We start from the raw sequence: 72,089 nt of genomic DNA, 5'->3' as shown, positions 1-72,089 counted from the left end.
CAAAAGCTACACATCATCCTGACTTGGAACTGTCTCACTGTTCCTTCACTATGTCTGGATCAAGGTCCTGGAACTCTCTTCTTAACAACACTGTGGGTGTACCTACAATACATAGACTGCAGCCTTTAAGAAAGTACCTCACCACTACCTTCTCAAGGATAGGCAATAAATGCTGACCTTGTTAGTGATGTCACACCCAAGAAAGAACAAAAATGAAATTCTGTTTCTAGTAGGTTGTTAGTCATCCTTCATTGCTTCACAATGTCCTTTAAAACAAATAAAAGGATTGAAAAGCAACAATCAACAGAAGAAGAAAGATGTGTGGGTGGTCCTTTTAATTTAGTTGTGTGAAAGAGACACTCAGTCATACTGACATATCTCAATCTTAGGAATAAACATAGCTCCAGACCTTTAACAGGATTTGTAGTTTGCCTTCATTATCACAAATGTCACTCTTAACCTGGGAGTGTAGGAGGAAAAGCATGCAAATTTATTTCATCACCATCACAACTGGCGAGGCATTTTCAAACTAGCACTTGTTCATCACCATTTAGCACATACAGAAAGGCATTGGAACAGATTACAATGTCTACACAGTTGGTTTCTGTTCAGAAACATGGATAATGGGAGGGGAAGAGCCTATGGCGAGATTGAAAGGGAAAAAAAAGGAACATATTTTATAACATCAGAATTAACATCACTGGTTATATTTCTACTGCTGACTCTCCTTCTGTGTGATTGCCTGCCAATATTTATCAGTAGCTATCTGTCTGTACATGTACCTCACTCTTTCTTTCTCTATTTCTCTTTTTTATTAACTATATTTCCGAGACAAATTCTTGGTCTTAGTAGTAAATGTCTATCTGTCAATCGTTATCAGTCTCTTTATCTGTAGGACTGACTCTCTCTGTAACTGTGTAAACTCTTAACTATGTATATCTTATCTGCTTCTCTCTTTGTTACTATGTTAATCTCACTCTCTGTGTATCTCCTTTTTAACTAATTCAGGATCAACCTGCAATGCAAAGACAATCTCTGGCTTCTCTTCTCAATTACAAACTGCTTTTTAGAATACCTGACCCCCACCACACTGAACGCCAACAGTAAGTGCAAGGACTTCATGGACTTGTCATTGGGACCAGCTACAGAAATAGTGTCTTTAGATTTTGCAGTAGCATTTGATAAGGTGTCACATGAAAGATTACTTGACAAGATAAAAGCATAAGGCTGTGGTAGTGTATGCGCATTGTGCGCATGTGTGTAGTGGTGAGCAAGTAAATATATTAGTTTGGAGGATTGGTTAGTGTGGGAAAAGATTTGCTAACCCACGATAGGACCACAAAAGCAAAATTGGCCAAACTGTACCAGAACACCCAGAATTCCTGAGCAACTCACAAGCTGGATCAGACAGCACGCAGACAAGGGAATACACTGTAAGCTCCCATGGACATGACAGAGCACTACAGATATGTCAAAGCCCTAAGGGCAGTTTCACAACCCAGCAATACCAAAGCCATACAAAGAGCAGGACAGACAGACAAGCACCAGCAAAGGACATGCTGCAGGAACAGGACAACGGAAGTATCTCACCACTTTAGAAGAGACTTTAACACCTACCTGTGGAGATGAATGGAACCATGGTACTGTCAGGATGTTGCATTGTATGAAGGAACAGGACATTCATCTGATTAAACTGTTTTCCAATTAGCACCCTTGTAACTAAATTACTCCATTTCCAGAAACACTGTAGTTTCCCATTTCTTAATCAGTGTCATTGTGCAGCATTACTATAAAACAGGTCTCATCCTCAGCTCTGGGAGAAGAAATCTGATCTACCTGCGCAAACCGTCAGTTCTGTGTCAGCCTAGTCAATTTCTTGTCCAGCCATATGGCTTGCAATAAACTGTTTGTCAATTTCACTTTGAACTGTGTTTTGTGATCTCTAACCTATTGGGCCAATTTCTCCGACAGCTAACAGGAAATCGAGAGTCGACATAAATGATTCATTTTCTAATGGAAAACAGGTAACAAGTAGTCCAACAAAAATTATTGTTTGGGCATCAACTGCTAAAAATATCTCTAACTTAAACATCAACCAAACTTATACAAGCATATAATTAATATCAGGATGCTTCTCTCACAGTTGTAGAGAAGGCATGCATTCAAATCCAACTACTCCAGAGGTGAGCCAGAGTGAGAAGAAGTAATGGCCCAGTGGTATTATAACTAGACTATTAATCCAGAGATCTTCATAATGATCTTGGGGATCTGGGTTTGACTCTCATAATGGCAGATGATAGAATTTGGATTCAATTAAAAATCTAGAATAAAGAGTCTCAGGATGACCAATGGTGATTGTGAGGAAAACCCAACTGGCTCACTAATGGCAAGGAAACAGCCATTCTTACCTGGTTTGGCCTACATTTGATTCCAGACCCACAGCAATGTGTTTGACTCTTAACTCCCCTCTGGATGTGGGCAATAAATGCTGACTAAGCTACTGATACCCACATCCCATAAATAAATTTTAAAAAGGGTGGGTTAAAACATTTCTATGATGGGTAGTCTAAAGGCCCTTGTGGTACAGTGTTCGTGTCCCTATTTGCTATCTGGGACTCTTGCCTAAAAGGGAGGTAGAGATAAGAAAATAAATTGTGAAGAGGTGTAAAGGTGTATGGATGTTTTAAATGAGTGAGACAAGATTTGACAATGAAGTACAATGTTAGATAATGCAAACATGGTCCATTTTGGAAAAAAGAATAGAAAAACAATATATTATTTAAGTTGAGTTAGATTGTACAAATCGGATGTACAGGGAAATCCAGGCATCCTACTAACTGCAATATGCAGGAACAGCAAGTAACTAGAAAAGCAAATAGAATTTTGTACTATTGCAAGGATAATTGAATTTAAAAGTAGGAATGTTTTTGCTGCAGCGTACAGGATATTGATGAGCTGAAACAACATTGGAGTACTGCAATGTTGGTCTCCTTATTTAAGAAATGGCATAATTGCATTAGAAGCCATTCAAAAATCAGTTCTCAACTGATTCCTGGGTTGACAGGATTAACATTATGAGGAAAGGATGGATATGTTGGACCCATATCCATTGGAGTGAATGAGAGGTGATCCTATTGAATAATACTAGGTCCTGAGGGGATGTGATAAGGTGGCTACACGTACAGATGCTTCCCCTGCAAAAGAGACTTGACATTGGGTGAAATATCCTGCCAACTCATTCCAATCTGATGTTCCAACATCCACCCTTTCCTCCTTCAACTAATTTGCCAACTCACCGAATATTTATTTACCTGCGTACAGGAGGAAAACTATAGTTCTATTTCTTAAAGTTCTGTATTGAAAACTTGTTTGACAAACTTGATACTAACAGTTCTAAAGAGTTGATGTACCTTTGAGGCACAATAGTCTCTACTGTTAATAATCCCAAAGGATAAATTACTTTAGCATTCCTGACCATCACTCCAATCCATAAAATGTCCCAGGATCATTATCGATAGTATTGATAGGAAGGCCATTTTCCTCCAAACAGGTCTCCTAGCTATCCAATTTTTTTTAATTTCAAAAATAGACTTTATTCGTAAAATATTCATAAAATAATTTGATGGTCTGTACATTTGGTCATGCCATACATATGTCAACATTAACATACGCAGATCAGAAATTATCATTGTTATATACAGGTCTGTGCATTTCTCATTCATATGCCCATATATTTAGCTGAGGCATCAGCAGAGCCCAAACGACTGCATGAGCCCCCTGTTCTTCTTTAGGTAGGCAGATGTTAAACGGTGGTCTTTCCCCACCGTGCCTTGGCTGCAGCTGCCCCAAGCTTCAGCACGTCCCTCAACACATAGTCCTGGATCTTGGAATGTGCCAGTCTGCAACACTCAATCGGGGTCAACTTCTTCAGCTGGAAGATCAACAGGTTTCGGACCACCCAGAGAGCGTCCTTCACCGAGTTGATGATCCTCCAGATACAGTTGATGTTTGTCTCAGTGTGCGTCCCGGGGAACAGGCCGTAGAGCACGGAGTCCCGCATCACGGCGCTGCTCGGGACGAACCTCGACAAACACCACTGCATTCCTCTCCAGACTTCTCTGCATAGGCACATTCCAGAAGGAGGTGTGTGACAGTCTTTCCCCTCCCCCCCGCAGCCGCTTCGAGGTCAGCGTGTGGTGCGGCTGAGAGTCCGGGCGTGCATAAAGGATCTCACAGGTAGAGCCCTTCTCACCACCAGCCAAGCCATGTCTTGGTGCTTGTTGGAAAGTTCTGGCGATGAGGCATTCTGCCAAATGGCTTTGACAGTCTGCTCAGGGAACCGCTCGATAGGATCCGCCCTCTCCTTTTCCCGAAGGGTCTCAAGGACACTACGTGCTGACCACTTCCTGATGGACTTGTGGTCAAAGGTGTTTCTCTTCATAAACTTCTCCACGAAGGACAGGTGGTACGGAACGGTCCAACTACTCGGAGCGTTCCGCGGCAGCGAGGCCAGGCCCATCCTTCGCAAGACCGAGGACCTCAGTACGTAGTGACACTTGGTGTTTGCGTACCAGGGATCCACGCACAGCTTGATGCAGCCACACCCAAAGGTGGCCATCAGGGTGAGGGTGGCATTGGGTGTATTTTTTCCCCTGTTGCCCAGATCTTTGTATAGCGAGTCCCTTCGGACCCGGTCCATCTTTGATCTCCATATAAACTGGAAGATGGCCCGGATGACTGCAGCGGCGCAGGTTCTGGGAATAGGCCAGACTTGTGCCACGTACAACAGCAATGACAGTGCCTCACACCTGATGACCAGGTTTTTTCCCATGATGGAGAGCGATCGTAGCTTCCATCTGCCCAGTTTCTGCCTCACTTTACTGATACGCTCCTCCCAAGACTTGGCGCACGCCCCAACCCCCCGAACCAAATACCCAGCACCTTCAGGCGGTCGGTCCTGACGGTGAAGGGGATCGAGGATTGGTCGGCCCAGTTCCCGAAGAGCATGGCCTTGCTCTTGCCTCGGTTTACCTTGGCCCCCGAGGCCCATTCGAACTGGTCACAAATGCACATGAGTCTGCGCACGGACAGCGGATCCGAGCAGAAAACGGCGACGTCATCCATGTACAGGGAGGCCTTAACCTGCAGGCCCCCGCTGCCAGGAATAGTCACTCCTCTCAGGCTCACATCCTTCCTGATGGACTCGGCAAATGACTCTATGCAGCACACAAACAAGGCAGGAGAGAGAGGGCAGCCCTGCCTGACTCCAGATCCGACTGGGAAGCTATCTGATTCCCACCCATTGATTGAGACTGCACTGATGATGCTGGTGTGGTGCAGTCTGATCCAATTGCAGATTCTTTCCCCAAAGCCCATTTTGGAGAGAACATCTCTCATATACCTGTGTGATATCCTGTCAAAGGCTTTCTCCTGGTCCAGGCTGATCAGGCAGGCGTCCAACCCTCTGTCCTGCACGTAGGCGATCGTATCCCTGAGGAGTGCGAGACTCTCAGCGATCTTCCTGCCCGGCACATCACAGGTTTGGTCAGGGTGAATTATCGATCCCAGAGCAGACCTGACCCGGTTGGCGATTACCTTTGACAGGATTTTGTAATCCGCATTCAACAGTGTGATTGGTCTCCAATTTTTGAGTTCCTCCCTCTCCCCCTTCCGCTTGTAGATGAGGGTGATGATGCCTTTCCTCATGGATTCACTCATGGTACCTGCCCAAAGCATACTGACATACGCCTCCAGCAGGTCCTGGCCAATCAAGTCCCACAGAGCGGAATAAAGCTCAACCGGTAAGCCGTCGCTTCCGGGAGTTTTATTCTTTTCTAAGGACTCAAGGGCCTTGGTCAGCTCGTCCAGAGATCGCGGCTGGTCCAGCCTCTCCCGTGTTCTGTCGTCTAAGACCTCCGTAATAGAGGACAGGAACGACTGGGAGGCCGCGCTGTCGGTCGGCTTCGGGTCATACAGGCTGGCATAGAAGGATTTACTGATCCTGACGTCAGCCTGAGATGAAGTTATTGAGCCATCTTCTTCCTTCAGGATGCTGAGCACAGAGCTCTCTTTGTGCACTTTCTGGAAGAAGAAACGTGAGCACGTCTCGTCCTGCTCCACCGAGCGGACCCTGGACCAGAAGATTATCTTGGAAGCCTCCGAGGCAAAGAACGAGGCTTGCTGGCCCTTCACCTCCTTGAGGTCCTCCGTGACATCGACCCCCATCGTCTGCAGCAGGAGCTGGTTCTGCATACTTTCCTGGAGCTGGGACAGTTTTTCCCGCCTCTCTCTCGCCTCCTGAACACCTTTGAGGATGAAGAACCTCTTGATGTTCCCTTTTACTGTTTCCCACCAGTCCACTGGGGACTCAAAGAGGGGCTTCACGGTTCTCCAACCTGCGTAGTCCCTCTTGAGCTCCTCAATGTTTCCCGGGTCAACAGCTTAGTGTTCAGATCCCATGTTCCCTTACCCGCCCGCTACTCGTCCTGTAGGTGACAGTCGGCCAGCAGGAGGCAGTGGTCAGAGAAGAACACCGGCTTGACGTCGGTGAGTCTGACCGAGAGTGTTCGGGACACAAACAGGTAATCTATCTTTGAGCGGATAGACCCGTCTGCCTGTGACCAGGTGTATCTACGCTGCGCTCCTTCTGCAGGGATGCTGAAGACATTGTGCAGCTTGGCAGCTTTTACCGTGTCCATCAGGGCTCTGGACGTGGTGTCCAGTTTACTGTCCCCCCCCTGCTGGATCGTCCATCTGCATCAATGATACAGTTGAAGTCTCCGGCCAGAATGACCGGCCTGGACGTAGCCAGCAACAGTGGAAGCTGCTGCAGGACGGCCAACCGTTCACTCTTACCCACTGGGGCGTACACATTAATCAATCAGTCTCAGGGGAGCATTCCTGTACATAACGTCGGCGACGAGGAGGTGCCTGCCCACCACCTCCTTAACATCGGAGATGGTGAAGTTGCTTCCTCGCAATAGGATACTCAGGCCGGAGGCATGGCTATCATTGCCCCCCCGACCAAACTGACAGCCCATGGGCCCACAAGCTCGACCATCTCCTGTAGCTGCTGAGGTGCGGTATCCCACACTCCTGCAGAAACAGGAGGTCGGCTTTAACGCTGGCCAGGAAGGCCATCGTAGAAACACATCACGTAGCCGATTTGATGCTACGCACATTGATGCTGGCAATTTTAAACCTCACTTTAACAGTTATAAGGTTAACAGTGTCCATTTGCTGCTGGTCTTGCCCCTCTGGGGTAGCTGTGTGCATCCCCATGGTGACGGCAAACTGCTGGACCTTCCCAGGGCTGAGGTAGCTGTCCGGCTCCACGCTGGAGCCATTTCCCCACTCTGGTGTCTTCGTGTCGAGCCCAGGGTCCGCACCGTCCAGTTCTCCATCTGACAGCGGGGCTGTCACAGGACCGCTGCTCCCAGTTACCTGGAACTGTGGGCCAGTGGGTACCTCTTGGTTCTCACCGGGTAGGGGGAGGCCTTTACCCATCCCCGCAGAGGGATCGTCTTTCCCTTCTTGGGCGGTGCTGCCCTCCTTTCTCCCCACGGCGCTCTGTCTCTTCCTCTGGTGGCGACCCTTCTTGCGCTCGTCCTCACCATTGGAAGAGCTGCCTATATCCTCTACTTGTAGGTGTCGCTTCCCCCTTCTCTGGGTGGCTTTGGGGCCCCAGAGAGGTTTCCTCTTCCTGTTTTTGACTGTAATCCAATCCTCTGCCTCCTTTGATCCCTCCCCTTCCATTTCCTCCGTCTGTTTTGAAGGAGCTTGGATCGGCTGCTGCATCTCCCCGCTGTCTGCCGTCTGCTCCGCCTCCAGATACCGTTTCCGTGCTGTTTTGTGGTACCTTGCTGGTCTTAGTCGGTCCATGGCTCGTGTTGCCACCTCCGGCCATCTGTGCGTAGGTGGTGGCTCCTCGTCTTGGGCAGGCCTTGTACATGTGGCCCGCCTCTCCGCACAGATTACAGTTCTTGGCCTCCTTACATTCCTTGGTCGGGTGGCCTTCCTGCTTGCAGTTTCGGCAGACGGTCACCTTACAATCTGCCGCCATGTGGCCTGACCTCCCACAGGTTCAGCACACCTTCGGCTGCCCTCCGTATGTCATGGAGCCTCTGCTTCCTCCAATGGCAAAGCTGGAGGGTGGGTGGAGAATGGGAGGATATCCCCACTGGCATCGACCCTCAGGGTTACCCTGACCTGTCTTTTGCTGGTCCAGATCCTGAAAGGATCGACCACATCGGTACTCTCTCCTTCAACCTGGACGTATCTCTTCAAGAAGGTCAGGACATCTGCTGCTGGGACATGAGGGTTGTACATCTGGATTGTTACAACCCGACTCCTCTGCGCAGGAAGCACACACAACGGGACCGCCGACAAGACGGAGAGCAGAGGTTCCTCTTCCTTCTCCTTGAAGACCTTAGCTATCCAAATATTTTTTTTTCTGTTCAATTACAAATTTAATAAATCAAAAACAACAATCCAAGTTGATAGAGAAAAAAATCTACACATCACTGAATTTCACATCTTTGGCACGGCCATTTGATATGAAAAACTGCTTCATTTGACAAATCTGGTGTGCTTGAATCTTCACCGTATGTTCAGTGTAGTCAAGTGGTCTGCAAGAAAGTGAAATTCCTCACCAAGAACGTCCATGTTGAAATTGTTAATTCCAACACTTCCTCTGTCGTGGTCACCGGTTAGAATGCTGAAGGAAGCTGTCTCTCTCTTCTTTCTTTGGCAGTGGAATATTCTCTGGAGGTGCTATAAAGTATTCCTCTACAACTTGCTTCGCATTGCTGAGGATCGCCTCTGCACAATAACCTTCCGTGACTGTGTCCTCACACAAGTACAATGGCCTGTCCTCCAGCACTGAATCCATGTGCTCCACTCCCTCAGTGTCAACAGCATGCAGCTGGTTGGCAAACTGTATGGCATCAGCCAGTCTTTCTATACCCTCCTGGTTCCGAAAATCAATGAGTGCCAATTGTTCAAGACGGTCAATCATCTCCATGGTAACCTCTGGAAACTCACAGACCTCTACAGGCTGCCAGGATGGACTCTGAGGCACCTTACTCCGGCCTGGGGCTGGGCCCGCTTCCTCAGGCCTCCCGCTGCTGGGCCCGGGCGGCCTCCCACAAACGGCAGTCCGAGTATTCCGTGGCCTCGGGCTCGGGCTCAGCCGCCGGGGCAGCGACACCCAGAGGGCGGCTCTCCTGGTGAAGCTCCACATTGTCCCGGAGCCGAGGGGAATGAGGCAGGAGCCGGGCTCCAGCGGCCGTGGCCTCGGAGACAGTGAGCAGGAAGGGCCCTGGATCCTTAGCTATCCAAATTAGTCCAGAAAGTTCAGACCATACCTTTAGCACATTTAACATGCATGCTCTGGGTTCCACACTGCGGGGATGCCAAACTCCCATTTCAATGGAGGTTACTGGGAAGTTAAGTGACCAGCTGCCTTCATGAAATATGCATGCACATCCGCTCCCACTCCAGTGAAAATGGGAAGCAATGTTTTTGGGGGTGTAACTGGTTATTTCAGGCTATTTTTACCATTACAGAGAGCTTTGCCATCCTGGTGGAAATTTGGATCGAACGATTTCCTATTTAAGACAAGTGAGGAGACGGTCCTCTCTGAGTTTATCTTGTCCTGTTCTCTTCAATCTTTTCCCACCAAGTGCAGGTCACTCAACTTCCCTTCCTGGCCCACCTGCAAGAAAATATTGCCAAAGTTTTCATTTCCTCAGGTCCATTTCCCATCACTTTGAATCTACCATCACAACCCCTCATAAGAAGACTACCCCTGAAAAATCTGACCTTGCAAACTATCTCCTTTTTATTTTAAAAATTACTTTATTCATAAAAAGAACTTTATATACATACATAGTCACTGAAGCAATTCAGTTCTATACAACAGCAAATGAAGAAGCCAAAAGACATTTGGTTTGTTGAAAAGATAGCGTCAAACCCCAAAGTGTTTCTTTCTTGTACAAGGCTATTGATAAAGTACAGATTTGAGACAGTCCAGGGAATTCCTTATGAACTCAACCTGTAAGCCTCTCTTTGGTAGACTGGAATGAAAAAAAACTCTTACAGTTTAGTTTAATTTTAATCATCCCCTTCATTTACTAATAGCATCACTGTTACAACATAATACTGATACTTATAAGCTAAACTAATTGGGTTCTAATAACCCAAGAGAGTAGATCACCAGCTCTTCAAGAACCCTGGCAGGCTACTCCGTTGTACTATCACAAACAAACTATCGTTATACGCAAGTTTACAAAAGCTGTACTGTCACAAACACAAAAAATTAACAAAAGCATTGCATGTTCTGAACTAGACAGATAATAGTGAAGGACAATAATTCGGGACAGAAGTTAACTGATAGAGTTTTATTTTGAGTTCAGAATCAAACATGGTTATTAATTTCACAAATGAACAGCCGTGAATGTTATCACTCTGTGCCGTTTATACAGATTCACTGATGTTAAGGCAAATGTTCTTAATAGTCTTATCCTCCCTGCCTGTCTATTTTCTAGTGTGCAGCAAATGTGTTCTCTAACTCAACATTACACGTTAGTCTAAATGGTTAAGGACAAGTTCTAAGGCTATACATTTTCTCACTATATTTACAAACATTTGAGGCGAAAGACCTTAGACTGCGTTCTTTTCACGCTGCGCCTTGGCAACAGCTGCCCCAAGCTTTAGTGTGTCCCTCAGAATGTAGACCTGGATCTTGGAATTAACCAGGATGCAACACTCCGTCGAGGTTAACTACTTGCTTTTGTTTCAGGGCAGACCAAAGAGCATCTTTCACTGTGTTGTTGGCCCTCCAGGCTCACGATGTTTGTCTCGGTGCGCATTCGTAGAGCAAACAGTAGAGCACAGAGTCCTGCATCATGGAGCAGCTCAGAAAATAACATTTTTTTATAGAAAAATATACTTTATCCATAGAAAGAAATCTTTGGTACATGTACAGTTAATGGAGCCATTCAGATCGATATTCTCTTTACTTATAGGGAACAAATTAAGCCTTTCATGTTCACCGTACACTATATTTACAGGTGCCATTTAGCTGAGGCATCAGCAGGACCCAGTTACTTAATGAACTCCCGTTATTCTTTGGCAGAAGGACTTTACACAGTGGTCTTTCCCCACTGCAGCTTGGCAGCAGCTGCCTCAAGCTTTAGGAAAGCCAACGTAGAGATACATCATGTGGAAGATTTAATGCAACGCACGATAATGCACCCCTTTTGAAGTTTATAAGTTAGTCATGTCTATTCATCAACAGTCCTGTCACTGGGGGGAGGGGCGGAAGAAGGAAGACTGTCTGCTTCCCCGTGGTGTGGATCAACTTTTCGACCCTCTCAGGGCTGAGGTAACTGTCCAGTCCCTCCTTGGGGCCATTTTGCCAGTCTGGTGTCATCAGGATGAGAACAAGGTCAGCAGAGTCCAGTTCTGAGTCTGACAGAGGGACTGTTAGAGGATGGCAACTCTCAGTTGCCTGGAGCTGTGGGTTAGTGGGGACTCCCAGTTGTCATCAAGTGGGGGCTGAGCTTTACCAGTCCCCTCAGAGGTTCAAGATTATCTCTCTCTCTTTCCCCAGTGGTGCTCTGCTTCTTTTTCTGATGATGGCCGTCCTTCCGCCCTTCTTTGCCATCAGAGGAGCTGCTGGCGTCATCCTCATGTAGCTTTCTCTTTCAACTTTGCTGTGAGGCTTTGGTGGGGGGTGGGGGTCTGGCAGGTTTTCCTTTTCTAGTTGTATTTCAATGTTATTCACTCCCCACCTCCTTGCTTCCCACCTCTTCCATTGATTCCATCTGTTCAGCTGGAGGTTGGGTCGGTTGCTGTGCTTCCAAGTGGTGACAGTCTGTTCCACTCCAGCCTGTCCTCCTTTCTGGGTGCCTCTTGTCTCAGTTCCCCTGCTAGATGATGGTGCCTCACTGATCTTCGGAGGTCCACGGTTCACATTGCCACCTCTGGCCAATTGAGCATACGTGGCACACCACGATGGGCAGGCCTTGTACATGTGGCCTGCTTCCCCACACAGGTTACAGCTTCTGGACTCCTTGTAGTCTTTGGTCAGGTGACCATCCTCTTTGCAGTTCCTAAAGACAATCACTTTACAGTCTGCGACCATGTGCCCTGCCCTCCCGCAGATTCGGCACACTCTAGGCTGCCCTGCATATGGCAGGTAGCCTCTACTCCCTCCAACTGGAGCTGGAGGGTGGGCAGAGGATGTTCCCACTAGTGATCATCTTCAGAGTCACCTGAACCCTGTTTCTTACTGGTCCAGATTCTAAATGGGTCTGTGACGTCAGTGCTATCTCTTCTAAGCTGTACGTACCATCTCAGGAAGATCAGGACATCTGCTGCTGGGATGTGTGGGTTGTACATCACAATTGTAACAACTCCGGCTCCTCAGTGGCACTGCAGACAAGATGGAGAAGAAAAAAAACCTTCTTTCTCCTCACTTATCTTCAGGAGACGCTCTCATTGCTTCATGTTCCTGAAAGTCACACCAAAACATCTACTATAGGGGAAATCCTGCAGGCAGTAGATGTCTGCTGCTTGGAACCCACAGCAATCTAGTAAGATCCTCTTTAGGAAAAAAGATCTGATCGCCCAGTGTGCATTCTTTCACCTTCTTCAGTCACCCTGATTCTGATCCGGACTCCCTTGCCTGGGTCACGGGTGGCTGCTGAGACCATTGTTCCAGGTTGGCTTTTCCCTGAATTGGCATTAGGCCGAAGCCAGCATGAAGATCCACCAAGAGCAGGTCAGCTCAACCAATGACTCTCCAACGTCCAATCACAATCCAGCGATGATTCCAATAGCTCTGACGACTCACAACCAGACACCCGTTCTGATAAGAACAGACACTTGATCTTAACAAAAGGCCAAGCAGCTCAGAACTTTTTTTTATTTCAAAAATTTATTTTATTTAGAGAAAATAAATCTTTTGTACATGGACAGTTAATGAACCCGTTGTGATCTATACTCTTTTTACTTACAGACAACAAATTAAGACTTTGATGTCCACCATACTCTATAGACAGCCTCTTGGCATTTAGCTGAAGCAACAGTAGTGTCCAATTATTGAATGGGCCCCCCTTATTCTTCGGCAGAGGGTTCTTACACGGTGGTCTTTTCCCACCACGCCTTGGCAGCAGCTGCCCCAATCTTCAGCGCATCCCTCAGCACAGTCCTGGACCTTGGAATGTGCCAGTCGGGGTTAACTCCTTCACCTGGAAGACCAGCAAGTTTCGGGCAGACCAAACAGCGCCTTTTACCGAGTTGACGATCCTCTAGGCAGAGTTGATGTTCATCTCGGTGTGCATCCTGGCGAACAGACCGTAGAGCACGGCGTCCCACATCACAGAGCAGCTTGGGACAAACCTCGACAAACACCACTGGATTTCTCTCCAGACTTCCTTTGCATTGGCACATTCCAGAAGGAAATGTGTGACAATCTTGGCCCGTCCACAGCCACAGCAGCTCAGGACTATTTTTTTTCAAAAATATACTTTATTCATAGAAAATAAATCTTTTGTACATGGACCGTTAATGAACTCGTGCCAATCTGTAATCTTTTTACATACAGATGACAAATTAAGTCTTTGATGTCCACCATTACTCAAAGCAGCTCAGAACTATTACTCCTAATGAACTTCCCTTTCTTCCAAAATTCATAACTGAACATTTCTAATCAGGTTTCTACCCTTGCCATGCCAATAACAGTACACTACCTATCACTGTGTACATGGTAAACCATGCCACCTTATCATCTTGTTTTGTCTGTAGGCTTTGACATGAATAACTTACCACCTTTCTCTAATGCCTTTCTTCCTTCCTTCAGATGGACAAAATTGCCCACAACTAGTTCCAACTTTATTTATCAAGTCATAGTCAGTGAATCCCCTCCTTTGACTTGTCTCTTGCTTAAGTACCATTACTTCTGGAGTTCCTCAAGATGCAATTGGTTTCTACCCATTTCAAATCTACATGCATCAGACAGCATCAGAAAACACAGTGCCAGAATATATATATATATAGACAATATCCAGCTTAATTCACTACCACCTCCCTTAATCCTTCCACTGTCTCTGATTTATCAGACTACTCATTTGATGTAGATTTCTGGATGGGCTTAAATTTCCTCCAAGTATTGGGATGACTGGTCATCAACTTCAATCCCCTTGCAGACTGCGATCACTTACCACAGACTCCAATGCTCCCTCTATCATTATCAAACATTAACCTGGACTATTTGCAATCTTAGAGTCATATTTGATCCCTAGAGGAGCTTCCAACTACATATCAATTCAATTATTTACATAACATACTTTCATCTCTGTAACATTACCCTTCTCCATCCTACTTTAGCTTATTTACTGCTGAAATCTGCATTCATTCCCTTTTTACCCCGCATCTAATCACCCTCATATTGTATTGGATGGCTTCCCATCTTCCTCAAACTTGACTTAATACAAAGCTACCCATCTCCTAACTCACACGTAGATTACATTCCCTACAGAACGGAAACAGGCCATTTGGCCCAACAAGTCCACACCGACCCTCTGAAGAGTAACCTACCCAGACCATTCACCAAGCCAATATTAAACCGTGACTAATGCACCTAACACTATGGGCAATTTGGTACGGCCAATTCACCTGACCTGCACATCTTTGGATTGTGGGAGGAAACTGCAATACCTGGAGGAAACCCATGCAGACATGGGGTGAAGTGAATGTGCGAACTCCACACAGACAGTCGCCCAAGATGGGAACTGAACCTGGGTCTCTGGCGCTGTGAAGAAGCAGTGCTAACCACTGAGCCACTGAAACTTAGCCCGGTTCACCCATCAACCCTATGTTTGCTGACAGCATTCCCTTGAAATTCTTTGCTGGCTGCATCAGCCTCTGAGGTCCATTCATGACAGTGATTCCCAGAGCCAGAAGGAAATGTGCCATTGATGTGCCAACATCAATTCTCCTCGGATGCTGCCTGATCTGCTGTATTTTTCCAGTGCCAAACTTTTCAAATGCCAATACAAATTGTCATACACAGAACTTTTGAATGGCTGCATGCTTGCTTACTGACTTACAATGGCTCTAAGTCCAGTAATGCCTCAATTTTAAAAGCTCTCCAGGGTTTTGCCCTTCCTATCTCTAAAACCTCAAAGCCTCCGACATCTCTGTAGTCTTGCAGAGTTTTGATCTTATTCAGTCCACCACTGGCATCAATGCCTTCAGCTGTCTTGAATCTTAACTCTGAAATTCACTTCCTGAATCTCCCCAGCTCCCTATAATGCTTCTTGAAGACTTTGCTTAAAACTTCTCTCTTTAACCAAACTTTTAGTTAGCTGTCCTATTCTGTTTTCTAATGGCTTGGTATCAACATTTGTATGATTCTCACTCAAGTGTAACATCTGGAAATGCTTTTCTATGTATAATCCATTATAAAGATAAGAGTTGCTGTTGTCAATCTCTATTTTTAACCTTTTTGTTCCTAAGGCTGCAACCTTATAGAGTCATAGAAAAACAGACCCTTTGGTCCAATTCGCTCATGCCGACCAGGTATCTCAACCTAATCTAGTCCCATCTGCCAGCACCCAAACCCATATCTCCCCAAACGCCTCGTATTCATATACCCATCCAGATGCCTTTTAAATGTTGCAATTATATCAGCCTCCGCCACTTCCTCTGGCAGCTCATTCCATACACACTCTGCGTGAAAATGTTTCCCCTTAGGTCTCTTTTATATCTTTACCCTCTCACCCTAAACCTATGCCCTTTAGTTCTGGATTCCCACACCCCAGGGAAAAGACTTTGTCTATTTACCCTTTCCATGCCCCTCATGATTTTATAAACCTCTATAAGGTCACTCCTCAGCCTCCGATGCTCCAAGGAAAACAGCCCTAGCCTATTCAACCTCTCCCCATAGCTCAAATCCTCTAACCCTGGCAACATCCTTGTAAATCTTTTCTGAACCCTTTCAAGTTTCACAACATTCTTCCGATAGGAAGGAGACCAGAATTACATGCAATATTCCAACAATGGCCTAACCAATGTTCTGGACAGCTGCAACATGTCCTCCCAACTCCTGTACTCAATACTCTGACCAAGAAGGGAAAGCATACCAAACGCTTTCTTCACTATCCTATCTACCTGCGACTCCACTTTCAAGGAGCTATGAACCTGCACTCAAAGGTATCTTTGTTCAGCAACACTCCCTAGGACTGTACCTCACAAAAATGTTGGATCCAATAATCAAGTGCGAAACTTAGAAAGGTTAAGTATAACCATCATTGACTTTCAATGCAATCACTGTTAGAACGTGTGAGGTTAACAAGCTAAGCTATTTTAGGTGATCCATTTATATTAAACAGCTGGGTTATCAAAGAGTTTTTAGAATCACTTCGCAAAAGATGGCTGATTTTCACAGGCAAAAACATTCCTGATGAAGGGTTTATACCTGAAACATTGGTTCTCCTGCTCCTCCTGCTGTCTGACCTGCTGTGCTTTTCAGCACCACACTCTTGACTCTGGTCTCCAGTATCTACAGTTCTCATTTTCTTCTCCTGATTGCCACAGGTAAGAACATGGCTGTGAACACAGCAGAGCTGTTTATGTAAATCAAGGTTCAGCCATGACTTGGTTGGAACCCGATAAACAAGAGGAGGGCAATATCTCTTATAAAGGCTACAATAATGGATGCCTCACAGGAGCCATTAATGAGATTGCCATATGCACCCAGTACAAATTGTGCCCCTTTATTTTGCCGCAACTGCATCTGACAACCACCTCAAAGGTCAAAATAAATTATGTTTGAAATCAGAAGATTATAACCTTAGTTAACATCTCCGTAATTGTGCAATGGGTTTTAGATGTTAGCTAATGATTGGATTAGTACGTCTTAATAGTTTTAGAGTTGAAATAAGGTATTTCAAAAGGGGAGATTGTGTGACCTAAATTGCATCATTGTTATCTATACCTGTACTGTCTATGTCAGGCTCTGTACAATGGTAAATAATAAATAGTGCACTTGGAAATGTTGAATGTTTAACATCTTTTGCAACAACTCTTTACATCAGGAAAAGTCAGACTAAGATCAACTACCTGTACCTCAACTATTTTACTTCCATGTTTCCATTCAATTAACAGCAGGAGGCGCAATATTGCCCAACGAGATGACTGACTCTTCTGATAAACATTAAACAAATTAATCAGTCCCTGGTGGGGTGCTGTAACGAAACTAAAATCTAAATTAATCTAAAATGAAACTAAACAGTTAAAGGAAACTTACAGATCTGCAACAGAAATGTATTGAACTACGGGCAGCAGGGTGACACAGTGGTTAGCACTGCTGCCTTACAGCGCCAGAGCCCCGGATTCAATTCCTGCCTCAAGCAACTGTCTGTGTGGAGTTTGCATGTTCTCCCCGTGTCTGCATGGGTTTCCTCCGGGTGCTCCGGTTTCCTCCCACAGTCCAAAAATGTGCAGGTTAGGTGAATGGGCCATGCTAAATTGCCCATAGTGTGAAGTGAAGGGGTAAATGTAGGGGAATGGGTCTGGGTGGGCTGCTCTTCGGAGGGTCGGTGTAGACTTGTTGGGCCGAAGGGCCTGTTTCCACACTGTAAGTAATCTAATCTAAAATAAAAAAAAGTAATGTAATCTAAAATACATTGAAATGGCAGTTCCAGGAATGACGATGCACCCAAATCACTTATGGAGACAACCAGTCTCTGAAAGCCCCCAACATATTCTAACCTCAAGTATGTAAAAGCACAAGGTGCTAATTGAAGTTATTAGAGCTGGTGAAAGAAGGTGAAAGACAAAAAGGAGATGTTGAATCCCATTTTATCGTTGGCTCACTAAATGTGCTGTATAGAGCTGAGAGTGATGGAAGCAAGTGTGAAGGAAAGATCAAGAGGTTTAGGAGGTTGCCAAGGATATAGGCAGTAGTAATGGAGTGCATTCCAGGAAGGGTCTTCAATCTCCACCCCTTATTGCTGATGAAGGGCAAAAAGGAGAAAGTGAGGACTGCAGATGCTGGAGATCAGAGCGGAAAATGTGTTGCTAGAAAAGCGCAGCAGGTCAGGCTGCGCAGGCCTGACCTCCTGATGAAGGGCTGATGCCCAAAACATCAGATGCTGCTTGACTTACTGTGCTTTTCCAGCACCACACTCTCTTCTCTGATCTCCAGCATCTGCAGTCATCATTTTCACCTAATCATGAGAAAAGTCAAGACTCTATGACTATGACTCGACATACCTACGCCCTGCTATACATATCAGCCCGCCTCCACATTGTACCTTTGTAAGAGGCTGCAGCATATTACTTCCCATACCCACTCTCCTCATAGCTGCATGTTTCCTAGCAACCACCCAGTAATTCTGCTTCCAACAAAGATATCAGGAAGGTTGGTCGGCCATGGAACAAAAGCTTAGTAACTGGCCAGAACTTTTGCATACACCTGTATAATGATCTTTTTGCAGTTACATACCAGCTGCACACTATTGGATTTTTCAAATATTCCTGGGTGATCCATATGCGTCCTAACTCCTTTTGCATACAGTTGATGACACCCCTGCATCTGTGGGAATTTAGCCAGAGCTGCAAATACAAGTGTCCACTCATTCTAACTGGCATCATCACAGGCAAAATTGATATAATTGGTGATTCAGGAGAAACAGACCTTTATGATGCATTCGTGGGCCACCAACGAGATTCTACAAATATCCCCAGCAGGCATACAGAAATGGCTATTAAGTGTATTTCATCAGTCCTCATGTAAAGGACACAAATAGCATTCTAAAATTACTAAATAATTACAGAGCTATCGCTAGAGAAAAAGTATTCAGGAAATTAATGGGACTAAAGGCCATTAAGTCTAAGACTCCCTTGTTTTTCTTTCACTTTAATATACTGCTCAGTTTCCCTGGGACACTCTCTCCCTACCCCTCTCTCTGTGCTTTATCTCTAATACACTGCTCAGTTTCTCCAAGACACACACTTTTTCACTTTAATGTGCTACTCATTTTCTCAGGACACACTCTCTCTCTGATATACTGCTCAGTTTCTCCAGGACACACTCTCTGTGTTTCTGTCTAATATACTATGTCCTGGAGAAACAGCAGTGCATTAGAGAGAGAAAAAAAAACAGGGAGAGAGAGTGTTTCCTGGAGAAACTGAACAGTATATTAGAGAGAAAAAACAGACAGACAGAGAGTGCCCTGGAGAAACTGAGCAGCATATTGGAGAGAAAAGACAGTTTGTCCTGGAGAAACTGCAGTATATTAGAGAGGAAGAAAGGGAGAGAGCGAGTGTCCTGGAGAAACTTGTGCAGTATATTATAGAGTGAGAGCGTGTGTCCTGGAGAAACTGAGTACTGTATTAGAGAGAAAATATAGACAGAGTGCCCTGCAGAAAGTGAACAGAGAGAGAATGTATCCTGGAGAAACAGCATTCTCTCTGTTTTTTCTCTCAAATACACCACCCAGTTTCTCCAGGGCTCTCTCTGCCTGTCTGTCAGTATTATCACACTAATACACTGCTCAGTTTCTCCAGGATACACACAGTCTCTCTCTAATACAATGGTCAGTTCCTCCAGGGCATTCTCTGTCTGTATTTTCTCTCTGATACATTGCTCAGTTTCTCTAGGACACACTTACTCCGTTTGTCTGTCTGTCTTTCTTCTCTAATAACTTGCTCTGTTTCTCCAGGGCACACTCTCTGTATTTTCTCTCTAATATACTGCTGTTTCTCCAGGACAAACTCTGTCTTTTCTCTCCAATATGCTGCTGGCATATTGGCATAGAAAACATTATGGCACAGACAGGGAACACAGGGGGCTAACATCTTAACACCTTTTCTGGACTGACACCAATTGTTACAGTTAACCTGAGAACGTTACTTTTTTTTAAATGGACCACACTCTATCACAAACCCACAGACAAACTCACAATGCTACACTTCTCCAGCTTTCACCCAAAACATATTAAAACAGCCAGCCCCTATGGACAAGCCCTACACGTACACCGGATCTGTTCAGATGAGGAGGAATGTGACGGGCACCTGGAAGCACTCAGCGAAGCCCTCATAAGAACAGGGTACGATGCTCAACTCAATGACCACCAGTTTTGACATGCCACAGCAAGGAACCGTAATGACCCCCCTCATGAGACAGACACATGCTGCAACCGACAGGGTACCCTTCATCGTCAGGTACTTCCCAGGAACTGAAACACTACACCATGTTCTTTGTGACCTGCAATATATTACCAGTGAGGATGAGCACCTCGCCAAGACCTTCCCCACACCTCCACTGCTCATCTTTAAACAACCGCCAAACCTCAAACAGATCATTGTTCGTAGCAAACTGCCCAGCTTGCAGGACAATTCCACACAACCCTGTCATGGTAGGTGTTGCAAAACGTGTCAGAGTGTGGACATGGATACCATCATTACACATGGGGACACCTCCCACCATGTACATGGCAGGGACTCATGAGACTCAGCCAACGTTGTCTATCTCATACACTGCAGGCAAGGATGCCCTGAGGCATGGTACATCAGTGAAACCGAGCAAAGGCTACGGCAATGGATGAAAGGACACTGCACAACAACAACAGACAGGAGTGTTCCCTTCCAGTTGGGGAACACTTCAGCGGTCCAGGACATTCAACCTTGGACCTTCAGTTGACCATCCTCCAAGGCGGACTTCGGGCCAGGCAGCAGCAAAAGGTGGCCGAGCAGAGGCTGATAGCTAAGTTCCGTACCCATAGGGAGGGCCTCAACCGGAACCTTGGATTCATGTCACACTACAGGTGACCACCATTACATCACACACAGGCACTCCAATACACACACATACACAGACACAGACACAGATACAGACACAGACACGCACACACGCTCCTACAGACACTCCCACCCACATGTACATCCTCTCAGACTTAGACCACTTTACACACACACACTCAACCTCCCACCCAGACACACACACATACTCCCACACTCTCACAGACGTAGACAATTTACACACACACACACACACACACACACACACACTCTCTTACAGACACACACAACCCCCCACCCCAACACACACACACATTTGTGGGGTGAATTTGTACTTGCAGAGTTACATTGTACTTTGCTCAAAAACTGCATGAATCAATGTAAGACTGTTAACTCACTTTTTAGATTAGAATCAGTCTAAACATTATGACAGACAACAGAATACAGGGGCTAACAACTTCAACATCTTATATGGGCTGACACCAATTGTTAGAGTTAACCTGAGAATGTAACTTTTTAAAAAAAAGTTTTGTGATTTACATACAGAAGAAGTGAAACTATCATGGTCATTCTAACAGCTGAGAAACTTAACAAAAAATCAAGATATTTTTCAATGTATAATTTCAGTTACATCACACTGTAAATTTTTGCTATAAATTCTGAGTCTTACAATTGTGTCCTCCACAACCACCTGATGAAGGAGCAGCACTCCAAAAACTAGTGCTTCCAATTAAACTTGTTGGACTATAACCTGGTGTTGTGCGATTTTTAACTTCTCTCTAATACACTGCTCAGTTTCTGCAGGACACTCTCTCCCTGTCTGTCTATATTTTCTCTCTAATACGCTGCTCAGGATGGACACCTCAGCACCACACTCTACCACAAACCCACAGACAACCTCACAATGCTACACTCCTCCAATTTCCACCCAAAACATATTAAAACAGCCATCCCCTGTGGACAAGCCCTATGCGTATACCGGATCTGTTCAGATGAGGAGAAAGGTGACAAACATCTGGAAGTACTCAGCGATGCCCTCATAAGAACGGGGTACGATGCTCAACTCAATTGACCATCAGTTCTGACGTGCCACAGCAAGGAACCGTAATGACCTCCGCTGGAGACAGACACATGCTGCAACTGACAGGGTACCCTTCGTTGTTCAGTACTTCCCAGGAGCTGAAAAACTATGTCATGTTCTTCGTAACCTGCAACACAATATCAATGAGGATGAGCACCTTGCCAAGACCTTCCCCACACCTTCACTGCTTGCCTTTAAACAATCGCCAAACCTCAAACAGATCATTGTTCATAGCAAACTGCCCAGCTTGCAGAACAACTCCACACAACCCTGTCACAGTACGCGTTGCAAAACGTGTCAGTGTGGACATGGATATCACCTTTACACATGGGAACACTCCCACCATGTACGTGGCAGGTAGTCATGAGACTCAGCCAACTTGTCTATATTATACGTTGCAGGCAAGGATGCCCTGGGGCATGGTACATTGGGGAAACCGAGCAAAGGCTACGGCAATGGATGAAAGGACACTGCACAACAATCAACAGACAGGAGTGTTCCCTTCCAGTTGGGGAACACTTCAGCGGTCCAGGACATTCGACCTCGGACCTTCAGGTAACCATCCTCCAAGGTGGACTTCGGGACAGGCAGCAGCGAAAAGTGGCCGAGCAGAGGCTGATAGCTAAGTTCCGTAGCCATAGGGAGGGCCTCAACCGGGACCTTGGGTTCGTGTCACACTACAGGTGACCACCATTGCACTATATATAATACACACACACACATTCCTATACACGTGGACACACATATACACAGACACTCATACACACCCTTACAGACACACATTCTCATGCATCTTCTCAGAAACTTGGACCACTCTACACTCACATATACACTCTCTCACAGACACTCAACCCCCCACCCAGATACACAAACACTCCCACATGCACTCCCTCACAGATTTAAGATACTCTACACTCATATACACTCTCTCTCACACTCACAACCCCCCTAACCTGGACACACACACACACAAAGATCCACATGCAAATATATACATTTGTGGGGTGAATATGTACTTGCAGAGTTACATTGTACTTTGCTCAAAAACTGCATGAATTTATGTAAGACTCTGTTATCTCACCTTTTAAGATTAGAATCAGTCTAAACATTATGGCACTGACAGAGAACACAAGAGACTAACACCTTCAACATATTGTCTAGCTAACACCAGTTGTTACAGTAAACCTGAGAATGCAACTTTTTAGAAAAAATGTTTTGTGATTTACATGTGAAAGAAGTTAAACTATCATGGTATTTGAATAGATGAAAGACTCCACAAACAATTAAGGTATTTTTCAATGTATAATTTCATTTGCATCACACTGTAACTTTTTGCTATAAATTCTGTGTCTTACAATTGTGTCCTCCAAAACTACCTGATGAAGGAGCAGCACTCTGAAAGCTAGTGTGCTTCCAATTAAAATTGTTGGACTATAACCTGGTGTTGTGTGATTTTTAAGTTCTCTCTAATACACTGCTCGATTTCTCCAGGACACTCACACACTCTCTATTTTCTCTCTAAAACACTGCTCAGTTTCTCCAGGACACACTCTCCCTGTCTATCTGTATTTGCTCTGTAACACACTGCTTAGTTTCTCCAGGACACACACACTCTCTCTGTCTGTATTTTCTCTCTAATATACTGCTCAGTTTCTCCAGGCCACACACACACACATTCTCTCTCTGTATTTTCCCTCTGACACACTACTCAGTTTCTCCAGGACACTGCTGCAAATGTGTTGCTGGTCAAAGCACAGCAGGTTAGGCAGCATCTCAGGAATAGAGAATTCGACGTTTCGAGCATAAGCCCTTCATCAGGAATCCTCTCTGTCTGTCTGTCTGTCTGTGTCTCTCTCTGTCTGTCTGTCTCTCTCTCTCTCTCTCTCTCTGTCTGTCTGTCTGTCTGTCTCTCTCTCTCTCTCTCTGTCTGTCTGTGTCTCTCTCTCTCTCTGTCTGTCTCTCTCTCTCTCTGTCTGTCTGTCTCTCTCTCTCTCTGTGTCTCTGTCTCTGGCAGGTGATCTCTCCCCCCACGTGCGTAGGTGGTTTGCAGCTCGAGGCTGGGGAAGAATTTAAGTGCGGAACCTAGAGCCGCAGCCACTGAGAGGTCGGGACGGGATTGTGTGACGGACGAGTAACGCACGGGGCGGTAAGACACCGGGGGTGGTGTCAGTGTGGAGCCTGTGACGCCGGGCTCAGTTAACTCCACCTCGTTCTTTGGGGTTTCTCTATTTATCTCGCGCCTACCGCTCAGGATGAACTCGGAGCCGAGGCAGCGGCAGGAGGTGAGTCAGCGGCAGGCAAATTCCGTTTTAACTCACGGCTTCGCTGCATCCGCTGCGGAGGATGTCGGAGCGGGGCGGCTGTCAATCACTGCCTACAAGCCCCGCCCCCTCCCCACTGTGGACAAGGTCTTGTGGACAGCAGGGTTTACACAAGTTGTTGCTAATGCTTTGGGTTCCCTCCCCCCCGCCCTGTTTTTTAATACATGTGAAGCAAATTTGCAAAGCTTTTCTTTTACGTATATAAAGCGATGCGAATGTATCTTAAGGACTATATCTCATGCATCCTTTTTGGTTTCGAAAGAGAATTTGCTGGAGAAGCTCAGCAGCTGCAAATGTGTTGCTGGTCAAAGCACAGCAGGCCAGGCAGCATCTCAGGAATAGAGAATTCGACGTTTCGAGCACAAGCCCTTCATCAGGATTCCTGATGAAGGGCTTGTGCTCGAAACGTCGAATTCTCTATTCCTGAGATGCTGCCTGGCCTGCTGTGCTTTGACCAGCAACACATTTGCAGCTGTGATCTCCAGCATCTGCAGACCTCATTTTTTACTCGGAGAAGCTCAGCAGAACTGATTTCTGAAGGAGGGTCACTGGGCCCGAAAGCTTTAACTCTCCTCCTTCTCCACAGATGATGGTGAGGAGGAGCCGCTGTTGGACTGGGGTGGACAAAGTTTTAAAAGTCAAGCAACCTGTTTGTTGTGTGATTTTTAACTTTGTCCGCAAATGATGCCAGACCTGCTGAATTTTTCCAGCTATTTCTGTTTTTGTTTCAAACTTCCCGCATCCGCAGTTCTTTGTTTTATTACATCACCCTATTTAGCAACTTCAGGAAGTGTTCTGTCTGGTGTTTCGAGCTGATTTTTTTTTCCAAATAAATCATGTTCCTCAAGTTTTAAACATGACTTATCGTTTGTTTTCGTGTGCAGGTGAATCCACACCATTATGAAACTGAAAGTATGACTGCATCCAACGTTCCCCAACTAAATAGGGATAGCCCAAATTCAGCTGATCCAGTTGGCCAGTTCTCTGTTAGAAGCTTATGGATTTGTCTCCTTTTTTATTAGCCACAGTGTATCCTCTGTGTGGCAGGAGCTCAAACAAAAATTGATATATTTAGGCAACAGTTTGTCAAATATATACACTGAGAAGAGAGAGTGGTCTGTGAAATAAATTTCAGAACTAAGCAGCTGGTCACATGGCTACAAACGATAAATAAATCAAAATTGAGAATGAATAGTAGCTTGAATTTTAGAAGTAGAGACTGAGATTACTGGTGGAATTTGTACTCTGTTACAATTGTAAATTTTAGTAGAAGTAGTAGGCAAGCAGATCTTGCTGTGAATTAGATAATGGCAGTGGAGACAAGAAGTAAATGATTTTGTGGGTAATATGGTTGAATTAGCCTTTTTATTCATTTTATGGAATTTGGTTGTTGCTGGCTGGCCAGTATTTATTGTTCATGCCTAGTTACCTTTTGAGATGTGATTTGTGACTGGGAGTTGTTTCAATATTGCAGCTGGACAAAAACCTCATTTGGAGGGTATGAAACATGGAATTAAAACACAAAACAATACAGTACAGGAGCAGGCCCTTTAATGCTCATTGTTGTGTTGAACATGATTCCATATTAAACTGATCCTTCTGCCAGCTTTTGATCCATATCCCTCCATTCTGGGGAAAACAAATCTGACTGTCAACCCTATCTATGCATCTCATAATTTGAAATTTCCCTTCTGCATTTGCTCCAGAGAAAACAAGCTGAGTTTTTCTGGCCTCTTATAGCTCATACCATCTAATTCAGGCAGCATCCTAGTAAACCTCTTCTGCGCCCTCCAAAGCCTCCATGTCCTTCCTGTAATGTGGTGACCAGAATTGAACACAATGCTCTAAATGTGGTCTAACCAACATCTTAAAAACCACAACATGGCAATCTGACTTGTACTCAGTCCCCTGATCAGTAAAGGCAACCATGCCATAAACTGTCTTCACCGCCCTGTCTACTTATGGCCACGTTCAGGGAGCTATAGACTTGAATCCCAAGATCTCTCTATACATCAATGTTGTTCAGGGTCCTGCCATTAGCTGTATGAACTGGAACTCCATTAACAAACACATCGATTTTGGCCCACATTTAACAACCTCTCAGAAAAAGAACCAGAAGTGACATCACCCACCACAACAGACCAAGACAGATAAATAGGAAGCGGGATAGAACACCAGCGCTTTATTGGAAGCTCACTGGTGATGTTACCTTGCATGGTGTTAAAATGTCTGACAACAAATCTATTGGCTCAACAAGCAAACTTATCTAGTAAATAAAAAATTTACATCTGGCAGCAGCTGCTTAACATGCCCAAAATATGTTGTTAACTAGTTGTTGTTATTTCCTTTGATTCCTGGATCTGATTTCCCAACCATGTGCTAAAAAGCAGACTTTGTTTTTTAGGCGGCTGTTAATCCTTGGGAAATCGTTTATCAAAGAAAAAGAATGATGGCCACTGAGTCTATTATCAGCGAGAAGAGGAGGTTGAAGTGAGGCCTTGCTTTATTGCTGGCAGTTTCTCACCTACTCTCCATTCTTTTGTAATTTGAAATGAAAGAGGTTAGTTATTGTGTGCCCATTTACAATTAACCTGGAGGGTAACACTCTTAGAAAAATAGTAGTGTATATCTGTTTAGGATGTAGTACTTACATTCCATTGAAAATGAAGGAACAATTGAAAGAACACAAGTGGTTTGAGCCAGTGATTCACTAAACTGATGCACAACAAATCAATTTTGCATGAATTTTGCTCTTTGGAGATTCTAAAAATTTATTTTTCATTTTTAAATTTATCCCAACTATCTCTTGAAATACTGACTTTTATTTTGAGTGGCTTCCAAATGATTTTTCTCATAATATTGATACTGTAGAGTTTGGGAAAAGTAAAGCTGAAAATGTGGTGCTGGTCAAAGCACAGCTGGTTAGGCAGCATCTCAGGAATAGGGAATTCGACGTTTTGAGCATAAGCCCTTCATCAGGAATGAGAGAGAGTAGCCAAGCAGGCTAAGATAAAAGGTAGGGAGGAGGGACTTGGGGGAGGGGCGATGGAGGTGGGATAGGTGGAGTTTCTGTGCAGAGGAGATGACCTGGGGGGTGCAGTGAGAGAGAGACTCACTGAAATCCTTGTAGAGGGAGGAAGAACCACATTTTCAGCTGTGATCTCCAGCATCTGCAGACCTCATTTTTTCACTCGAAGATTTTAACCTGCTGCGAATCCTCTTGCAAGGATGCCTTCCTTGAAGAAGCTCTCTTCCTCCCTCTACAAGGATTTCAGTGAGTCTCTCACTGCACTCCCCAGGTCATCTCCTCTGCACAGAAACTCCACCTATCCCACCTCCATCGCCCCTCCCCCAAGTCCCTCCTCCCTACCTTTTATCTTAGCCTGCTTGGCTACACTCTCTCATTCCTGATGAAGGGCTTATGCTCGAAACGTCGAATTCCCTATTCCTGAGATGCTGCCTGACCTGCTATGCTTTGACCAGCACCACATTTTCAGCTGTGATCTCCAGCATCTGCAGACCTCATTTTTTACTTTGGGAAAAGTAAAGTCTTGCACCAATATAACGAGGTGCTCACCCTCTTGGTTAATGCTCAATTTCTAGGACATTATTTAAAAGGTGCACCTTACACAGCTTATGATTAAGTAACAGAAAACGGTAGAAATGTTCAACAAGTATCTCTACAATGGTTGAGTGACCGGAAATGTTAACATTTGCATAGAAGTTTTTGTTGTACATAGGAAAATGGAAAGGTAAACACAAAACCTGGAAAGACACGAAATTTCAAATGGGAGAGGAACAAGATATTGCTAAAGTAGTGATATCAAAAGATGGTGGAATAGTTAATGTGATGGCAAGACTTTTTTTATTCACTTAGAGTCATAGAGATGTACAGCATGGAAACAGACCCTTTGGTCCAACCCGTCCATGCCGACCAGATATCCCAACCCAACCTAGTCCCACCTGCCAGCACCTGGCCCATATCCCTCCAAACCCTTCCTATTCATATACCCAATAGTTGCAATTGTACTGGCCTCCACAACATCCTCTGGCAGCTCATTCCATACCCATACCACCCTCTGTGTGAAAAAGTTGCCTCTTTGGTCTCTTTTATATCTTTCTCCTCTCACCCTAAACCTATGCCCTCTAGTTCTGGACTCCCCCACTCCAGGCAAAAGACTTTGTCTATTATCTTATCCGTGCCCCTCATTATTTTATAAACCTCTATAAGGTCACCCCTCCGCCTCTGACGCTCCTGGGAAAACAGCCTTAGCCTATTCAACCTCTCTCTCTCACTCAAGTCCTCCAACCCTGCCAATATCCTTGTAAATCTTTTCTGAACCCTTTCAAGTTTCACGACATCTTTCCGATAGGAAGGAGACCAGATTTGCACGCAATATTCCAACAGTGGCCTAACCAATGTCCTGTACAGCCACAACATGACCTCCCAACTCCTGTACTCAATACTCTGACCAATAAAGGAAAGCATACCAAATGCCGCCTTCACTATCCAATCTATCTGCGACTCCACTTTCAAGGAGCTACGGACCTGCACTCCAAGCTCTCTTTGTTCAGCAACACTCCTTAGGACCTTACCATTATGTGTATAAGTCTTGCAAAGATTTAATTTTCCAAAATGCAGCACCCCGCATTTATCTAAATTAAACTCCATCTGCCACTTCTCAGCCCATTGGCCCATCTGATCAAGATCCAGTTGTAATCTGAGGTAACCTTCTTTGCTGTCCACGACACCTCCAATTTTGGTGTCATCAGCAAACTTACTAACTGTACCTCTTTTATGCTCACATCCAAATCATTTACATAAATGATGAAAAGTAGAGGACCCAGCACCGATACTTGTGGCACTCCACTGGACACAGGCTTCCAGTCTGGAAAATAACCCTCCCCCACCACTCTCTTCTACCTTTTGAGCCAGTTCTGTATCCAAATGTGTTCCTTGAAATCTAACCATGTTCACCAGTCTCCCATAAGGAATCTTGTCGAATGCCTTACTGAAGTCCATACAGATCACATCTGCAGCTCTGCCCTCATCAATCCTCTTTGTTTCTTGTTGGCCAGCATTTATTACGCATCCATAATTGCACTTGAGGTGGTGGTGTACAGCCACCTTGACCTGCTGTAGTACATCTGTGTAGGTTGACCCGCTAGGGAGGGAATTGTGATTCTGACCCAGCGATTGTGAAAGAACAGTGATATTTCCAAGTCAGAATGGTGAGAGCTTGGAAGGGAATTTGCAGGTGGTGCTATTCTCTCATGTATCTGCTGCCCTTGACCTTCTAGAAAGAAGTGGTTGGGGTTTTGAGTGATGTTGTCTCATGAATTTTGGTGAGCTTCTACAGTGCATCTTGTAGACAGTACACACTGTTGTTCTTGCATAAATGGTGGGGGGAGTGGATGCTTGCGAATGTGGTGCCAGTCAGTGGGCTGCTTTGTCTTGAATGGTGTCAAGATTCTTGTCCTGTTGGAGCTGCCATCCACCCAGACAAGTGGGAAGTATTCCAACACATTCCTGATTTTGTGCTTTGTAGTTGGTGGGCAGGTGTTGGGACTCAGGAGGTGAATTACTCACCACGGTATTTCTAGTGTCTGACCTGCATTTGTAGCCACTGTATTTATATGGAAAGTCAGTTGAGTTTCTTGTCAAATTTATAACCCCAGGATGTTGACAGTGGGGATTTCTTAACAGTAACACTATTAAATGTCAAAGGATGGTGGTCATTGCCTGGCTTGTGTTAGCATAAATGTTGTCATTTGTCAGTCCAAGCCTGGATATTGTTGAATCTTGTTGCATGTGAATGTGGACTGCTTCAGTATCTGAGGAGTCATGAATGTGCAAGCTTCAGCACCAATCATCGGTGACTGTCCCCAGTTCAGATCTTATGGAGGGAATGTCTTTTGAAGGAGCTGAAGATGGTTTGATCTAGTTCGCTCCCCTGAAGAGCTCCTGCTAATATGTCCTGAGCTGCGATGAGTAACCTTGAATCACCACAGCCAAGTTTGGCTCCAACCAGTGGACAGTTTGCCCCCTCCCAATTCCGAAATGTAAACTGTGCAAGATGACATATGGAACAAATCCTGTGTCCGAGTAGGACAAAAACAGCAGCATTGTTTTGCATCAGACGGTCCACAATCTTGAGTTTAAATTAAAAGTATAAGAGGCTAGTACAATTGCAACTTAAAGGCATTTGGATGGGTATAAGAATAGGAAGGCTTTGGAGGGACATGTGCTGGCTGGTGGTACTAGATTGGGTTGGGATATCTGGTCGGCATGGACAGGTTGGACCGAAGGGTCTGTTTCCATGCTGTACATCTCTGTGACTGACTATGTTGGAAATGCTAGTCAGGCAACTTCTGCAGAGAGATAGTGTTAGCATCTACTGTAAGCTTGTTGACTTTCTATCTGGACTGGAAAAAGTTAGAAATGTAACAGGCTTTAAATAGTTGAAAGATTGGTAAGGAGCTTGGAGGTAAAAACAAACAGAGGGTAAAAGACTGGAGAGATTAAATAACAAAAGGGTTGGTGGTGCAAGGTAAAGAAACTGGAATAAGAAACTAATGATGTGCCTAAAGGTGTGAATGACAGTACAGCTGCTCAACAGGGTAAAACTTTCAAAGAATATAGAAACCATTGGGAGCCGAGGTTACAGTCCAAAATTATTCATCTCCTGTTGAATCTGGAAAACTTTAAGTGCCTAATCAAAAGATTAGGCACTTTTGAGCTTCCTTGATGGTGGAAGAAAGGCAAGGATGTATTTAATTGTATTGACTGAATACTTTGCATCTTGACTCTGCACCACCTATTGTTACTTAATTGAAACCTTTCACAATTGGTTTGCATTATGGTCGTCTTCTTTATTCTCTTCTACAGTTCTATCAGTCTATCATAAGACCATAAGAATTAAGCCATTCGGCCCATCAAGTCTGCTCCACCATTTGGTCATCCCTGTTGTTTCTCAATCCCATTCTCCTGCCTTCTCTCCATAATCTTTGATCCCCTTACTAAAAAGAACCTAGTTATCTGTTTTACATACAAATTCAATGACTTGGCTTCCTCCATCTTCTCAGCAAATAAGTTTCTCCACCTTTTTAGCTGAAAAATAATTCTTCCTTGTCTCAATTCTAGAGGGTTGATTCACTCTGAGGCTGTGCCTTCAAGTCCAAATCCCTCCACCTAGTGGACAGACATCTTCTTCTCCTCCAATTCCCCTCTATCAGGCCTCTCTCTATTCTGTAACTTTCAATGTGTTTCCCTCATCATCCTTTTAAAAATTCCATCTAATATGGACCCAGAGTCCTCAATTGCTCCTCACGTGACAACTCCTTCATTCCTGGAATCATTCAAGTAAGCATCCTTTGTACCCCCTCTAAAGCCAAAATATACTTCCTTAGATACAGAGCCTGGCAGGTCATTGTTCTTTTGTGGTTACCACTAACAATGTGTTGTTTGCTGTCCTTTTTTATTAAGGATGAAACTCGCAATAACATGTTGCTTTCCACAACATCAGAAAGTACATGGAACTATTGAAATCGTTTTGAAATGCAATCGATTGCAATGAGTTACTATTACTCTTACTTTCAACTGTACCATTTAGTCAATGTAATTGTTTCACTTTTTAGGTGTAAAATTGCAAAGCGGATCATCTCTCAGATATGACCTTGCTGTATTCACTGTTAGCAGCTATATCCCTAGGCTCTGGATAGGTCCAATAGATATAAATTAGCAAATGTAACATTGGAAAATGATCATTCCACAAGCAGGAAGGGAATGGGTGACCACCAGGTGGTACAACAGGACTAGACTGACAGTGCAGCAGACTTCTGCAGTATTCCCCTGCAAAACTTTGGATTCTGTGCAAGGAAATGACTTGTCAGGTAAAGCAAAAACTGTTATAAAGATAAAAGAATGTATGTTCACTTTAAAATAGTGTTTTCTGAATTTTTAAACTTGAAGTACAGCCATAGCTGCCAAAACACAACAGCTAAGAGACAGGCTGTTCCAAAATAGATACCTGTAACAATTGGATGTTAAATGGATACCTGAGTTTTGGTTGCTCTTTGACAACCATTCAAATTTAACCAATTAGTTTAAACTATGCCCAGAGTACTAAAACCCAACTGAGTCTGAATTTATTGTATTGTCAACATTGTTCTATCTCATTGGTCTGATTTTGGGTGTATTTTTCTTTTTAAAAAAAGTGGGCATTTTGAAAATTGGTCAGAACAGCTGCTGTAGAGCCAGAGAGCTATTCAAAGAAATGAACATCTTGCTCTCAAAGAAATCTCAGAAGGCACTATATCCGTTGAAAGGTACATTTTTTTTTCCCTATAAAAGTACTCCCAGTAAAAAAGAAAGATGGTGACCCAGAGAGAAGACCAGAAGGAAAACAGCATAAGAGATTATGGACTTGAGATTAAGTTAATGTAATGCTTAATAATTGTCTTATTGGAACAGCATATTAATAGAATTGTTAAGCTAAGGGGTTAGCGGAAAGAGTGCTCGATTTTGTTAATAGTTTTAGTTAGTGTTCACTGTTAGGGATGAATAAATTGTTACTTTATTTATACAGTGGAAATCGGGGATCTTCTTTCATTCAGACATTTTTTTAACAGATGGCAAGGCAAGCTTTTCTGGGCGTTTCATTTTAATTAGCAGAGGGGTGTGGACTCTGTCATAATACAGGGGAGGAGTGAAAAATGAGAATGTAAAGGATTCAATTATAAGTGCGATAGTTAGGCATTTCTGTAGCCTCACATGAGACCCGAGAATGGTATGATGTCACTGAGTAGCTACAGAACATTTTGGAGGAGGAGTAAATAGCCTGTGGTCATGGTACACATTGGTACAAACAAAATAGCTTTTGGTGGGGGAGGGGGGTGCCGAGGGAATCAGGATGTAAAAACATAATGTAGAGAGTTAGGAAGTTTTTTTTTAAAGTAGAACCTTCTTTTAAATGTGGTAATCTCTGGATTGCTATCAGTGCCATATGTAGAAATAGCAGGAATTAACAAATGAATATGTGGCTGAAAGATGGTGCAAGAAGGAGGGTTGGGTTGCAGGTGCATGGGACACTGGGACTGATTCCGGAGAAGGTGGGACCAGCACAAATTGAGTGAGTTACACCTGAGCACGATGGGAGTATTTGCTGAAGGATATTTATTAGGTTCTTGCCTGGTATGGAGGGAAGGTCTTATGAGGAAAGGCTGAGGGACTTGAAACTGTTTTCGTTAGAGAAGAAGGTTGACCGGTGACTTAATTGAGACATATCTAACCTTCTGATTAAATTATATGGTGGATAGTGAGAGCCTTTTTTTTTCTCAGATGGTGATGGCTAGCATGAGGGGTGATAGATATAGGACAGATTTCAGAGGTAGTTTCTTCACTCAGTAGTAGGGGCGTGGAACGCACTGTCTGCAACAGTAGTAGACTCGCCAACTTTTAAGAACATTTTAAATGGTCATTGCATAGGCATATGGATGAAAATGGAATAGTGTAGGATAGATAGGCTTCAGATTGGTTCCACAGTTCGGCGCAACATCACATGTTCTATGTTCTGGAGTGGTTTTGGAGGCTTTAAACCAAAATGGGGCAACAGGAACCTATGCAAGGAGTCTGAGAAAGGGGAATAGAGGAAAAGAACAAAAGACTGGGGACTAAGAAAAGTGATTGGTTAGAGAAATCCAAGGCCAGGATCAAACAACACCACAGTGAAAATAGTAGAAACAGGGCAACTAACAATAAAAAGAAAAGGCCACAAGCATTGTGCATTAATGTGCCAAGCATTGGCAATAAAGTGGATGAATTAATTGTGTAAATAAGTGAAAGCAGGAATGATATAATCAGGATTATGGAAATTGAGCAGTAGGGTGACTAGAGATGAGAATTGAACATTTACAAGATTCTGTATTTAGGAAGGACAAACTAAAATGAAAAGATGGTGGAGTTGTACACCACCTGGCTAAAGGAAATTTTTTTTTAATGCAATAGTGAGGAAGAGTTTTATCTCTGACTATGTGGAATCTGAAGAGCTTAGAAATACCAAGCGGCAAAATATATTGGTTGTTGTAGATAGACCCCAAAATGTAGGAGTGATTTTTGGGATTGGCATTAAACAGGAAGTTAGAGATTCATGCAACAGTGGAATATCTGAAATTATGAGGAGAAAGTGAGGACTGCAGATGCTGGAGATCAGAGCTGAAAATGTGTTGCTGCAAATGCGAGCAGGTCAGGCAGCATTCAAGGAACAGGAGAATCGACGTTTCGGGCATAAGCCCTTCTTCAGGAACCTGAAGAAGGGCTTATGCCCGAAACATCAATTCTCCTGTTCCTTGGATGCTGCCTGACCTGCTGCGCATTCGTATCTGAAATTATGGATAACTTTAATATGCATATAGATTGGACAAATCAAATCAGAAACTGTACTATAAGAGAAGGAATTCCTGGAGTGTATACAAAATGGTTTTCTCAACCAATATGTTGTGAGACCAACCATAGCCAGGGTATAGTAATATTTTGGCAATCTAGTTGTGTGACGCCCCTTGGGATAATATGAATTATTCATCAAGCCGGAGGGTAATGCAGTTGATTCCGAGACTATGATCCTGAATGTAAATAGAGGAAACTACAATAGTATGAGATACAAGTTGGCTATGATGGAGTGGGAGATCTGACTGAGAAGGATGATGGTGGAAAGACAATAGCAAACATTCAAATGACAGGCAGTGACTAGTGGGAAATTGTAAGGATCAGTGTTTGAACCTGCAGCTAGTCGCAATGCATATTAATAATTTACATGAAGAAACTAAATATATTCCAGATTTGCAGATGACATAAAATTGGGTGGGAGGGTGAACTGTGAGGAGGACGCAGAGATACTTCAGTGTGATTATTTCAAGCTCATTGAGTGGGCTAATGCATGGCTGATGCATATAATGTGGAAGAATGAGGTTACCCACTTCGGTAGCAAAAACAGGAAGGTGGATTGTTATGTAGATGACTATAAATTGTAAGAAGGGAATGTGCAATAAGACCTGGGTGTCTTCCTATACCAATGGCTGAAGGTAAGCATGCATGTGTAGCAGGCAGTAAAGACAACAAATGGTATTTTGCCCCTCATAATGAAAGGTTTTGAATATAGGAACGAGGATGACTTGCTGCAATTGTACAGGACCTTTTTATTTGTGACACCACATCTCAAATATTGTGTGCAGTTATGATCTTAACTGAGGAAGGAGGCCCTTCCTATAGACTGAGTGCAGCAAAGGTTTACCAGACTGATTGATTCGTGGAATGGCAACTCTGTGGCTGAAGTGGTTAGGATTATATTTGCTGGAGTTTCATAGAAACCTATAAAGTTTCACAAGGATCCAACAGAGGTAGATGCAAGAAGGATGTTACCAATAGTGGGGAATCCAGAATTAAGTGTCACTGTCTGAGGATACATAGTAAACCATTTAGGACCGAGACGAGAGATTTATTCACCCGGAGAGTGGCCAGCCTGTGAAATCGCAACCATAGAAAGCAGTTAAGACCAAAACAACATTTCATGATCTTCAAGAAGAATTTGATCATCGTATTTGAGGCTAAAGGGATCAAAGGACATGGGGTAGGGGGCAAAGCAGGAACAGGTTGCGTTGGATGATCAGAATGAATGTTGAGCACGCTTGAAGGATCGAATGGTTTCTTCCTATATTCTATGTTTCTGAATAATACTGGCAACTGCTGTTAGTAATAAAATAGATGTAATTGTAGTTGTATTGATTGGAAATTGAGACCGACAGGCTGGAGGGGAAATGGAATGCAATGAAAATGAATAAAGCAGAGACGAGTTAAAATGGTGTCAGGAAGAAGAGCAGAACTCCTTGGTGACAGTGAATAAATCATTACAGAAACAAAATACTGCAGATGCTAGAAACTGCTGTAAATACCAGCAGGCAAGGCACCATTCTGGTATTCATTCATCACTCCTGTTTTATGCCAACAGTACCTTTCACTCTGGTTTTCTGCACACCTTCACATTTTGTAATGCTTAATTAGAAAATGTTAGTTATTTGCTGCTGAACCTTTGGTTTGATCTCCGGTGCTGAAAAGTGTTCACCAATCCACAGCAAATTATTCTCAAATGTGATGTAACTAACCACCAATTAACCATCTGTAACGTGAGTTTTAAAAGTTGAGCGATTTATCTCTGATCTACATGCTGTTTATATCTTAGATCACCTTTTTTAAATGAAAGAGTTTTTCTTTTAGTAAATAACTATGAATTTCCACAGTTTGAAGCAAGATTTTTTTAATTGTACAAATATCAATAAAGCAAACACTAATTTAGCTTTGCGTCTGCTACAATGTGTTTTAACACTTTTTATGTAGCAAAGAAACCTTTTAATAGTAATAACCTATAATATTTAACAAAATACACTACAAACTAACAATTTACAGTATAAATCTGGTCAACTATGTGCTTTAACTCAACTCTCTAGATGATCAGGAACCACCACACTAGATCTGCTTTGATACGTGTGGCAATGATTATGTGGTCTTCTCTCGTCTTTTCTTTTCTTCACGGTTGATCTTGAGTTACAGCTCCTCAGGGTGGTGTTGTAGTGATTCTATACTTTTAGAAGTCTCCTTGCCCTTTTTCGGAGGATCTTAAGCGTCCTCTAATAGATCAATCGGGGCTCAATCACCCTGATTGATCGGATCCAACCAGACCTTGACATGTCAATGGCAGGGTGGTCCTTGAGCATCCATTTGTGGAGGTGTTGGGCACAAGCAGGTCAGGTAATCATAGAATATGGAACATTACAGCGCAGTACAGGCCCTTCGGCCCTCTGTTGCGCCACCCTGTCATACTAATCTGAAGCCCATTCCACCTACACTATTCCATGTATGTCCATATGCCTGTCTAATGACGACTTAAATGCACTTAAACTTGGCGAATTTACTACCGTTGCATGCAAAGCATTCCATATCCTTACTCAGAGAGCTGAGTAAAGAAACTACCTCTGACATCTGTCTTATACCTATCTCCCGTCACTTTAAAGTTGTGTTCCCTCGTGTTTGCCATTCCCATACTTGGAAAAAGGCTCTCCCTGTCCACCCTATCTAACCCTCTGATTATCTTGTATGTCTCTATTGAGTCACCTCTCAACCTTCTCTCTAACGAGAACAGCCCCAAGGCCTTCAGCCTTTCCTCCTAAGACATTCCTTCCAAATCGGGCAACATCCTAGTAAATCTCCTCTGCACCCTTTCCAAAGCTTCCACATCCTTCTTATAATGCGGTGACCAGAACTGTACACTATACTCCAAGTGTGGCCATACCAGAGCTTTGTACAGCTGCAGCATAACCTCCTGGTTCCGGAACTCCATCCCTCTATTAATAAAGGTCAAAACACTGTATACCTTCTTAACAACCCTGTCAGTTTGGGTGGCAACTTTTCAGGGATCTGTGTACATGGACACCGAGATCTCTCTGCTCACCTGCACTCCCAAGAATCCTACCATTAGCCCAGTACTTTGTATTCCGATTACTCTGTCCAAAGTGTATCACCTCACACTTGTCCACATTTAAACTCTATTTGCCACCTCTCAGCCCAGCCCTGCATCCTATCTATGTCTCTCTGCAACCTACTACATCCTTCGTCACTATCCACAACTCCACCGACCTTAGTGTCATCTGCAAATTTACTAACCCACCCTTCTAAGCCCTCATCCAGGCCATTTATAAAAATGACCAATAGCAGTGGACCCAACACCGACCCTTGCGGTACGCCGCTAGTAACTGGACACCGAGATGAACACGTTCCATCAACTACAACCTTCTGTTTTCTTTCAGTAAGCCAATTACTGATCCAAACTGCTATGTCTCCCACAATCCCATTCCTCCGTATTTTGTATAGTAGCCATCTGTGGGGAACCTTATTGAATGCCTTGCTGAAATCCATATACACCACACAACTGGTTTGCTCTCATCTACCTGTTTCGTCACTTTGTCAAAAAACACAAGAAGATTAGTTAGGCACGACCTACCCTTCACAAAACCGTGCTGACTGTCCCTGATCAGATTATTCTTTTCTAGATGGTTATAAATCCTATCCCTTTATAACCTTTTCCAACACTTTACCAACAACTGAAGTGAGACTCACTGGTCTATAATTACCAGGGTTGTCTCTACTACCCTTTTTGAACAAGGGAATCACAAGGGCGGCACGGTGGCACAGTGGTTAGCACTGCTGCCTCACAGCGTCAGAGACCTGGGTTCAATTCCCGACTCGAGCGACTGACTGTGTGGAGTTTGCACGTTCTCCCCGTGTCTGCGTGGGTTTCCTCCGGATGCTCCGGTTTCCTCCCACAGTCTAAAGATGTGCAGGTCTGGTGAATTGGACAAACTAAATTGCCCGTAGTGTTAGGTGCAGGGGTAAATGTGGGAGAATGGGTGGGATGCGCTTCGGCGGGTCGGTGTGGACTTGTTGGGCCGAAGGGCCTGTTTCCACACTAAGTAATCTAATTTGCTATCCTCCAGTCCTCAGGCACTATTCCTGTAGACAATGATGATTTGAAGATCAATGCCAAAGGCTTGGCAATCTCTTCCCTTGCTTCCCAGAGGATCCTAGGATAGATCCCATCTGGCCCGGGGACTTGTCTATTTTCACACTCTGCAGTATTTCTAATACCTCTTCCTTGTGAACCTCAATCTCTTCTAGTCTAGATCTTCCTCACCAACATTTTTCATTTTCTATAGTGAACACTGTCAAAATATTTATTTAGTGCTTTCCCAATGTCCTCTGACTCCACACACAACTTCACACTATTATCCTTGATTGACCCTAATTTAATCTCATCATTCTTTTATTCCTGACATACCTATGGAAAGCCTTAGGGTTAACCCTGATCCTATCCAACAGCTTCTCAAGTCTCCTCCTGGCTCGTCTGAGCTCTCTTTTTTTTAGGTCTTTCCTGACTTCCTTGTAACCCTCAAGCACCCTAACTGAGTTTTCACATTTTTGTCCTAACATAAGTCCTTGTCCTCGTCTTCGTCCTCTTCGTCTTCGTCTTCGTCCTCTTCGTCTTCGTCTTCGTCCTCGTCCTCCTCGTCCTCGTCCTCCTCGTCTTCGTCCTCCTCGTCCTCGTCCTCCTCGTCTTCGTCCTCCTCGTCTTCGTCTTCGTCCTCCTCGTCTTCGTCTTCGTCCTCCTCGTCTTCGTCTTCGTCTTCGTCCTCCTCGTCTTCGTCTTCTTTCCCCCCCCCCCACCTGACAGGTACATACCTATCTAGGACACACACAAGCGTTTCCTTGAATAAGCACATTTTTAATGTGCTCATCCCCGTTCTAAGCTTCCTAAATCTTTCCTAATTACATTGTAATTTCCCTCTCCACAGCTGTAACTCTTGTTCGGTGGAGTACACCTATCCCTTCTCCATCACTGAACTAAACCCGACCGAATTGTGATCACTGTCTCCAAAGTGCTCACCTACTTCCAAATCTAACACCTGGCCAGGCTCGTTACCCAGTACTAAATCTAAAGTGGCTTCGCCCCTTGTAGGCCTGTCTACATACTGACAGGAAGCCCTCCTGCACAGACTGGACAAAAACTGACCCATCTATAGTACTCGTACTGTAGTGATCCCAGTCAATATTTGGATAGTTGAAGTCCCCCGTGACAACTACCCTGCCCCTCTCACTCCTATCAAGAATCATCTTTGATATCCTTTTCTCTACATCTCTGGAACTATTTGGAGGTCTACAGAAAACTCCCAGCATGGTGACTTCTCCTTTCCTGTTTTTCTAACCTCAGCCCATACTACTTCAGTTAACATCCTTTCTACAACTGTAATATTGTCCCTGATCAACAATGCCACACCCTCTTTCCAACCCCCCCCCCCCCCCCCCCCCCAAACCTTTTACCATCTTCTCTGTTCTGACTGAAACATCTGAATCCTAGAACCTGCAACAGCCATTCCTGCTCTATCCATGTCTCTGTAATGGCTCCAACATCGAAGTCCCAGGTACCACCCACGCTGCCAGTTCACCCACTTTATTTCAGATGCTCCTCAAGTTGAAATACACACACTTCAAACCAGGTTCTCACTTGCCAGTGTCGGATACTTTATTTTGGAACTCCCTACTCTCATCCTCTTCTGTACCTGTCCTACAATTTTGGTTCCCACCCCCCTGCTGTATTAGTTTAAATCCACCTTAATAGCTTTAGTGAATTTCCCACCCAGGATATTGTTATCCCTCTGGTTTAGATGAAGACCATCCTGCTTGTAGAGGTCCCACCTACCCCAGAAAGAGCTCCAATTATCCAAAAACTCAAAACCCTCCCCCCGCACCATCCCTGTAGCCACATGTTCAACTCCTTTCTCTCCCTGTTCCTCTCCTCACTAGCACTTGGCACAGGCAGCAAACCAGAGAAAACAACGGTTTGTTCTAGCTCTAAGCTTCCATCCTAGCTCCCTGAATTTCTGCCTCCGGTCGGAAGAGCGATGGGGACTTATGTTGTTGGTGCCAATGTGGACCACGACTTGGGGGCTGCTCTCTGTCCCCCTGAAGGATCCCAAATACGCGATCAGAGACATCACAGACCCTGGCACCCAGGAGGCAACACTCCAGCCATGAGTCTCTCTCGTTCCCACAGAACCTCTTATCTGTCCCCTAATTATCGAGTCCCCAATGACTACTGCTCTGTTTCTCTTTCCCCCTTCCCTTCTGAGCAGCATGTGCCCCACTGCTTTCCTGTGGTAAGTAATTCTCCTCCTCTCTCCCCCCCCCCCCCCCCCGCAAACAATATCTAAAATGGTATACTTATTGTTGAGGGGGATGGCCACAGGGGATCCCTACACTGCCTGTCGGTTCCCTTTCTGTCCCCTAACGGTCACTCATCTGTCTTTTTCTTTTATCTGGGGAGTGACTACCTCTCTAAGTCCTGTCAATAACCCACTCTGCCTCCCGAATGATCCGAAGTTCATCCAGCTCCAGTTCCCTAACGCGGTTTTCGAGGAGCTGGTGTTGGATGCACTTCCCACAGATGTAGTCAGCAGGGACACCAGTGGTGACCCTTACTTCCCACATTCTGCAGGAGGAACATTCCACTGCCCTAAACTCCATTCCCACTATTCTAACTCCCAAAGTGACTACTTTTAAAAAAAAAAGGGATTAGGAATAAACTAGTTACCTTACCTTATCAATCTGGCTCCCACAACTTCTTTTTTAAGGTAGGAGGAGGAGGAGGATGGGTGGCAGACACTACCTGAGTAGTGTCTCGGGTAACGCAACCACGCAAATATAAACTGTTCTACTTCCCTTCCCAGAAATCCTTTGCTTGCTCCTCCCTTGCTGGCTGAAGGTAAGGAGTTCAAATATACTTACCGGCCTTCCCGACAATCACCTCGCACCAATGTCACCTCCTCCCGGCTCCTGCCTCTCACTGCACCGAAGTGGACCATTGGCCTGAAGTCCTTTCCAAATAATAGTGTGAGGCACTCCTGTGTCTGATTTATGCAACTGTTTCTGATTTTTGTCTTGGGTATATCAATCGAGTCAATTCTGTTGCATTCAAATGTAAGTGCATTGTATGGACTGTAGCTGTTAGGTCAGTTGTATACTTTCTGTCTGCAGCTGCAGCCTGTCTGGATTCTGCAGCATGTTTATTCCAGAGTCTTTGAGCACAGTCAATTTGGTCAAGGCTTGTCTCAAATTCTCAGCATGCCTCATTTATTGTCCAGTTTTCATAAATCCATCACATTGAGCGGCCTGTCCAGCCACATTCTATACTCCCTAAGATGCAAAAGCAACATGAGCTAAACATGAATGAACAGGCAGTTTGTAGTTGAAATATAAATTTAAATAAAACTAAGGCAGATCTTACAAATTTGGTTCAGGGATCCATGAGATTTTGGCAATTTCACTTGGTCACAAAGTCCTTTTTAAACCCTGTCTTCCTCAGGAGGAACTTCATTTCCTCTCCTTCTAGGAGTTAATTTGATTCCTGGCTGACAGCAGCATATAACCAATGTCAATTCCACCAGCACAATCTTCATCACAGTGACTCACAGCTGTTGCATCTACTTGTCTTGGTGCTTAAGTCCACTAAGCAGCTCAGTAATGTTTTTAGCTCCTGAATCTAGACTGCTGGTTTAGCATGCTTATACTACTAAAGGGAAATGTCCATTTAATATCTTTTCAAATGTCATTTTCTTGAAAATTTTTTTTGGTTTTCAAACTTCTGTTTGTTTTGGCTTCTTGAGAAACTGAGTCTGAGTTTTTGTTCAATTTTGTTTCTATATTACATTTTTTCTCTCTTTTAATTTACACTGTTTTAGTCAGGGTCTGCCTCAAAAAATGTTGAAACCACAAATCTCCACACATTGGTAACTATTTTAGAAATTAATCCATAAAATATTTGTTTTAAAAATCCTTGTGTAACTATTAAGTAGTAGTAGAGTTTATCGCCTCTATAAACTGTGTATAATAATGTGTTGCAGACCTGCAACACTTGCTTGGTCTTTCAGTAAAACTGTATCATAATCGTACTTCTGCCACACACTCCCTTCACTAATTTTTTTTTCTCTCTTTTCTGATACAAGTCAGAAAGACTGTAATAGATTTTCAACTCAGTCATTTTAGTTTGAAAACTTAATAGGACATAAAATAAACCAATCTATACTTTTCCAACAGATATGCCTGCCTTGATCAAAAATATGGCCCGAGATTCATAGCTAGCCTTGAGTGCTTGAGAAATCTTTAGAACTTTACAGCCAGTTGCATTTCGGAGTAGCTTAATGGGAATTTTCCATGTCGGGCTGCAGTGATGTTGTTCATCTGTCCTAAGGAGCTAATCACTTATTTAATTTCCAGAGAGCAAATCCGGAAATAAAAAAATGAAATTTTTGAAAATGTTTAGAATGTACCAATCTTAATTTTATAACCAAATAGAAGCCGCAATGCCATGAAGGTGATGAATTATTGTGGACCAACCTTTTTTGCCAGTAAACCTAGTAATTAATTAAAACCTTTCTTTTTTAAAAAGGGCAGCTTAGTTCAACAATTGCATTACTCCAATCACTGACTTTTAATAATCCATTGCACCTCCTCTGAACCTTTTTTGGGCTTTTCTAGTATGATATGGGAGATGGAAAGGAATTGGGTGACAAATGAGCAACTTCATGATTTTATCTTTTGATCTGTTCTTGATCCAAATCCTGCGGTCCAATTGAAAGAGGCAATGACATTGTATGCTAACCATTTGCCATTTTAAAAACGCACAATTTAAAGATTAGGGTTTTTTATTTTTATAAACAATTGCACCTTCTTAAAACTTGTTTGTGTAAATACTTATTTGATTTGCGTTTTTCCTCTTTTTTTCTCTCTCTCTCTTCCTTTTCCATCCCCCAGCACCAAAAAAGCAGAATTTTGATTTGTGTATTATTTCTGTCAATGGAAGGAGCTGTTACTATAGTTGCAATTTCCGAAGTGCCAACGATTTCAGAGGATGCAATGACGCGATTCAAAGTCTGACTTTATTTACTTTGTAGTTTGTATTTTTTGTTTTCCCGGAATGGTTGACTATTTCATTAGATAACTATCTAATTTTTACAAGCTAGACAATTGAAACAGCGAATAATAAATTGAATTGAATTTATTGTCACGTGTACCAAGGCACAGTGAAAAGCTTTATCTTGCGTGCAATACAGGCAGATCACAGAGTTAAGTAGCTTGTTGTTTTAAAATTATTTTTTTATTAAAAAAAACTTCAGAAATTACTTTCTCAACTGCAGAATCTGAAATGTGTATTTGGCTGAATTTTTAATTGTATCAGCGGATCCATCTAAATATTTTTAACAAGCTAGAAAACTAATTTACTTACCACAGAGCTACCTGAATTCTGAGTGTCTGTTGTGCCTTGAATTTGAAGATCATGTGAATATTTTTGTCCTCCCTCAGCAGCCTATATGCTAGAATTATTGAAATTCTGAGCAGCTGATCTGTTCCCTTCAGAATGGTTTAAATGTAAAAATTGAGAAGTCCTTTTGTCTTGATGTTTAAATGCAAGCCAAGTTTGTATCAGAGGATCTATCATTGTACTGTTAATCTGTTGACAAGCTACTTGTGCCTGTTTCTTCACACTGCTAAAGAAAGGAATTTGTACCCTAATGAGCTGGGCCTGGTGTATAATGCATTTACTATCCACCTGGGTTCCTTTCATCAGGGAAGTGTTTGTGCTGTGTGAGAGGAATGATGTGGGAAAACAGGATATGAAGGTTTTACCGTTAAATGTCTCCTTTTGTGCAGTTAAGTCAAAAAGTTGAAGGTGTGTTTATTACAGACTATCAATGCCGAACATGATTACTCTAACTTGTGTCAGCAAACATCCTGCCGATGCTGTTGGACAAAGGATGTAGTCAGGTGTCTCCAGTATTTTTTTACTCGTGTCATTTTTTTTCAGAACTTCTTCACTGATGCAACCCAAAGTGTGGAAGAGGATCCACTAATAGACCATTCCCTCCTTTATGGCGATGCTCTAGTTGGTGAAATGCGAGCCCATTTCAAAGGTGTGCCAACAGTCTGTTGGGGAATTCTGTTAGCATTTCTGCATGTGAGTGTTAGATTTCCTACACAGGAACCTCTCTGAATAGAGATTATTTGACTTGTATTATAGTGCAGTATTGATTTCCTTAGTGTGTAATTCTACAGAAAATTCCACAAAGTAATAATTTTTCATATTTGCTACTTTTACTAGGAAAATCTGACAACATAATATCTTTTGAAAATAGATTAAAATTTATTTTATGTAGTAAATAACATCGTTTACATTCAGTTCATTAAAGTGAGGTTTCTCTTAGCGCTGTAGTTGCTTTGTATTTTATCGGGTGAATACAGAAACTACCCAATTTTTAAAATTTTTTTTAAAAATTAGATTACTTACAGTGTGGAAACAGGCCCTTCGGCCCAACAAGTCCACACCGACCCGCTGAAGCGCAACCCACCCATTCCCTACATTTACCCCTTACCTAACACTACGGGCAATTTAGCATGGCCAATTCACCTGACCCGCGCATCTTTGGACTGTGGGAGGAAACCGGAGCACCCAGAGGAAACCCACACAGACACAGGGAGAACGTGCAAACTCCACACAGTCAGTCACCTGAGTCGGGAATTGAACCCAGGTCTCAGGCGCTGTGAGACAGCAGTGCTAACTGCTGTGCCACCGTGCCGCCTAATAGTAAAAAAAGCAGAAATGTCAGTGTACATTTGTCTGTACTACCAAACATATACTATGGGCTGAAGTGCTCTTCTATAATGAATGATTCCATGATTCTTCTAAAATGGACATGTTATTAACAGAATAATTTCTCTATCAGCTATATGATCTTCAACATAATGTGTATGGCAAAATTCTTCAATTGTAAATTTAATAAAAACCTTTTTCTGTTTCTGGATTTCAAAGGTGTATATGTTTAAAAACTTATGGTACTCTTTAAAACTGTTTCACCCCATAAACCTAAATCTTATTTCTGTAATTTCCTGAAATCTTTGGACCATGACCTAGCTCAGCCTATAGCCATACTAGTCTGAAAATGCCCAATCTTGTCTGATCTCGGAAGCTAAGCAGAATCAGGCCTGGTTAGTATTTGGATGGGAGACCGCCTGGGAATACCAGGCTTTGGGGCGGCACAGTGGCTTAGTGGTTAGCACTGCTGCCTCACAGCACCAGGGTCCCAGGTTCAATTCCAGGCTTGGGTGACTGCCTGTCTGTGTGGAGTTTGCACATTCTCCCTGTGTCTGCTGGGTTTCCTCTGGGTGCTCTGGTTTCCTCCCACACTCCAAAGATGTGCAGGTCAGGTGAATTAGCTGTGCTAAATTGCCCATAGTGTTAGGTACGTTAGTCAGAAGGAAATGGGTCTGGGTGGGTTACTCTTTTTGAAGGGTCTTGTTGGGCCTAAAAGGCCTGTTTTCACACTGTGTAGGGAATCTAATCTAATCTACTTTTACGCTCCGGGCCATGGGTTCGAGGCCCATGCTGGGCACCTTCGTTTTGAGTGGCACAATAGGTTAGTGATTAACGTTGCTGCCGCACAGTGCGAGGGAGCTGGGTTCGATTCTACCCTCTGGCAACTGTCTATGTGGAGTTTGCACGTTCTCCCTGTGCCTGAATGGATTTCCACTGGCTGCTGCAATATCCTCCCACACTCCAAAGATGTGCAAGTTAGACAGATTGGTCATACTAAATTTTGTAGTGTTCAGGGGCATGCAGGCTCGATGGCTTACCCAGCAGATGTATAGAGGTAGGGGGATAGGTCTGGGTGGGATGCTGTTTGATGTGGACCAGTTGGGCTAAATGGCCTGTTTCCACACTGTAGGGATTCTGATTTTAGATTTATTACACAACGCTAGGTTATAGTCCAACAGCTACCTAGTGAAGGAGCAGCACTCTGAAAGCTTGTACTTTCAAATAAACCAGTTGGACTATAACCTGATGTTGTGATTTTTTTTTAACTTTGTCCACTGCAGTCCAACACCAGCACATCTACATCATTAGATTTGATTAATGTCCTGAATTAAGGTTGACTTGCATATGAAATAATAAACCTGAGGTTGTTGAAAAATTATTTTGTAAACCATTTTTATGTGACCTAAGTCATCTTCAAAAAACCAGGAAGCCATTATCAGAAACATGAATCTGCAATTTAAAAGAATCCATCAAGACAGTGTAGAGGCAGGCCGTTCAGTCCATTGAGCCCACAGTGACCCTCCCCTCCACTATCCCTATAAACCCTGCATTTCCCAACTTGTAACCCTTGAAGCCAGTTTGTGCATGTCAAATGCAAATGTGTTCCAGGTATTATTAAATACAGTCATGGATGAAGGCATTCACTTTCATTTTGAAGTGAAGCCCACATGGGCATGCTCTTGAGTCATAAACTCTCCCTATAAATAAATACGAGACCACAGACGTTTAGATAAGAAACACCTCTGATCTATTTCTGTGATATTTCTATGATAGTGAACTTGTGCAATTAAACCATATATGCAAAACTAAAGCATCGTGTGGATTCATTGGTTTTAACAAAATAAATTTGCTTTGCTGTCAAGTTCTTTTACCTTTTTATTAATGGAATATCTGTCTTTGTTCTAGGTTACTTTTGTAGTTCTGGCATTCCTTTTAGTCTTCCTGTGTGAAACACCAGCTGACCTTTGCAGAAATGTCCTTGGGTCCTTCAATGCTGTGGCAATTATAACAATTACAAAAGTTATCCTTTCGGTTATCTATGCTGTCTTTGAATATTACTTGCAAATACAGCATTCCAAGTTCAGGGCAAGAGGCTATCTGGAATTGTACCGCTCCATTAGGCATCTGAAGCGTCTACCGTTACTCATTCATTCTGCAGGTGAGGAAATAATTGTAAGGATAAGGGTGATTGTGTATTTGTAGGATGTCTGAAGTTTTTCAGAGAATAAAGTTATGTAGATCTGAAAATCATAAGTTTCTCTTGGATGAGAATGCTGGCAATGCTTTGAAAGGTAATACAGCGGAAACCCGATTTATCCAAATGAGATGGGCGGGCACTATTTCATTCAGATAATCAATTATTTGGAAAATCGATTTTAAGTGCCTTTCCGCTGGGGCTCGGAGTTTTAAAGTCTGCTCCCTGTTCAGGAGACTGCAGCAACACACAGCACACGGGACACTGCCCCTCTCTCGTTTCTCCCCCCAACCCCATCCAACCCAGTCCAAACCTGCCCCCCCCCCCCCCCCAGCACAAAGCGTGTGAGGCCATGAGGAGAGAAGGAGGGAAGTCAGTCATATGGAGATGGTGCCTGTTTAATCACTGTAAACAAAAGACACGATCACTGCTGGAAACACTCCTTTGATGTAGTGTTTCTATTGGGACCTAGAGATCTCCTTCGGACAATCCGATTTTTGGATAATTTGATATTCTGATAATCGAGTTTCCTCTGTAACTAGTAATCCACCTCTGACTGTAAACTGACTTGTTTTTGGAGGAGATGCAACAAAAAGAATGTTGCTAATACGCTGAGCTGGAAAGAGATTTGCTACCAGTAATCTTGCATCTATTTTCAGCAGTTTTGAGGCGCTGGCCTTCAACAAAATATCATGAATCTCCACATCGAGCCAAATGCATACACAAATGTACTTCCAGGATATGGTGCAGAAGCTTTGCAGACTACTCCTTTGGCATAAATGGCATAGTTACTTCAACTCTTTAAAAACATCTTCTGACATTCCTGAACAGTTTGATATACTTATTGCAGTTTTTCACTCTCTCTCCTTTTTAAAAGATACTTGACCACATTTTTGTTATTGACAATTGCTATTGTGGAACTGAATCTTTGCTTTTTTTTGTCAAAATCATACATTTCTGAGAACAAGGTGGTGCATATAAAGCCAAAGCCAGTCAAGAAATACATAGTCTTCTATAAACTTTGCACAGTTCAAAAAAGCCACTTCTACTTTGTACCTGTACATAATGCAATTTGATTTAGAAAATTAAAACAGCATTAATTTCTAAAGGACTAATACCAATATTAGTTTCATATGTGTCGGTGGCCTAAGGTAATGTAAAAATATTAAACAACATCCACCTCCTGCTACCAGCCTTATTTGGTCCTCCTAGTTGTGCTTTGTTCATAGCCAGCTAGGTAAATGCAAAAAGTCACCATGTGTTCTGAATTGGCTTTTTGTGCAATTCTCCAACATAAACAAGATATTTAAGAGCCAAATAATGTAACTTTTTATGCAAGGTATTAGCTGCTTGTGTATCCACTGCTACCTTTTAGAGTGTCAGCATGATTCACAATTTTTGAAATTATTCTTGCAGCCTGGATCCTCCAATGTTGCTTCGTTTTTTTTTTCCCCCAAATCGAAGTACTGGATGAACTCCGGTTTTTCAGCATCTCTGTGAAGCGAAACAGTTAATGGGCTGAGTCTTTCAGAAATCAACTACGTCATTTTTGGCAAGTTCAATGGAGGGTTTTTTTTTTGAGTTTCCCCATGATATTGTCCCAAACACTCTATTTTCCCATTTGCCACAGATTGAATCACCAGTGCTATAAATCAAGCCCAGTCATGCACCTGGGTCAAGCTTTAGAAGTCCAGAATTGCCTCCCACAGTGTGGAAAAGGCCATTCAGTCCATCAGCTCTGCACCTACCTTCTGAACAGCTTCCCACCCTATCCCAGCAACCATACACTTCCCAAGGTTAACCCACCCAGTATGCTCATTGCTAGATATTACAGGGCAATTTTAGCATGGCCAATCCACCTAACCTGCACTTCACTGGACTGTGGAAGGAAACGGAGCAACTGGAGGAAACCCACACATACACAGGGAATATAGACAGTCCCCCAAGGCTAGAAGTGAACCCATGTCCCTGATGCTGTGAGGCTACTGTGCTAACCACTGTGCCTCACAGTGCCTTTCCTGATAGTTAATGACCTAGACCTTGGTGTACAGGACACAATTCCAAAATTTATGATACAAAATTTGGAAACTTTGTAAATTGTGAAGGGAATAGTGTATAGATTCTTTTTGAAGTTCTACAGGGTTCAATACAGTGAAGTGCAAGCTGACATTTTTAATAGGAAGTACAAGGAGAGACAAGATAAAATGAAGGGTACAACACTGTCGGAACAGGGGAATCTGGTGCCTATGTAGATAAAACATTAAAGATCACAGGACCAGTTAAAAGACCAGTTAATAAAGTGTATAATAACCTAAATTCTATCAGTTGGGACATAGGATATATGAACAGAGAGGTTATACAACTTGGTCGAGACACTAGCCTCGTCTGGAGTATTGCATCCAATTCTGGGTACCACCCTTTTGAGGAAGGATGTTGAGGCACTAGAGAGAGTGTAAAAGAATATGGTTCCAGGGATGGTATTTTAGTTATGCAGGTAGATTAGGAAAAGTTGGGACGGTTTCTCTTGGAGACAGGAAAGCTGAGCGATTTGATAGAAAACCATGAGCTCTGAGCAGAGAAAATGTTCCGACTCAAAAGAATTGGTAATGAGGGTATAGATTTGTGAAGTAATTAGGAGCAAAAGCACATGAGGAAAAGCCTTTTTCACCCAATGTATGGGTAGGGTCTGGAAGGCGTTGCCTGATGAGGTGGCGGAAGCTGATTCAGTGAAGTCATTCAAAAGGGTATTAGATTGTAGTTCCTTTTTTGAATATCGTGCATGAAGGCAGGAACACTTGAATGAGTTTTTGAGGAAGTAACAAAGAGGATTGATGAGGGCAGAGCAGCAGATGTGATCTATATGGACTTTCACTAAGGTGTTCAACCAGGTTCTCCATGGGAGACTGATTAGCAAGGTTAGATCTCATGGAATACAAGGAGAACTAGCCATTTGGATACAGAACTGGCTCAAAAGTAGAAAATAGAGGGTGGTGGTGGAGGAGGCTTGTTTTTCAGATTGGAGGCCTGTGACCAGTGGAGTGCCACAAGAATCAGTGCTGGGTCAGCTACTTTTATCCACTTATTTAAATGGCTTGGATGTGAGCATAAGAGGTGTAGTTAGTAAGTTTGCAGATGACACCAAAATTGGAGGTGTAGTCGACAACGAAGAGGGTTACCTCGGATTACAACCGGATTTTGATCAGATGGGTCAATGAGCTGAGAAGTGGCAGCTGGAGTTTTAATTCCGGTAAATGTGAAGTGCTGCATTTTGGGAAATCAAATCTTAGCAGGGCTTGTACACTTAATGGGAGTGTTGCAGAACAAAGGGACCTTGGAGTGCAGGTTCATAGCTCCTTGAAAGTGGAGTCACCGGTAGATAGGATAGTGAAGAAGGTGTTTGGTATGCTTTCCTTTATTGGTCAGAATATTGAGTACAGGAGTTGGTAGGTCATGTTTTGGCTGTACAGGAATTGGCTAGGTCACTTGGAATATTGTGTGCAATTCTGGTCTCCTTCCTATAGGAAGGCTGTTGTGAAACTTGAAAGGGTTCAGAAAAGATTTACAAGGATGTTGCCAGGGTTGGAGGATTTGAGCTATGGGGAGAGACTGAACAGACTAAAGGTGTTTTCCTGGAGTGTCGGAGGCTGAGGGATGACCTTTTATAGAGGCTCATAAAATCATGAGGGGCATGGATAGGGTAAATAAACCAGCTCTTTTCCCTGTGATGGGGGAGTCCAGAACTAGAGGGCATAGGTTTAGGGTGAGAGGGGAAAGATATAAAAGAGACCCGAGGGGCAATTTTTTTCACGCGGAGGGTGGTACATGTATGGAATGAGCTGCCAGAGGAAGTAGTGGAGGCTGGTATAATTACAATATTTAAAAGGCATCTGGATGGGCGTATGAAAAGGAAGGGTTTGGAGGGATGTGGGGTGGGTGCTGGCAGGTGGGACTAGATTGGATTAGGATATCTGGTTGGTATGGATGAATTGGACCAAAGGATCTGATTCCTTGCTGTACATCTGTGGCTATAAGTGAGATGCTTGCTCAGAGAGCTGCTGCAAACAAAATGGGCTGAATGATTGCCTCCAGCACTGTAACAATTCTGTGATCTGTCAGACATTTAGTTAGACTCTGAAAACCGACAAATGGTAGAAAACTGCTATGTTCAGGTTATGGTGTACCTGATATCTATTCAGTCATTAGTATAAATTTGTCTCCACCTAGTGGGTTCAGAGTGAAGCTGGGTTGTCAGAATGATTTTGAAACCAAGGAGGTATGTTTTGTTCTGTGTTTAAATGTACTAGTACTATTATTTTTGTTTTAAAATTTTACATTATGTCTGGTATTCTCCCTTTATTTCATTTTGTTAGTAATAAATGTCATAAATGGAGAAAGGCTAGATTTCTTTTTATTTATTTCAACAGTAGATTATAGCTTACTTTCTCATAACTCAGTTAATAAATTATTTTCCACCCCCATTCCTATTCTAATGGCATAATAAAACTTCTAACTTTCTTTTCTTCCCCGTATAGGTTAAAATTTTCTTTCGTTCCTAACTTTTAACTTCCATTTTGAGTATACACACAAGTATCTGGCAATTCCAGGAAGTGCATTACTGGAATGGCCATGCAGCATTTCCAACTGTGCCCTAATTAATGTCTTGTATAAAATTTAAATTACTTTTGATTCTATTGCATGTGATGGAAAAAGAGAAAATTTGCTTAAAAATTACTCTTTTGTTTGCTCCTTGCATTCTTTTTGAAAGATCTGTGCTGGTTCTTCAAAGTTTAAAAATCACAACATCAGGTTATAGTCCCAACAGGTTTATTTGAAAGCACTAGCTTTCGGAGTGCTTCTCCTCCAGGTAGTTGTGGAGTATAAGATCGTAAGATGCAGAATTTACAGCAAAAGTTTAGTGTGATGCAACTGAAATTGTAATTTGAGAACAACCTGGATTGTTAAGTCTCTGATCTTTTTAGAATGTCCATGTTGGTTTCAGTTCTTTCATATGTAAATCCCAGACTTTTTTTTACCATTCTCAAGTGAACTTTAACAATAGGTGCTATGTCGGCCCAGATAATGCATTGAAGGTGTGAGGTGCCCTGTGTGAGACTGTCTGTCTGTGCCCCAATGTTCAGACTGTTGTTTCTAAAGGGATTTATAGAATCTTTTATGTAGATTTAAGCAGTTTTTGAACAAAACAAAATATAATTGTGCAAGTACAAATTCATCCCACAAACCATTTGTGTGGGTGTTTGGGGGTGGGGGGGTGCGGTTTGAGTGTAAAGGGGTATAAGTCTGAGAGGATGCTTGTGTGGGTCTGTATGTGTGAGCGTATGAGTGTGTGTGTGTGGGTGGTGCATTGGAGTCACCTGTAGTGTGACATGACCCCAAGGTCCTGGTTGAGGCTATCCCCATAGGTACAGAACTTGGCTATCAGCCTCTATCCAGTCACTTTGCGTTGTTGCTTGTCCCAAAGTCTGGCTTTGAAGATGGTCACCCGAAGGTTTGAGGTCGAATGTCCCGGCCTGCTGAAGTGATCTTCGACTGGGAGGAAACACTCCTGTCTGATTGTTGTGCACTGTCCATTCTTGTGTTCCTGGAGCCTTTGCTCAGTCTCGTCAATGTACCATGCTCAGGGCATCCTTGCCTGCTGTGTATGAGATAGACAATGTTGGCTGAATCACAAGAGATGGTGGGAGGAGTCCCCACGTGTAATGGTGGTATCAGTGTTGAAACTCTGACACGTCTTGCAGCATCTGCCATGACAGGGTTGTATGGTGTTGTCCTGAAAGCCAGGCAGTTTGCTGCGAACAATGATCTGTTTGAGATTTGGCAGTTGTTTTAAAGGTGAGAAGTGGAGGTGTGGGGATGGTCTTGTCGAGGTGCTCATCCCCTTCGATAATGTGTTTCAGGCTGTGAAGAATGTGACGTCGTTTTTAGGCTCCTGGGAAGTACTGGACAACGAAGGGTACCCTGTCGGTTGCAGCACGTGTCTGTCTCCTGAGAAGGTCATTTACGGCTTCTAGCTGTGGCACGTCAAAACTGGTAGTCGATTAGTTGAGCATCATACCCTCTTGTGAGGGCATCCTTGAGTACATCCAAGTGCTCATCATTTTCCACCTCATCTGAACAGATCAGTATATGTGGAGGGCTGTTTTAATGTTTCGGGTGGAAGCTGGAGAAGTGTAGCATCGTGTACATTGCCATAGCCTCTGCTCAGTCTTACCAATGGATGAATAGACAGCACACAACAATCAATAGACAGGAGTGTTCCTTCCTACTTGGGGAAAACACTTCAGCAACGTGGGGCATTTGACCTCGTACCTTTTGGGTGGCCATCCTCCAAGTTGGACTTTGGGACAAGCAACAACACAGTGGTCGAGCAGAGGCTGATAGCCAAGTTCAGTACCCATGGGGATGGCCTCGACCAGGACCTTTGGTTCATTTCACATAACAGGTGATGCCACTGCAGCCTCTCTTGCAGCTGCAGATCCTCTCTCACGCACAAGCTCTCTCTCATACACTGACATGTACACACAGTAAACCTTTACTATAAATTCTGTGTCTTGTGATCTTGTACTCCACAACTTTGTAAACCCTAGTCCAACACCAGCACCTCCACATCATATCTACCTTCTTTTCTTGTCATTATTAGTTTGTAATAGATTAAAACCATGAAGCATGCTCTTTCAATTTCGGACATTAATACCTGGGAGAACACTGGAGCAGTGTGAATCTAGTGGAGGCTACAGAGGTTGAAAGCGAAGTCATTGTACTGTTGGCAGAGTCTTCACCTGAGCTGTGTTGGGACCGATGTTCTTACAATTCGCATAACTAAGGTGGGAGAGAGGCCTTTAAACTAAATAGTCAGAAGGAAGGGAATTGTTTTGAGAGGAGATGTGGTAAATCAAAAACAACAAAATAATTGAGCAGCGTATTGATAACCAGAGAGTAGAAATCATAGAATCCCTACTGTGTGGAAACAGGCTGTTTTGGCCCAACAAGTCCTCACCAACCCTCCGAAAAGTAACCCACCCAGACGCATTCTCCTTCCCTATTATCCTGTATTTACCCCTGACTAATGCACCTAACCTATACATACCTGAATACTATGGGCAATTTAGCATGGCCAATTCACCTACCTGCACATCTTTGGATTGTGGGAGGAAACCGGAGCACCCGGAGAAGACCCACACAAGATTAGATTAGATTCCCCACAGTGTGGAAACTAGCCCTTTGGCCCAACCAGTCCACACTGACCCTCTGAAGAGTAACCCACCCAGACCCATTTCCCTCTGACTAATGCACCTAACACTATGGGCAGTTTAGCGTGGCCAATTCACCTGACCCGCACATCTTTGGACTGTGGGAGAATGTGCAAACGCCACACAGATGGTCGCCCGAGGCTGGAATTGAACCTGGGACCCTGGTGCTGTGAGGCAGCAGTGTAAACCACTGAGTCACCATACTGCCTGGAGCAGAAAGAACAGACAGACTTTTAAAAATACGCCAACAGATAAAACCAGAGATTGTAAAATAAAACTAGTTCAAGATTAGCGGTTATTTTGTCCTGGTTTTTTTTAAAAAGGAGAGGTTGTAAGGTAGAAGTGAAAAGCTGTCTCTCAGAAAGTAAACAACTTGTAAGGAAGTTGGAACAATGGAAGCAGCCTGGGTGGGACCAGCTCTCACAGACCAGGCTTTCTAGTTTAATTTAGTTGTTTTCAGGTTTAGTTTTAAACTGTAGCCAGTAAGGTCTCAAAAGAATTGGAAACTACAGTGAATGTTTCCTACCTGCGACACTGAATCTTTTTCTAGATGTTTATTTCTCCTGGATTGGAGCACTGCATGTGAGAATCTGAATTTTCCCTTTTGCCAAGGTGTGTGTTCATGAGATGTTACCATATTGTAACAGTTAATTAGTAATTGCCTATTACTTAGTTAAATTTTAAGTTCATCTTACTTGCTTTTGTTTGTATTTTAACTATTGTTTTGCTTAATAGGGTAATTTGACCAGTTAGATTGCATCTGGAACACTCACTTCACATCTATCTTTTAAAATAAGGAAATGTTAGCATCTAGGCTACCTTAAGATATTGGGGTGGTATGGTCCATATCTAGATTTGATTAATGCACACCATTCATAACAAAATGAATGAATTATTAGTGCAAATGTAATGGCTATGGTACACTTTTTGTTTCTGGGACATATTTGCAAGGTGGCCATAAATAGGACAAGAATATTAGAAGTATATTTGGCAGTTTAAAAAGACACATCCTGTCACAATTTCCTAGTTTTATCTGTTAATTAAGGATGTTGGTAATACATTCGTGAGAGAGAGAACCTTGACTGAAAAGTACAAAGTGTAGAATCAGTTTGGGTGGAGATACAAAATGGGAAAGGTTCAGCCATCCTTCAGATCATTTATTGGAAGAAATAAATCAAACTTTCAAATGTGAATAATCATGTGACTTTAATCTGTACAGATTAGGGGAATCAGATTAGCAAATCTAACCTGGAAAATTAGCTGACTCATTATGTTGGACAGTTTCTTAGCAGTTGATTATAGAACCATCCAGGATCTTGTCTATTCTAAACCTCTTTAATGTGCAGTGGATAGGAATAATTGATAGCCTTATGATTAAAGCAGCCTCTAGAAAACAACAAGCCTTGCTAACCTAGACCAGGTACAAGTCAAACCAGAGCTGAAATACTGAATAATTTTGATCCCCTTATCTGAGGAAAGATAGACTGGCATTAGAGGCAGTCTAGAGAAAGTCCTTTCACACTTGTGAACTATGTTATGAAGAAAGTTTGAGTACATTGGGCCTCTACTCCATTGGCATGTCAAAGAATGAGGCAACCTTATTGAAGCATACAAGGTTCTTGGGAATAAACCAAAGAAATGCAGGTGCTGGAGATCTGAAACAAATAAAAGCAAACTGCTGGGAAAGTTCAGCAGATCTGGCAGCATTTGTGGAGAGAAAATACAACTAACATTTCGCTTCCAGGGTCCCTATTTCAAAATTTTTGCCAGACCTCCTTCAGAGGATTCTTTGGGGATTTGACAGGGTAGATATTGGAAGAGGTTGGTTTCGCCTTGTGGCAGAGTCTTGGACCAAAGGGTATAATCTGAGTAAGAGGTCACAAAGTTGAGGAGGAACTTCTTCTCAGATGGTAGTGAATCTGTAGCATTCTTTCCCACAGAGGGCTGTACGGGCTGGTTTAAAAGTATATTCAAAGTTGAGATGAACACTTTTTTTTTAAATTGGGGGAATTGTGGTTATGAGAAAAAAAAGCAGGTATATGGAGTTGATGATTATCAGATCAACCATGATGTAATTGAATGGAGGAGCAGACTCAATGGGCTGAAAGGCCTGCTTGTTGCTCTTACATCTTATGGTCATTTTGAGTTACAAACTGTACTGGAGTGCCACAGCAATAGTTGCTGTAAATAGTTGAGTCTGCAATCTGTGTAATGATTTGGATAGAACATAGAACATAGAAGGATACAGCGCAGTACAGGCCCTTCGGCCCTCGATGTTGCGCCGACCGAGTCCTACCTAACCTATACTAGCCCAATAACTTCCAAATGCCTATCCAATGCCCGCTTAAATGAACATAAAGAAGGAGAGTTCACCACTGATACGGGCAGGGCATTCCATGAACTCTCAACCCGCTGTGTGAAGAATCTACCCCTAACATCTGTCCTATACCTACCACCCCTTAATTTAAAGCTATGTCCCCTAGTAACACCTGACTCCATTAGCGGTAAAAGGTTCTTAGTATCTACCCTATCTAAACCCCTAATCATCTTATACACTTCTATCAGATCTCCCCTAAACCTTCTCTTCTCCAATGAGAACAGCCCCAAGTGCCTCAGCCTTTCCTCATACGATCTTCCTACCATTCCAGGCAACATCCTGGTAAACCTCCTCTGCACTCGTTCTAAAGCTTCCACATCCTTCCTATAGTATGGCGACCAAAACTGCACACAATACTCCAGATGAGGCCTCACCAGAGTCTTATACAACTGCAACATGACCTCAGGACTCCGGAACTCAATTCCTCTACCAATAAAGCCCAGTACACCATATGCCTTCCTCACAGCACTATTTACCTGGGTGGCAACTTTCAGAGATCTGTGTACATAGACACCAAGATCCCTCTGCTCATCCACACTACCAAGTAGCCTACCATTAGCCCAGTAATCCATCATCTTGTTATTCCTACCAAAGTGAACGACTTCGCACTTAGCTACATTGAATTCCATTTGCCACATTTCCGCCCAGCTCTGCAACTTATCTATATCCCGCTGTAACCTACCACTTCCTTCCTCACTATCCACAACTCCACCGACTTTCGTGTCATCCGCAAACTTGCTTACCCAGCTTTCAAGTCCTTCCTCTAGATCACTTATAAAGATAACAAAAAGCAATGGTCCCAAAACAGATCCTTGTGGTACACCGCTAGTAACTGCGCTCCAAGATGAACATAATCCATCAACTACTACCCTCTGTCTCCTTCCAGCCAGCCAATTCCTAATCCAAACCTCTAATGTATCATCAATGCCATACCTCTGAAGTTTTAGCATTAGCCTACCATGGGGAACCTTATCGAACGCCTTACTAAAATCCATATACACAACATCTACTGCTTTACCCTCATCCACTTCCTTAGTCACCTTCTCAAAGAACTCAATAAGGTTTGTGAGGCACGACCTGCCCTTCACAAAACCATGCTGGCTATCCCTGATCACGTTATTCCTACCCAGATGTTCATAAATCTTATCCCTTACCATTCTCTCTAAGACTTTGCCCACCACTGAAGTCAGACTCACTGGCCTATAGTTACTAGGGCTATCCCTACTCCCTTTCTTGAACAATGGGACCACATTCGCTATCCTCCAGTCCTCTGGTACTATTCCCGTTGACAATGACGACATAAAAATCCAGGCCAATGGCTCTGCTATCTCCTCCCTAGCTTCCCATAGGATCCTGGGGTAAATGCCATCAGGCCCAGGAGACTTATCTATATTCATCCTTTCCAATATTCCCAAAACCTCTTCCCTGCATATTTCCAGGGCATCCATTCTAATTATTTGTGATTCCATATTCACATCAGCAACAGTGTCCTGTTCCTGAGTGAATACTGATGAAAAGTACTGATTTAATGTCTCTCCAATCTCCTCCGCCTCCACACACACCTTCCCACTACTATCCTTGACTGGACCGATACCTACCCTAGTCATCCTTTTATTCTTGACATACCTATAGATGTGGGCACAGAATGGATGGTAGCAAATTTGACAATTATCCCATAACAGATAAGATGGCAAGTTCTCAGGAGGTACAGAACCTACAAAGGGCTATAGATAGATAGGTTAGGTGAGGGAGCAAAGTAATGGTAATGGAGTAAAATGTGGGAAATTGTGAACTTGTCCACTTTGGCAGGAAGAATAACAAAGCAATATACTATTTTAAGTGGAGAAAGTTTGCAGAATTTAGAAGCTGCAGAGGAGTCTGGATGGTGATGTGAATCATGAAAATGACTTTGCGAGTACAGTAAATGATCAAGGCAAATGGAATGTAGATAGTTTATTGGTAAAAGAGTGGGGAAGTTTGACTGCAACTGAACAGAATATTGGTGAGACCACATCTGGAGTACAGTATATAATTTTGTTCACTTTATTTAAGAAGTGATAGTTATGTTATCAGCAGTTCTGAGCTGGTTCACTCGACTTGTAAACACTTTGTCCCAGGAATCTTATGTAGAAAGACTGATTTTGGTCCTTTTTTGATAAACTGCATTAGAGCTAAGATATGTTTTATGTCATTTTAGTTTATTTAAATGCTTGTTCATATTTCAGATCTTCAATTTTGAGCGATTGCACTAACATGAAAAGAAAAGTAATTTTTGGCCATGAACAAGTGTGCAAATTCTGAAAAGTTAAAAATCACACCACACCAGGTTATAGACCAAGTTTATTTGGAAGCACTTGCTTTTGTTATTTTTGCTGTAGATGCTGTGTCTTACAATTGTGTACTTCACAACCACTTGATGAAGGAGCAGCGCTTCGAAAGTTAGTGCTTCCAATTAAACCTGTTGGACTATAACCTGGCGTTGTGATTTTTAACTTTGTACACCCCAGTCCAACACCGGCATCTGCAAACTGCAAATTCTAAGAGACATTCACAGTTTAAAAGATAACCTAATAATCTGTACTTCAGTTCAAATGCTAGTTGACAAATTTTTTTTGTTTTTGTTCAGAGCCTTAATTTGTATATTAATCGTCTGGTCTGTAAAGACAGATTTTTCTGCATTATGAGGACCCTAAATTACCTGTGTCCTGTTTAAGGGAGATGGGAGAAAATGGGATTGTTTATGGGAGCAGTCTGTCCAGTAACTTCAGCTGGCAATGTATCAATTGTAAGTGAAGGCAACTGCACTCTACTGTAAATTGCTCCTATATTGTCCAGTAATATTTGCTGCCTAAAGGGTTGTATCTTTTCCTGGAATGAGTTTGTGTTTCCAAGTGGGGTTAAAAGGGAATAGTAAAGGAATCCAAACTTGTTTTAATTTTACCCATGCCCACTATCCTTCTGAGATGGAGATGTTTTTAAACTAGCGTGGGTAATTTATTCAGATTTGATTTAATATTCTCATGCAATACATCTTTGAAATTCATGTAATTTTTCTTCTGTTTCTTAAAAGGTATGTGTTGTTTAAAAAAAATGTATTTAAGTTCCTTCAGAAAAATTCATCAATGTTCTTGTTTTTCTTTAAGGAAATGCAGTACTCTTAATACTTTTTGTACTGATGCAGCTTAAACTGGAAACTCTGGTGATCTACTTCATTCTTGGAGTTCTGACAGTGGAGCTTTTCTTTTCTTCAGTATGCCTAATCATTTACACAGGTGAGGGAGAAAACAAAGAAACCAGCATTCCCTGCTGTGTATTCATTAGAGGCAATGCAATACAATTGGTATAATAACAGATTTCACACATCTGTATTTACACATGAACAGTTCTCACCATTCTAGGCTCCTATTTTTTTAAAAAAAGCAAATGAAGGAGAAGGTTTTGCTTTTCAGAGCTAAACATTTAACAAGATGATCTAAGCAATCAAGTTTGATGTAGTGATTTTATTTTGGTGCATGTGTTGCACAGAAATGTCGTCTTCCTTCCAAACCAAGGGTTTTAAATTTGAGGTTACACCTGACAGTTGTTGCTTCATGAAAAAAAGAATTCTAAGATGACTGGAAGCACTGAATATTCTGAAAATTATCAATTGGCCATAGAACTGTCCACCTTGGTTACTGTCACGTGTATTTATAACCCCACCTAATTGACCTGACCAAATGTCCTGAGTATCAATGAAGCATTATCTCCAATTCTGTACAGGTGTGCTGCAGAGGGCTGAGTTGACCATGTAAATACCAGCAACAGTCTAATCAGAGCAATCTTCAGGAATCAGAATTTATATTTTTAAGTGACATTAGATTTAAAGCATAATTTCTACTATGTTTATGTAGGGATTTAAGTAACATGTTTGCTTGTATGTTTCAGTCAATATTTTTATCCAAGTTATGGGGATTTTGTTATTGTAATACTGTAATAGGTCCAGATGGCCTTCCCTCAACTTTTACCCTTACCCTAGCCTGGAATCCCCATACACATTTGTCCTGCTTTCTCTTATAACCTCTTGGAAGGAGTGGGTGGATGTGCACACTAATGGACAGCATCATCCAAATATAAAATAAATTTCCCACTGTATACTGAGACACCACCTCTGTCTCAGCATCACCTGTGACTCCTGTACTTCATCAGATTGCTGCTTCAAATTGGTTGAAATTTACCCCTGCCCCCACCCAATTAAATATTGGGAAGACTAAAGTCATTGTTTTAGTTCTTGTTCCCGAGCTACTGAATCCATCCTGAAACTCTGGCAACAGTCATGTTAACCTTGAGCAATTAGTAAACTTAGTGTCATACTTCATTTCAGTTTAGAATCTAATCATCCTACCCATACTTTCACTAAGACTGTGTCTCTTTCTACCTCTGTCTATTGACTTTCTTGTATCTGCCCATTTTTATATCTGCTGTTAAAACCTTCATTCACTACTTTGTTACCTCCTGGACTTGACTCTTTTAATGGTGTCCTATAATTCTGACCTGCTGAGCATTTCACTTATGTTTTTGGCAGCTGTTACCTAAGCCCCATGCTCTTGAATTCCCTCCCTGGATCTCTAATCCTTTTTAAGATATTCCTTTTAAATCTACCTTTTTGATCACAGATTTGGCCATCTGGCCTAATATCCCTGTATGCAGTTTGGCTTCAAATTTCTGCTTTATAAAGTACCTTGTTGATTGGTCACCTTCAATGCCCAATAATAATTGACTTTACTTTCCCGGAGTCACTTTTATTTGTAATGGCCTCACTTTCTTCCTTAGAAATTTGCAAATTGTCCAAAAGCTTTATATAAATGCTGCTTTAAATAACATCCAGTAAGCTGTTTATCAGTTTGTTTATTTGTGTTTAGAGTTTTGCGATTTCACATTTTTTTAGTTTTTAAAAAGTATCTATAAAACAAAATACTTGCTCTTTGAATTTAAAATAACTTTCTGCACTGGTGGTGCAGAGTGGTGTGTCAGTGGTGTGTCATTTACATTACTCACAGTACTGCTTCTTACAGAACATGGTTAAGACACTAGTAGGAAGGGCAACATTCTGGCAGTACATTTAACTAGTCCTTTTTAGAAAGCATCTTCCTGAAATGTAAACTAAAATGACAGTAGTTTAAGTAGAGACATATATGTTTACAACACCCAGTCACTCCAAACATATTTAGTTTAATGATGTCAAGATGAAAGGAGATCATTCAAAAGAAAACTTAACCTTGTAATTGTTTTGCTCAGTTAAAATAATTTTTATAATTCCATATTTTGCAGTCTGAGATTCTTAATGTATATTTAAAAGTGATAGCAAAAGTGCTATAGTTAGGTACCATGCTAATAGACTGTGTGCTCTGCTACTTTAAAATGTAGTCTTGAGAGCTCTGATTTGGGAAATAAAAAGGATTTAAGGTGCAGACTCACCAGGTATCAAATATGTGGAAGTATAAGTGAAATTCACCTTTAGAAACTTGAGGCTGTTTTTGTTGAATGGGAGGATGTGAAGGAATGGTTCGACTTAGGAGCTGAAAAGTGAATACATGGAAGTTCAAGTTCTTGAACAGAGAAATATAGGCAAAAAGTATAAAAGGAAGAAATTGAGATTTTTCTTTTTATCCCCCAAAGTATTTGGGAGAGTTGAGAAATAACTACTAAGATTTGGTTGAAGTGGAAACTATAGTTCCAACTGGGTTGATTTAGGTTGGACATCTGAACCTCACGACAAGTGCTTAAACAGATGAAAGAAAAAGGTATCCAATGATAAATGGGCTTAAATCTGCTCACTCAGAATGAACGTAAACCTAAAATGTAAAAAAAAATCTGCAGATGCTGGAAATCTGAAACAAAACAGAAATTGTTGGAGATACCCAACAGGTCCGGCAGCATCTATAGAGAGAAAGCAGAGTTAACAATTGGGTCCAGTGAACCTTCTGCAGAATTCCGTTCAGCTAAGTTTCTCCAGTAATTTCTCTTGGGGGTTTTTGTTTGCATCTGATGCATCTTTTTTTTATATCAATCTTTATTTAATGAAAAAATATCATAATTTCCTACATATTTAGAGAAAAAGGAAAGAAACATCAACAGTGATGTTAGCAAATCTTGCTGCACACAATTCCATGCCCAAGATAGAAGGAGCTCGTAGTCAGGGAATGGCTAGATGGAGACAGCTCAGTGAGAGGGTTATGAAGTAAGTAGGCAAATAAGGAATTTATTGATAGTTAACTAGGCCAGAAGAGAAGTTGAAAACTTGATAACAGGCCTAAGAATAGGAGAAGATGGGTAGGCCAAGCTGAAAGCAACCCATGCAATGTGATAAGTGGCTGAAGAGTGGGTGAGAATTGGTTGTGTGCTGGAAGCAACCCATGTCATGGCAGGACCAGGATTTGGGGGGTTGTGGGTTTAAAAAAAATGGAAGGAAATGATTAGGCTCTAAAGTAATTGAACTCAACATGGAGTCTTAAAGGTTGCAGGGTTCCCATTTGAGAGATGAGATGTTGCTCTTCAAGCTGTGGCTCGCTGGAGCACTGAAGCAGGTCTGAGGTAGAAATGTCAGCGTGGGAACGTGGTGTGTTGCAGTGGCGGATGAAAGGGTACAGGAGTGAGCTGCAAGAGGCTTTTTCCAACCGATTAACTATACCTAGCACAGCTTGATATCTAAAGTTAGGAGACCATTTTTTAAAAAAAAAAACGGAGCAGGCATTAATGTTTAATTCTATGTGCCCAAAATACCAGCAAAGCTCAACTAAACAGTGAAAATTTATATACAACCAAAGTACAATGTATGCTGGAGAGTGAAATCAAATTAACATTTGAGACCAATATTTGACTCTTTTGAAGAAGTGGCCTATCAAACTTGAATCATTAACTTTCTTTCTCTCTCCACACCTGCTGAGTTTCTCCAACATTTTGTTTATATCCGTGAAAGCTGTGTTATTCTTTGTTTAGTGGTTTTTTGGTTTTACCTTTATAGGTCAAAATACTTTTGTTTCCCACCATACCGTGACTGCTTGCCTCTGCGGCAATTTGTTATTCGTTTGGTTTCATTTGTGGCTTATCTACCACTTTTTTTTTTCTTTTCCAAAGAAAGAAATAGGATATTAAATATCTTGAAATGATGAATTTAAGTTTGTGAATTCGCACCCATCTTGTTGCTGTGTGTGGAAGCTACTGGAACAATAAAAGGGTTAGGATATTAATAGATAGTCATTGTTGCTCATACTTCTTTGGGACATTGCTGCCCACTTCTGCAAAAGTAAAGTTGCTCTAACCCATGAACCCTGGAGATGAAAGTGGAGTAGACTACATGTTCAGGATTAGTTTCAAGGAGTCCATGAAGTAAGGAGGAGGCAAAGGAGAAAGCTAGCCATGTTTGGTAAACATCTTTTTGATGGCAAAAATCAGTGTGGCATAACATATTTGCCACAAAGGTTACAAATCAAGAATTCAGGGGAAGAATGGTGTTTCCATTGTCATGTACCATCTGGATTCCCTTTTAATTTTTAAGAGGTCTTTTGATTTCAATGTTGTTGCATATTATTTTTTTCTGCCCTAACTTGCCTCTTTTTGTGTCACAGTAAAGATTATAAAATTCAATCAGTTGAAACCATGTCCTGACATCCAAGAGGAAGAGCGAAGGCATCGATATCCTAATCTCACCAATGTTCTCTCTGAAACTGGATTCAGGTGAGTGAAATGTTTAACATGAAATGGCAGTTTTATTTTTAAAAATTTCCTTTTTGGGACTTCCATTCTGTTTGTTATCCCTGATTAAAGGTAGCACTGTCTTTTCTTCTCTTAACTGACCAGTTACTATTTTGAGTAAATAGTTGTTGCTCCAGCTCACCTTCCATCTGTTGAATGTGCTCAGTTGAACTCAGCCCAAACTTTTGCCACAAAAGAAGTAAACAACCTGCCAAATTCCTAAGTCCTAGCAAAGAGGCTGCAAATGTGTTGCTGGTCAAAGCACAGCAGGTTAGGCAGCATCTCAGGAATAGAGAATTCGACGTTTCGAGCATAAGCCCTTCATCAGGAATAAGAGAGAGAGCCAAGCAGGCTGAGATAAAAGGTAGGGAGGAGGGACTAGGGGGAGGGGCGATGGAGGTGGGATAGGTGGAAGGAGGTCAAGGTGAGGGTGATAGGCCGGAGTGGGGTGGGGGCGGAGAGGTCAGGAAGAGGATTGCAGGTTAGGAGGGCGGTGCTGAGTTGAGGGAACCGACTGAGACAAGGTGGGGGGAGGGGAAATGAGGAAGCTGGAGAAATCTGAATTCATACCTTGTGGTTGGAGGGTTCCCAGGCGGAAGATGAGGCGCTCCTCCTCCAGCCGTCGTGTAGTTGTGTTCTGCCGGTGGAGGAGTCCAAGGACCTGCATGTCCTCGGTGGAGTGGGAGGGGGAGTTAAAGTGTTGAGCCACGGGGTGATTGGGTTGGTTGGTTCGGGCGGCCCAGAGGTGTTCTCTGAAGCGTTCCGCAAGTAAGCGGCCTGTCTCACCAATATAGAGGAGGCCACATCGGGTGCAGCGGATGCAATAGATGATGTGTGTGGAGGTACAGGTGAACTTGTGGCGGATATGGAAGGATCCCTTGGGGCCTTGGAGGGAAGTGAGTGTGGAGGTGTGGGCGCAAGTTTTACATTTCCTGCGGTTGCAGGGGAAGGTGCCGGGGGTGGAGGTTGGGTTGGTGGGGGGTGTGGATCTGACAAGGGAGTCATGAAGGGAGTGGTCCTTGCGGAACGCTGATAGGGGAGGGGAGGGAAATATATCCTTGGTGGTGGGGTCCGTTTGGAGGTGGCGGAAATGGCGGCGGATAATACGTTGTATGCGCAGGTTGGTGGGGTGGTAGGTGAGAACCAGTGGGGTTCTGTCTTGGTGGCGGTTGGAGGAGCGGGGCTCAAGGGCGGAGGAGCGGGAAGTGGAGGAGATGCGGTGGAGGGCATCGTCGATCACGTCTGGGGGGAATCTGCGGTCCTTGAAGAAGGAGGCCATCTGGGCTGTGCGGTGTTGGAATTGGTCCTCCTGGGAGCAGATGCGGCGGAGACGAAGGAATTGGGAATATGGGATGGCGTTTTTACAGGGGGCAGGGTGGGAGGAGGTGTAGTCCAGGTAGCTGTGGGAGTCAGTCGGTTTATAATAGATGTCTGTGTTGAGTCGGTCGCCCGAGATAGAAATGGAAAGTCTGTGTTGAGTCGGTCGCCCGAGATTCTGTGTTGAGTCGGTCGCCCGAGATCTCTCCCTCTCTGAGGATGAAAGATTCTCCCCCTCTCTGAGGATGAAAGATCAGTCCTCAGCAGGGGCCTCACCTTCGTTCCCCTACGCCCTCGGATTAATGAGTTCAACACGCGGCGAGATATTGAACAATTCTTCCGCCGCCTTCGCCTCCGTGCCTACTTTCACAACCAAGACTCCCGCCCACCCTCTGACGACCCCTTCTCCCGCCTCCAACACACCCCATCCACCTGGACACCCCGTGCAGGCCTCCTACCCGCCCTCGACCTCTTTATAGCCAACTGCCGCCGTGACATCAACCGACTCAACCTGTCCACCCCTCTCACCCACTCCAACCTCTCACCCTCAGAACGTGCAGCCCTCCACTCCCTCCGCTCCAATCCCAACCTCACCATCAAACCCGCAGACAAGGGAGGCGCGGTGGTAGTTTGGCGCACTGACCTGTACACCGCTGAAGCCAAACGCCAGCTCGCGGACGCCTCCTCTTATCGCCCCCTTGACCACGACCCCACCTCCCACCACCAAACCATCATCTCCCAGACCATCCAGGACCTCATCACCTCAGGGGATCTCCCATTCACCGCCTCCAACCTCATAGTCCCACAACCCCGCACCGCCCGTTTCTACCTCCTGCCCAAAATCCACAAACCTGCCTGCCCCGGCCGACCCATTGTCTCAGCCTGCTCCTGCCCCACCGAACTCATCTCCCAATACCTCGACACGGTCCTGTCCCCTTTAGTCCAAGAACTCCCCACCTACGTTCGGGACACCACCCACGCCCTCCACCTCCTCCAGGATTTTCGCTTCCCCGGTCCCCAACGCCTTATTTTCACTATGGACATCCAGTCCCTGTACACCTCCATCCCCCATCACGAAGGACTCAAAGCCCTCCGCTTCTTCCTTTCCCGCCGCACCAACCAGTACCCTTCCACTGACACCCTCCTTCGACTGACTGAACTGGTCCTCACCCTGAATAACTTCTCTTTTCAATCCTCCCACTTCCTCCAAACTAAAGGAGTTGCCATGGGCACCCGCATGGGCCCCAGCTATGCCTGCCTCTTCGTAGGATATGTGGAACAGTCCATCTTCCGCAACTACACTGGCACCACCCCCCACCTTTTCCTCCGCTACATCGATGACTGTATCGGCGCTGCCTCGTGCTCCCACGAGGAGGTTGAACAGTTCATCAACTTTACTAACACCTTCCATCCCGACCTGAAATTCACCTGGACTGTCTCAGACTCCTCCCTCCCCTTCCTAGACCTTTCCATTTCTATCTCGGGCGACCGACTCAACACAGACATCTATTATAAACCGACTGACTCCCACAGCTACCTGGACTACACCTCCTCCCACCCTGCCCCCTGTAAAAACGCCATCCCATATTCCCAATTCCTTCGTCTCCGCCGCATCTGCTCCCAGGAGGACCAATTCCAACACCGCACAGCCCAGATGGCCTCCTTCTTCAAGGACCGCAGATTCCCCCCAGACGTGATCGACGATGCCCTCCACCGCATCTCCTCCACTTCCCGCTCCTCCGCCCTTGAGCCCCGCTCCTCCAACCGCCACCAAGACAGAACCCCACTGGTTCTCACCGACCACCCCACCAACCTGCGCATACAACGTATTATCCGCCGCCATTTCCGCCACCTCCAAACGGACCCCACCACCAAGGATATATTTCCCTCCCCTCCCCTATCAGCGTTCCGCAAGGACCACTCCCTTCGTGACTCCCTTGTCAGATCCACACCCCCCACCAACCCAACCTCCACCCCCGGCACCTTCCCCTGCAACCGCAGGAAATGTAAAACTTGCGCCCACACCTCCACACTCACTTCCCTCCAAGGCCCCAAGGGATCCTTCCATATCCGCCACAAGTTCACCTGTACCTCCACACACATCATCTATTGCATCCGCTGCACCCGATGTGGCCTCCTCTATATTGGTGAGACAGGCCGCTTACTTGCGGAACGCTTCAGAGAACACCTCTGGGCCGCCCGAACCAACCAACCCAATCACCCCGTGGCTCAACACTTTAACTCCCCCTCCCACTCCACCGAGGACATGCAGGTCCTTGGACTCCTCCACCGGCAGAACACAACTACACGACGGCTGGAGGAGGAGCACCTCATCTTCCGCCTGGGAACCCTCCAACCACAAGGTATGAATTCAGATTTCTCCAGCTTCCTCATTTCCCCTCCCCCCACCTTGTCTCAGTCGGTTCCCTCAACTCAGCACCGCCCTCCTAACCTGCAATCCTCTTCCTGACCTCTCCGCCCCCACCCCACTCCGGCCTATCACCCTCACCTTGACCTCCTTCCACCTATCCCACCTCCATCGCCCCTCCCCCTAGTCCCTCCTCCCTACCTTTTATCTCAGCCTGCTTGGCTCTCTCTCTCATTCCTGATGAAGGGCTTATGCTCGAAACGTCGAATTCTCTATTCCTGAGATGCTGCCTAACCTGCTGTGCTTTGACCAGCAACACATTTGCAGCTGTGATCTCCAGCATCTGCAGACCTCATTTTTTACTAGCAAAGAGGCTCCCCAGTATGGAACTTTTCTTGTAATCAGAATTTTTAATTGTAATTTCAATCTTTTTAATTTGCTCATGGCAATTGGGAAGCAGAAACACATTGTGGAAAATGTACACATTTGTTACATTGATTGTTGCTATATTGCCCTTCTGACTCAGGTTTTGGTGTATGGTATCTTGGGATAATTAAAGGATCTATACCTCTGTTTATAAAGTGGATATGATTTATCAAATAATTCCAATGGATTCTGTTTATAAGATGACTTGTGCTAACTCCACAGTGATACTTCTCTTTTTGGCAAGTTCCTTTTATTTGACTGGAATATAATTGTATGGGCATAGCTTGCCTTCCAGTACAATTATCTCCTTCAATTTGAAGCTTCAAAGTATTGAGGAGCTGTCAGATCGTGCATTCAGTGTAGTAGCAATAGTACACTGAAAAAAAGAGTTTAGTGTCTTATTCACCTATTATCTTGGAAGAGGTGAGATCAGTTTTAGCATATAATCGTTCATGATCTGCTCACAAAAAGAAAACTGAATTGGACATCTTCGTACTAGTCTTAACTCAGCTACCATTAGATAAGGAGGTCTTGTTCCTTGGGTATTGCCCTGGCCTCTGAGGCAGAAATTTTGTTTGAATCCTATCCCAGAAGCTAATGATGTAGGGTGCATCCATATAGTAACCAAACAGATTGGCATATTTTGGAAGCTCAAGGCAAGTGATTAGAGCGGGAGAGATTCTTGGTCAGCCGTGAGATGGAAAGAATATGGAGCTTCTAGCATCACTATCCTTAGTGCCAGACTACAAATGTGTGTAGGTGTTGCCATAGCAACATTGACTTCCTGACTAACTATTACCCTACCACCATTAAATAAACTTGTTGAAGCAGTTTGTAGTTTTGGGTCCTTTTGAAACCATAGTAACTGTTCAGAACATTTGATTTCAGAGTATTTTCCATGTGTTCTGTTGGTGCCCTGGTCAATACTTTATCCCTCAACAAAAACAGTAAACAGTGTTGTTGGTAGTTTATCTCGTTGTTTGTCAGACCTTTGAGTATAAGTTGACTGGTTTCCTACATTCCTATAGTGGCTACACTTCCAATATACTTTGGTCATAAAGTGCATTGAAATGTTATGCTATAAAATGTACAATGTAAGTGTAATTTCTTTTTAATTTGATGCAAATAAGTTCACATGACACAACAACATTGTAAAGCTGTCTTTTTCATCAAGGGATGGATCAAATTTGGAAAACCTTGTAGAAAAACAAGCAGACCTCATTGACTACTTAAAAATGCACAATGTGGAATTAAGTAAAAGGCTGCTGACTTTAACTTCCCAACAAGTCCGAGACTGAGGCTTTGAAAGAGACACTAAACATTGTGATAAACCAAAGAATAAAGAAAGGCACAGCTTGTGCTGAAGACGTCAAAACAGGCATAACCATTTGAAAGCAGTGTGAATATGAAATGTAACTTAATAAATGGGTACGGTTATCTTCAGAATTTACTTTTTGTATTACTGCAATTACATTAGGAGAGAACATTTGCTACAAACATGAGTAATTTGTTTTTTCCATTTTGCCACCAATGTTCTTCAAATCAATCATGTAGCAAAATTATCTTTTGACTTGTGCCAAAAGACTTCAGTTGTGAATTGTGATCACAGACAATTGTGTCTGCTGTGCAAGCAAAGAGGTTTTTCTTGCCTTTGTAATCTTGACATTCAGTTTGTTATTGATGATGTGAATGTTCTGAATGACTTTTTTAAAAAAATAAAATCTTGTTTAAGATAGAATATGTGTATAAAATGTACTTTTTAAAGTTTGTTTTTGAGTACTCTGCTAATTATCCTGGGTTTAGTTTAAACCTACATACTGGTCACTGTTGCAGAAATGCAATTAGGAATGTACAAGACATTGCTATCCTATATTTTGAATTTTGTGACTTGTAGAAGATGTATTGCAAATGTAAATTAATAATAAATTTTTCACAATCCACCAATTTTTTTGTTTTCAATTCAGTTACCACTTGCTAACACCATGCCATTTTAATTTTTAAAAATCCTCCTTGTTGATTCTGTCTCTATATAGTACAACTGACACAATTTTTGTGCTTGTAAATCTCCTGGAGAACTGAATGAGGAAAAGCTCAGCTTCCTGCTTATGTCAATGACCATGCCAAAAATTTTGTCGTTGTCCTGTATAGTCATCTATAGCAGACATTTGGAGACAAGAGCTGTACAGAAATGTTTCAGGAGTTGTCTGAATTGGTGATGGACTTACAAGCCAATTCCAATTTGAGAAGAGGAAAAAGTAGGAGTGTCCCTGCCTTTTGAGTCAGAAACCTATCATTGAACCACAAGAGCTCACTGAATTGATTTTATTTTTTTTCTTTTAAACACAATCATTATGGCTATATAAAAGCCCTTGTTAGTGTGGCAGATAAATCTGTGTCCAGGTATTTCAAAAAGGGTTGCCATGTCTTTTAAAAATCCTCAGTTTTGTGGTGTACCATATTTGTGAAAGAATCCAGGGGAAAATGGCAGAAGATTGCTATGGAGCAATCTTCCAGGCCTGGGGGGTTTTCTGATATCCAACCTAACAAGATATTCTTCCTTGCACAGAATGTAAGAATATTGAAAAGTTTTTTTTTCCCTTGTGCGAGTCTGCATGAAATACAATGGGTAGGTCCAAAAGGAGCATAATAGGGTCCTTCTCCACCCCTACACCTAAAATCCTCTCCCTTGCGTCCACCACAGCGCTCCAATATGTTTGAAACCTGTCACAAGACCAAAGACAATGGGTAAGAGTGCCCGTGCAGACCTTGCACTTGGGATATGCTGAAGATACCCTGGTTTAAATTTTGACAAACGGTCTGGAGCCAAGTGGACCCTGTGGAGAATCTTCAACTGTAAAACATGGGTCCTATTGCAAATTGATATCTTCCTTGCAGTCTCCCAAATATCCTCCCATGCCTCTGAAGAAACTTCAACACCCAGCTC

General features: G+C 43.3%; 2 protein-coding genes across 3 annotated transcripts; one reads left to right on the top strand and one right to left on the bottom strand.

The window, feature by feature from the left end:
- Positions 1-8,699: 8,699 nt before the first annotated feature.
- LOC132820519 (glutamyl-tRNA(Gln) amidotransferase subunit C, mitochondrial-like) lies at positions 8,700-9,288 on the bottom strand. Its single transcript, XM_060832747.1, has one exon. The coding sequence runs from the start codon at positions 9,239-9,241 to the stop codon at positions 8,702-8,704; it is 540 nt and encodes a 179-aa protein (XP_060688730.1). The 5' UTR covers positions 9,242-9,288; the 3' UTR covers positions 8,700-8,701.
- Positions 9,289-24,030: 14,742 nt separating this feature from the next.
- tmem192 (transmembrane protein 192) lies at positions 24,031-71,089 on the top strand. 2 transcript variants are annotated; one of them, XM_060832736.1, is made up of 7 exons: positions 24,031-24,177; positions 26,621-26,776; positions 44,679-44,828; positions 47,370-47,622; positions 60,447-60,575; positions 64,908-65,016; positions 70,320-71,089. In XM_060832736.1, the coding sequence occupies exons 2-7, from the start codon at positions 26,768-26,770 to the stop codon at positions 70,441-70,443; spliced, it is 774 nt and encodes a 257-aa protein (XP_060688719.1). In that variant the 5' UTR covers positions 24,031-24,177; positions 26,621-26,767; the 3' UTR covers positions 70,444-71,089. The 2 variants fall into 2 exon arrangements, with proteins under 2 accessions (XP_060688719.1, XP_060688708.1); XM_060832725.1 differs by lacking the exon at positions 26,621-26,776.
- Positions 71,090-72,089: the final 1,000 nt, after the last annotated feature.

The sequence above is a fragment of the Hemiscyllium ocellatum genome, chromosome 1, assembly GCF_020745735.1.
Source record: "Hemiscyllium ocellatum isolate sHemOce1 chromosome 1, sHemOce1.pat.X.cur, whole genome shotgun sequence".
Classification (NCBI taxonomy): domain Eukaryota; kingdom Metazoa; phylum Chordata; class Chondrichthyes; order Orectolobiformes; family Hemiscylliidae; genus Hemiscyllium; species Hemiscyllium ocellatum.
Note: the sequence above shows the minus strand (reverse complement) of the source record. Positions and strands in the feature narration are given on the sequence as shown.

Coding starts and splice junctions, on each gene's coding strand:
- LOC132820519 (XM_060832747.1), bottom strand. CDS start 9,241: ATGTGGAGCTTCACCAGGAGAGCCGCCCTCTGGGTGTCGCTGCCCCGG.
- tmem192 (XM_060832725.1), top strand. CDS start 24,148: ATGAACTCGGAGCCGAGGCAGCGGCAGGAG. Junction 44,829..47,369: donor TTCTGTTAGCATTTCTGCAT/GTGAGTGTTAGA, acceptor TCTTTGTTCTAG/GTTACTTTTGTAGTTCTGGC. Junction 60,576..64,907: donor ATGCCTAATCATTTACACAG/GTGAGGGAGAAA, acceptor TTTGTGTCACAG/TAAAGATTATAAAATTCAAT.